At 37.7% G+C, this 71,652-nt stretch overlaps 3 protein-coding genes and 2 long non-coding RNA genes across 14 annotated transcripts in view; 3 read left to right on the plus strand and 2 right to left on the minus strand.

Moving 5' to 3' along the window:
- Nucleotides 1-6,270: 6,270 nt before the first annotated feature.
- On the plus strand, nucleotides 6,271-37,864 carry CHPT1 (choline phosphotransferase 1). 2 transcript variants are annotated; one of them, XR_014145877.1, is made up of 9 exons: nucleotides 6,271-6,733; nucleotides 19,708-19,855; nucleotides 20,153-20,294; nucleotides 26,331-26,415; nucleotides 29,020-29,151; nucleotides 31,432-31,590; nucleotides 32,047-32,172; nucleotides 34,669-34,867; nucleotides 37,695-37,864. XR_014145877.1 is itself a non-coding variant. In XM_006731300.2 (9 exons), exons 1-9 carry the CDS (start codon nucleotides 6,461-6,463, stop codon nucleotides 37,737-37,739), a joined length of 1,221 nt encoding a protein of 406 aa, XP_006731363.2. In that variant the 5' UTR covers nucleotides 6,271-6,460; the 3' UTR covers nucleotides 37,740-37,864. The 2 variants fall into 2 exon arrangements, 1 of the variants encoding a protein (XP_006731363.2); XM_006731300.2 differs by having other exon boundaries at nucleotides 34,669-34,779.
- LOC145721886 (uncharacterized) lies at nucleotides 6,913-14,829 on the plus strand. Its single transcript, XR_014145880.1, has 3 exons — nucleotides 6,913-7,343; nucleotides 11,572-11,755; nucleotides 14,732-14,829. It is a non-coding gene; the product is annotated as an uncharacterized LOC145721886 (long non-coding RNA).
- On the plus strand, nucleotides 32,183-33,636 carry LOC145721885 (uncharacterized). Its single transcript, XR_014145879.1, has 2 exons — nucleotides 32,183-32,353; nucleotides 32,421-33,636. It is a non-coding gene; the product is annotated as an uncharacterized LOC145721885 (long non-coding RNA).
- Nucleotides 37,417-49,386, minus strand: SYCP3 (synaptonemal complex protein 3). Of its 3 annotated transcripts, none has more exons than XM_081822293.1 (8): nucleotides 49,302-49,386; nucleotides 48,282-48,431; nucleotides 47,717-47,783; nucleotides 47,537-47,571; nucleotides 44,791-44,908; nucleotides 43,865-43,964; nucleotides 40,274-40,372; nucleotides 37,417-38,006 (listed from the first exon to the last, which is right to left on the minus strand). In XM_081822293.1, the coding sequence occupies exons 2-8, from the start codon at nucleotides 48,412-48,414 to the stop codon at nucleotides 37,878-37,880; spliced, it is 681 nt and encodes a 226-aa protein (XP_081678419.1). In that variant the 5' UTR covers nucleotides 48,415-48,431; nucleotides 49,302-49,386; the 3' UTR covers nucleotides 37,417-37,877. The 3 variants fall into 3 exon arrangements, with proteins under 3 accessions (XP_081678419.1, XP_081678421.1, XP_081678420.1); XM_081822295.1 differs by lacking the exon at nucleotides 49,302-49,386 and having other exon boundaries at nucleotides 37,417-37,774; nucleotides 37,902-38,006; nucleotides 48,282-48,770; XM_081822294.1 differs by lacking the exon at nucleotides 40,274-40,372.
- Nucleotides 49,387-67,076: 17,690 nt separating this feature from the next.
- Nucleotides 67,077-71,652, minus strand: part of GNPTAB (N-acetylglucosamine-1-phosphate transferase subunits alpha and beta) — a 72,568-nt gene continuing 67,992 nt past the window's right edge. For all 7 annotated transcript variants that reach the window (XM_081822283.1, XM_081822282.1, XM_081822281.1 and 4 more), the window contains 2 exons: nucleotides 70,736-70,826; nucleotides 67,077-68,724 (listed from right to left, as the gene is read on the minus strand). In XM_081822283.1, the coding sequence (XP_081678409.1) occupies nucleotides 68,647-68,724; nucleotides 70,736-70,826 (169 nt within the window). In that variant the 3' untranslated portion in view covers nucleotides 67,077-68,646. The remainder of the gene's footprint in view (nucleotides 68,725-70,735; nucleotides 70,827-71,652) is intronic.

The following is a 71,652-nucleotide window of genomic DNA, read 5'->3' on the forward strand; positions in this document are numbered from 1 at the left end:
AATTGCTTTCCAAACATTATGTCATTTAATCCTCACATAATATTATGAGGCAGGTATTGTTTATAAGAAAATGAAATCATAACAATTACATATAAATAAAATCTGACCTCTTTACCAAAAAAAGAAAAAAAAAAGAAATGTGACCTAACCTGTCACTCCTAAATGCCCTAACCTGAACAAAGGAATAACTCTTGGGATTTCAGACCCCCTAGACTGCTGAAGAAGGAATTTTTGAGGAAAGACATTCCCCTCTCATGCTCCTCAAATCATACTGTGGAAAAAATTTTAAAGCAGCAGGATGTGAACTCAGAAAAGGATAATAAATAAAAAAGGTTAAAGGATATTAAAAAAGAGTGCTAAGAACTGTCTCTGAGGGAAATCAGTTTCCTTAATCCTAAATTGCTTTCGCAATTTCAGATAAAAAGTACAATTACAACATCTTAGGGACAGTATTGTGAAATTTTGTTTTCTGATCTCATCCAGGAAATCAAGCATTTGTAAAAGAGGAGAGCAAAGGTTTTTGGCAATCTATTAGTAAACACTGCATGTCTACTCATACATTTTGTAAGGTATCATAGTTCTATAAAATTTGTGGACTTTACGTCTCAAAGTACAGGAAGGAAGTAAATGAAAAAAGGAATTAGATCAAAGGAAGTAAATGAAAAAAGGATGAGTCTTCACACTGCAGAACCATTCTAATCTTTAAGAAATACTCCAGCCTATGAGTCTAAACCTCTAAACACACAGATAGCTTGACTCCCTAAATGATAACATTCTGCTACACCAAAAATCTAGCCAGTGGATTTCTTGATGGCAACCCATGGCTTTTTCCAAAACCAATAAAAGTCAGTGGCTTTTTGGAGTGGTTATATCACAACAGATGCACCTAATTTGGCTGTGTGAGACTACTGTGTAACATTCGTGGGAAGTTGGCTAAGATGTTGAGGATGCTGAGGAAGGAGTTTTGAAATGTGAGTGAAAGTTACATACACAAAGAGAACCAGTGGTAAAACCAAGATATCCTTTGTCTTTGGGGAAAGAAATTCAACTCAGCTAAACAAGCAAATAAAAGTTTATGGACCTATTGTACTAAGATGTTACCATTGAGGGTGGTTGGGTGAAGAGTACAAAAGATCTCTCTGCATAATTTTTGCAACTTTCTGAGTTATAATTATTTCAAAATTAGAATTTTTTAAAAGTATGGATGTCTACTGAATGTCAGGCATTGAGGAACACTCAGTGCAGGCTGTGGTCTTGGTACTCTGTAAGCAGGGTGAGAGGCAGATTGGTACATAAGTAAGTGACTAAAAACAGATTGGAATATAAGTACAAAGTCTCTGGTTTTGTGGAAGCAGGAGAGGTCAAACTGGAAGAATGTGAGAGGTTCATCTCAGAGAAGGTGGAATTTAAGCTGAGCCTGGATGGATGGGCAATGCTTTAAGGGTAATGATGGATGGAGGCTACTCTCCAAGCCCAGGGAGCAAATCAGGGCATGAGGAAGCCCTGGGTGTGTTTGGGAACAGCTAATGGAAGCTGAAGCATGGGATGTAGAAAGGGCAGTGAGGGAAGAGGAGACATTTGGGAGATAAAACTGGAAAAATTAGATTCAGCCTTCAAATGCCAAGCTAGGGAGGTTGGGCTTTACCAAAGGCATCTAAACAGGGGAATTCATCGTCAGTTTTAGTATTTAGGTAAAACAATTTTTTACATAATATTTAGAATGGACTGGAATGGCACAAAATCTACATGATCTACAGAAACTGGACTGTTTGATATTGACAAAAATACCCATCTAAGTCCAATATTTATTTGTTTATTTATTTATTTATTTATTGGTTTCAAGAGTAGAATTTAGTGATTCATCACTTATAGATAACACCCAGTGCTTAACACAAGTGCCTTCCTTAACGCCCATCACCCATTTAGCCCATCCCCCACCCACTTCCCCTCCAGTGACCCTCGGTTTGTCCTCTATAGTTAATAGTCTCTTATGGTTTGCTTCCCTCTCTTTTTTTGTTTTCCCTTCCCTTATGTTCATTCATCTGTTTTGTTTCTTAGATTCCACATATGCATGAAATCATATGGTATTTGTCTTTCTCTGACTGTAAGTCCAATATTTAATATATATATAATTTATTAGGTGGCATTTTGCAGTGGTAAGGAGTATAGGGTCTGGACTGACTGTGGTCTTGAGTCCCTGCTTCACCACTTTTCTAGTTGTGCAATTGTAGCAAGTTGAACCTCACTGGGCTCCAGTGAAAAAATCTGCAAAATGGAGACAATAATTGTACCTACTTCACAGGATTTTTATGAATATTAAATGAAATAACTCCTGATGCTTAGAATAGTGCCTCGTTGGAGCTCATAAATGTAAGCTACCATGTTAGTTCAAGAAAAGGAAAATCTGTGTACATCAATCACCATGATAATCAAAGGGAGCCATGATGCAAAAAATAAGATAATAGAAAATCTCTAATCTACTTTTCTTTGACATTAGGCAGGTTGGCCTTACTAGGTCTTGAATTCATTTGAATTTCCAAAAACTTGCCAAAAAACAAAACAAAACAAAAAAACCAGGGGGAAAGTAGCTTAGGAGCATGAGTGTTAAAAAAATAAATGTGCTTTTAATTTTTCTATTACTTTTACTTTTTTTTAAAGATTTTATTTATTTATTTGACAGAGAGAGACACAGTGAAAGAGGGAACACAAGCAGGTGGAGTGGGAGAGGGAGAAGCAGGCTTCCCTATGAGCAGGGAGCCTGATGCAGGGATGCGGGGCTTGATCCCAGGATCCTGGGATCCTGACCAGAGCCGAAGACAGACACTTAATGACTGAGCCACCCAGGTGCCTGAGTGGTGGGTTGGGTAGGACGGCTCGAGCTATAGCAGGTGCCTGGGTGGCTCAGTCGGTTAAATCTGCCTTCAGGTCAGGTCATGATCCCAGGGTCCTGGGAGTGAGCGCCCCCAACAGGCTCCCTGCTCAGCAGAGAGCCTGCTTCTCCCTCTCCCTCTGCTGCTCCCCATACTTGTGGGCTCTCTCTCTCTCTTTCTGTCAAATAAATAAATAAAATCTTTTTTTATAAATAAAATCTTAAAAAAATAATAAAATAAAATATTCCATATTTGCCAAAGAAAATGATTATACATATATAGCATAAATAATAATAAAATGAAAACCATGTTCTTACCACCTAAGTTTAAAAATTGTGGGGGAGATAACAAGAGGGTCCTCCATTATCCATTTTCCCACTTTTCAGTAGTAATAGAAATTATTTAGCTGGGCAAATGGTTGGCCAGCTAAAAACTACATTTCCAGCCTTTCTTGCCTCTATGTACAGTCATGTGACCAGGTTCTGGCCAGTAGGATAAGAGCAGAAGTGACGTGTACACTTTAGGCCACGCCCCAGCAAGGAAATGAGCGCAGCATCGCCTTCTCTTTTTAACCATTCCAATTGATTGGAACTTATGGTTAGCCATTTTTTACCACAAGGGCAAAGGGCAACATCCTAAGGGTGGCAGACTAATAAAATGGAAGGAATTTGTGTCCCTGACATTTTGGCATTGCCATAGCAGCCCAGAACTGCCTGACACTACGTGAGAGAAAAATACACATATCATATTTAGGCCATGTGGTTTTGTATCCTAATATAATTATCAATACTTTGGAAGCCATCTGTGTGTGCCTCTACAATTCCATTTCTGGAATTGTATATATCATTTATTTCCTTTTCTTCATAGCTTTGTCACATATGTACATATTCCTAAATGCAAAGTCATGCATGTTTTCAACCTTTGTATGGATGAAATCATACTGTGTGCATTTTTTCTATAACCTGCTTTTTTTCCTCTCTCAGTATTATACTTGTGCAGTCCATCTGTGTTAAGTGTAGCTATGGTTTATCAATTTTCCACTGGTATATTAAACTTGCTGTGTAATATTAAATTATATGAAAAGACCTCAGTGTATCCATTCAGCATTATTGGACACTTAGGATATTTATATTTGTTGATTTTTGTACAAAGATGCTCTGAATATTCTTATACCTGTCTCCTAGGACACATGTGCAGCAATTTCTCTAGGATATACTCCTGGATCAGAATTGTGGTGTTAGAGTATGTGTGTATCTTCAACTTTACCAGATAATGCCAGATTGTTTTTCAAAATGGTTGTCCCCATCTATTCCTCCTTGCTAACACTTGCACTCAGGTAGGCCACATGATTAAGTTCTGGCCAGTGGGATGTATGTAGAAGTGTCATTTGGGAATTCTAGAAAAGCACCTTACTTTGCTGGCTCAGCTGAATGGTATCCAACTTTTTTTTCTCACCATCTTTCTCTTTCCTGCTACTTGAAATGCAAACAGGACGGCTCGAGCTATAGCAGCCATTCAGAACCAAGAGATGACCTTCCTGGTGATCACGAAGCCACCATAATTCTAGACTTAGGCAAGAAAAAAATAAACTTTTGTTTTGTTTAAATCACCAGATTTGGGGGATTTTTGTTACAGGTATCTGAATGCAAACCCAGTTGAGTGTTTTTGTTTCTCATTGATTTTTAGGAATTCTTTATATAATCTGGGTACTAGTCAATGTGGATTTTATTTGAGGGAAATACCTTTTCCTAGTTTGTGGCTTGTCTTTTCATTCTCCTTTGATGTTTTGATGTACACGAAAAATTATTTGTAATATAGTTAAATTTATTAATGTGGAAAAGGATTTCTCCTTGGATTATTCATGGCATTGATAAATTAAAAAGCCGATGTCCCCAAGTTTACTGTACATAAAACTAGCATAGTTAAAAGTGGATCTGTCATTCTGATTCCTTTCCTGCATTTTTCAGCATCTTTTTTTTTTTCACATTAAAGATTAGGAGATGTATATTCAATGGATGGTTTGGTCTGTAGGAACTCTCATATTGCTCTAAGGCAGGGATTGCCAAACTTTTTTCTGTGAAGGGCCAGACTGTAAATATTCCAGTGTTTCCAGGCCAATGTCTGTCACAACCACTGAACTCTGCTTTTGGAGTGATAAAGTAGTGTAAACAATATGTAAGGCATAAACATGGCTTTATCCATGGCACTGAAGTTTGCATTTCATATAATTTCACATCAAAAAAATTCTTTTGAATTTTTTCAGCCATTTTTCAGCCATGTAGCTCATAGGCTATAAAACAGGTGGTGGGTTGGGTAGTAGTTTGCTGACTCCTCTCCAAGGTGTTGTAATGAATCCTGTGGGACAAACTGCAACTGCTGATAGACGTTGCTTAACACACTATCTCGAAAGCAGTTTCTGAGCTTGTTCTATGCCTTAGAAAATTGCATAAAGATCAGAACCAGGAAGTGAAAAAAAGGCAAGTGGCAGGCTTATCTCAGGCTGTGCAATATGTTTATGACAGGGTGTCCCCTGCCTAAATGGGTGCATTGTGAGGTAAGGGGCTGCTGAACTACCATTGTGTGGCAAAGTGTGCTTAGTCCACTCTGCAGTGGGAGGACATTGCCTGGATCCGTGTCCTCTATCCCCAGAGAAGGCTGCGTGTAAAAATATCCATTGTTACTGGTATTGGATGCTCTGAAAAAAAGGCGGGGCGGGGGGGGGGCATTTGGGTTTCAACCATTCAGTCCCCTTTTCAGCAAATGTTTCCAAGTCCTGATTTTTCGTTTCAACACCTTGGTCTCTGAACCCTGAACCTTGAGCCCCCAGTGAGCGTTCTCTAGAGCTAATAAATGGCAGGGGCCCTGTCCTCAGCGTTGGAAGAATTGTTTTTGTTGTGTGTTTTTCAAGGAGGACCTCTTTCTGGGCAGACAGATGGGGCCATTAGGCCAGTGACCCAAGACGTGCAAATTCATGTTCTCACAAAACCCCCTCCCCCTCCTCCCGGGCTCCGCAGGCAGCGTGGTCCTGCAGTGGTTAGCCAAAGGCCAGAGCACACCCACACTAGAACAGAGCTGTGCACAAGACCACACGTTAGAGGAACCAGCCTCTAACTGCCCAGCCTGGGAGGAGCCTTTAATCACGGGAGCGCGGCCAGACGTCCCTGGAGAAGAATCGAACCTTAGAGGCAAGTGCATCAGCCCCTTGGGGAAGTCAAGTCCCTGGCACGCCAACCAGAAAGTTACTGTCTGTGGGACCCTATGGTGACCTGGTGGCTTTGCGAGTGCCGGTCCAACCCTCCCTGACACCTCGCCATACTCTCCCCAACCCCTCCCCTAGGTCCCCTCCTCCGAGGCCCCGCCCTCACCCCCTCCCCCGGCTGTCGCACCCGCGGCCGGGCCGCTCTGGGGGCGGGGGCCCCGGGACCTGGGGCAGCCCGGCCTGACCTCGACCTCGCCCGAGCCGGCCCGACCGGCTAGTGCCACCCGGTCAGCGCAGGCCCTGGCCCGCGAGCCCCTCCCTCCACCTTCTCCCCGCCCTGGCGCCCGGCACGGGCCGCGCTCCCTCCCAGCGGCGGGGCCCGTAGGCGGCCATGGCGGCGGGCGCCGGGGGCAGGCCCGCGCCGCGCTGGCTGAAGGCGCTGACCGAGCCGCTGAGCGCGGCGCAGCTGCGGCGGCTGGAGGAGCACCGCTACAGCGCGGCGGGCGTCTCGCTGTTCGAGCCGCCGCTGCAGATCTACTGGACCTGGCTGCTCCAGTGGATCCCGCTGTGGATGGCCCCCAACTCCATCACCCTCCTGGGCCTGGCCATCAACTTGCTCACCACGCTCGTGCTCATCTCCTACTGCCCCACGGCCACCGAGGAGGTAGGGCCCGCCGCCCGCCCGCGGCCCGCGCCTCGGCCGCGGAGGAGGGGGGATCCCCAACTGCTGTCCCGGGATCCCCGCGTCCCTCCCACCCCAACCCCGCCCCAGTGCGCCGCTGTCCCGCCGCTGGAGGCGCCGGGGGAGCGGGGAGACCCCTGCGCGGCGACCGTCCCGGGGCGGGGGGGCGGACACAGCCATTGCCCTGCGCCGCGTCCGCCCCGAGACTCCCCCGGCCGCCTGGAGGCTGACGCGCCGCTACCCCAGCCCCGCGTCCACACCGAGCCTCCCCGGGCGGCGGAGGGGTTGTCAAGGTCACTGCCTCAGCCCCGGGTCCACTCCAGCCAACCCCCGGGCCACTGAGAGCCGGGGGCCGCCTGCCCGGCCTCCACCCGGTCCGGCGCCAAGCTGTGAGATGGACAAGCCGTCGGTTACTTTGCACACTGGGGACTGAACGCCCCCAGTTTCCGCCCAGCACGGCACCAGGCTTGAGGTCGGGTTGGCCAAGCCCGAGTTATCCTTTGGACACTTTTATAGTCGCGTGTTTCTCAAGGTTGTGCTGGTGATCCTGAAATTACTGGTAGCACTGATCAAAGAAAGTTACTTCGAAGAGGTAACTTCCTCTTTGCTTCATTGACATGCAAAAAAACACTAAGGTATTAGCAAGGAGATAATCCTTATTATCATGACGCAGGGATCACAAAAGCCGACAGATTTTATTAGCAATGCGTATGTGTCCGAAATAAGAGTAAATAACGTGGGCTTTGGACAACTGTTAATCAGAAGCACCGCACCCCGTGGGCTCGGGACAGGATAGGAGGCCAAGGGGGTTCACTCGAATTTTTAGCTTTAATGTGGAGTACATGAGATAAATATCACATTGCACATTCTGTGACACTGCTTTCTTATCTTTGCCCTCCAAATAGTGAAATCCCTTTTATAATCATATTTGAGTATAGGTTCTGTGGGGAACTAATTCAAATTAAGGCTGAATAGCAGGAATACAATGGAAATATTTTATGCCTTCCATGCTATGCATCCATTTAAAAAAATACTTAATGGAGCCGACGTTTTAAACCTATCTTGCCAATCGATGGTTATATTTATTACATATGAGTTCTTGGCAGATGTTTCCATTGTTATTCATTTCCATATTGTTTGCAAAAAGTAAGTTTCTTTAGTTTTTGGTTTTTGCAGCCTGTTTACAGAATTTCCTTGAGGCCTAGAGATGTGTGCTAGAATGGAAGGAGCACTGGGTTTAGAAGTGGAAGGCTGGGGTTCTCCCTGCTGGTCAGTTTTCCCATGAGTGAAATAGAAAATCATGCCTACCAAACCAATTTCACAAGGATACAGTGAGGATCAAATACTGTATTACCTGAAGAGAAATGTAGAAAATGGCAATTTGCCCAACAAATTTAAAATATTACTCAACACATTAAAAATACCACTGTTATTAAAAATGTCCTGACAATGTATAATAAAATTTAGTTTTTATTAGGCCTAAATTTGGCTAACAGCATTTGGGTGTTTCTGATACTTGGCAGTGGAACTGTGACCTTGTCGATATTATTAATTTAAGGACCATTTGTTGAGCACTTAAAAACCAGGACACACAACCAAGTCCAGGAGATTGTTCAGTTGTGTCAAGAGGGGCCTGATGGAAGAGGTAAAATTATGATTAATTTTTAGGCTCAGCCTCATTTAAAAAAAAAAAAAAAAAAAGGTTGGGGAGGGCAGGAATCTCAGACACTTTAAAAAAAAAAAAAAGTGAAATCAGAAAATCAGAATGGCCCCAAAAGGAGGAATAAGAGTTAAAATAATAAGATGAAACTGAGAAGAGTTTCTGAAATGTATGTCATTAGATCCTCCTGCACATGCTTCTAAGTGGCTGAAGCGGTGAGGGGACAAGCCATTACAGGATTCACAGTGCCTGTTTGATAAAATCCCAGCAATCGCAGGAAAGAAGTGTAGCAGTCCAAGCTACTTTGCTTTCAGGTCGCAGAGCTAGTAAATGAGTGGACCTGACAGGATTCAGATCTAAGTCGATCTGACCCCAAAGCCTATGTGTGTATGTGTGTGTGTATACATATATATATATTTACAACACATCACCACCTTCTGGTCCAGTGTTCCTGCCTTTGTCTATGTTGTATGCAGGAAAAATTCCTTATGTTTTATATAAGATTTATCAGGTATGTAAAATGCTTTCACATCCGTTGTTGCCTTTGTGTTTTATCCACCCAAGGAGGTTGGCAAGTTTTTCCCCTTCCTAGAATGCCCTTTCCACCATTTTAGTATTTCTTTTATCCATCCATCCTGAAGTAATAGTAGTATATACGTTTTTATTAAGAGGAAATTGAGGCCCGTAGGGTTAAGTGATGTTAACCTGGATTGGAATGTGTTTTCTGATTCTTAGACTTAAGGATTCTTAGTGCTTTTTCAAACTTGACAGATTGCTTCCAGAAAGGGTTAGGAAAAATACATAAGGTTTTGGATTTAGATGTTTAGGCTTATGTACCCATATGGGATGTAATCCTAATGCAATGCTGACTATATATCTATATTAATAATAACACTTCATCTATTTTTTTTTAACTACTATGTTAACTTCTAGGACATAAATGGGGGTGAAGGGAAGTTAATAGAAAAAATTAAATGATTTATATTAAGTTCTACAATGGGTGTTCCTTTTTTTTTTCTTTTTTCTTTTTTTCTACAATGGTATTCTGAACTGCATGTCATGCTACCATTCTTTTAAGGAACTCTCCACTCCAGCCAAATTAACTACTTGCTATAGCAAGGATTTCTTTTTGTCCCTCTCTTTTCTCCTTCCCCTTCCTTCCCCCTGTCCTCCTTCCATCTCTCAATGCCCAGTTCTAACATGACTTCCTTATAAAATTTTTCTTCCTTCTCCAGAGTCAGTCCTCTAAAATCCAATAAAAATAACAATATCAACTAACATTTACTGGGTATTAACTATGTATCAGGCATTATTTTAAGGTGCTTTAGCCTATTGTCTCATTTAATTCTCTCAACAACTTTATGAAGGGTACTGTTATTATCCCCGTTTTATAGATTAGGAAACTGAAGAGAAATTAACCTCTTCCAGGGTTCATAGCTTTATTTTATTTTATTTTTTAAGATTTTATTTATTTATTAGAGAAAGTGAGAGACAGAGCAAGAGCAGAGGGGGAGGGACAAGCAGACTCCCTGTGGAGCATGGAGCTCTATGTGGGGCTCTATCCCAGGACCCTGAGATCATGACCTGAGCCAAAGGCAGACGCTTAACCGACTGAGCCACCCAGGAGTCCCAGGGTACATAGCTTTAAATGGAGACCAGGATTCCAAGCCAGAATGCTATGCTTCAGCCATGGGGCTTTGTAGGTCTCCGGCGGAACTTCTCCATTTCATTTTGGTTATGTGTGTCCTTACTGAGCAGGACAACCTTCCAGCTTTTAAGTTCAGACAGAGATTGCCCATTTGTACATTCTGCACTGCACAACGCCTTGCACAACACAGAGGCTTAGTAAATATTCACTAAATTATTGCTGGCATGAATGAAATGTCATCTTGGGAGGTGATGTTTTTCCACCCTTATTCAGTTTAAGCTGGTCTTGGATTAAATACTTATCGGTTGTTTGTCCTGGGAATTTTAACAAGAGTAAGCAAGAGTTAGGGCTACTAGAGAAAAGAGGAACTGAATTGCCCCCTCTTCACCTGGATGAAGCATTTCTATCTGAATACTACTCTACATGGAGTCGTTGGCCCCCATTCCTTCCTGCCTAATCCTAAAATAGAATCACAGCCGGGGTACCTGGGTGGCTCAGGTGGTTAAGCGTCTGCCTTCGGCTCAGGTCATGATCCCAGGGTCATGGGATCGAGCTCTGCGTCGGGCTCCCTGCTCGGCGGGGGGCCTGCTTCTCCCCCTCCCTCTATTTCTCCCCCTACTCATGTTCTCTCTCTCTCTCTGTATCTCTGTGTCTGGAATGAATAAAAAAAAAAAAAATCTTTAAAAAAAAAAATAGAATCACAGCCTTCTACAGTTTGAAGGACTTCAGAGCTTATTTAATGCAATTCCTAAATCTGTATATAAGAAAACTCAGTGATTTGAATCTAGTTCTTTCTAGCCTAGTGACATCCTCAATGACACACCAGTGTCATTGATTATAGCAAGTAAATACCTAGCATAGGGTCAGGTCAGAGGGCATTAATATATTTATTTTGTTAATGATGATAGAAAGTTGAACCAAAAAGGAAGTTTTTCTAAGGAAGTCAGAAAGACCTTAAGAAATGGTTTGTTCCCTATTGAAATAATTCAGATTATAGTTGCCTTTGCACTGTAATTATTTGTTGGGGAATGATAAGAAAAGGCAATAATCTTTAGATTACTACTCAGATTGTTTTCCTTGGGTTTGGTTTCTTCAAAATCTAGTATTTCCTTTTTTACTTTTTATCTCCGTCTTCTTTTTCTTTTAACCAGCTCAGTAACTTATCAAGCATCATTTATTAAGGCAGGACTCTTGTATGGGAGTGGCCTCTCTTAATAAAACAAAATATAAACTCCAACTCCTTTCCAGAGGTGAAAATTCTAGAAAGTGGGGCAGGGAAGTCACTAAAATGAGGCAAGCAGGCACTCAGGCCTCAGGACTTAAAGAGGCAGATGCAGGACCCTGACCCTGAGGGTAAATGCAGCCTCAACTTCTGAAGCCTAGGTGGCTCACTGGCCTCACCACAGTCCCAGCTCTGGCTGGAAGGAGCTTCTGCAGGTAATTGCTTTGGGGCTTGTCCCTTTGATTCCTATGGTTTTCCTATACTTGATTATATAAGCTCTTCCTCCTTAGACTTTTGACCTGCGCCGAGGCTCTGACCACTTGGGTTTTGCAACTTAAAGAACAGAACAGATGTGAAAGCACCCAGTACAGTTGATGTTGATGATCCATCTGACCCAAGGATTCTCTTCATACCCCTCTCCCTTCTGGTTTCCCTGAGCACAGTGAGAGACTGGCCTTTTCAACAAGAACTCTAGTAAGTACTAAAGAAGGTTTACAAAAAAGAGGAAAAAAGGACTATTCCCCAAAATATAAAAAGAAAGTTACCTTTCCAAAGTAATTTCTAAAGTCAGGAGAGAGCCCTGTTGGTCCTGAATTGCTGGTCAAACTGCATTTGTATAAGCTGCCTACTTGTAACCTGCTTCATTTCCTGAAAATGGGTATGCTCTTCTCAAATGCTGGCTCCTAACCATAGCTGAAGCCTGAAGGTCTGAGTTGAAACCAGTAAGCCCCTAGGCCCCTTCCTGATTGGTGACTGAGAATTATCTTACCCTTCCTGACCACCAGCTGCTCTTGGAAACTTCTAGGCCTGCTGGGAACCCTCCCTCTGTAAACAAGGAAGTGCCCCATCAGCCACAGGCGCACAGTAAACAACCTCTTCATCGTATCACAGGGCTGTCAGATTCCTTGTCAACTAGAAACGCCGTGAATTTTCTTTTTAAAAAAATCCACTTTTTAACACCACATAGCATTACATTTTTTCACATTTCATGACCCCTCTTCTACTTTTCTTTCTTCCTACCTCTTATAAATGCACTTTCTGTTTTTATGGAGAGAGAAGTCAATTGCTGTTTGGATAAATGAGATCTCCCTGTTAGCAGCTGACCCACTTGTTACTGGTTATATAATACCTTTTGCATATGTGTCAGCTCACACCCAAGGCCATTTAAAGCAAAGAGATAATTTTTTTAAGTATAAAAATTTATATAAATAGGCATTATATAGTTCCTATATTTCCTAGATTTTAATTTGGGGAGATTTTTACTTTTGTGTATTACCTATATATACACTATTTTTTATTTACTATTTTTCTTTACATCAACTTTAAATCTCTTCCTTTTTAAAGATGTGGACTCAGGGACACCTGGGTGGCTCAGTTGGTTAAGCGTCTGCCTTCGGCTCAGGTCATGATCCCAGGGTTCTGGGATTGAGACCCACATCAGGTTCCCTGCTCAGCAGGGAGTCTGTTTCTCTCTCTCCCTCTGTTGCTCCCCCTGCTTGTGCTCTCTCTGACAAATAAATAAAATTAAAAAAAAAAAAAAAGACATGGACTCTTTCTCAGCCTTAATATCTATAAAGTCATAGCTGTGATAGCTATGCTAGCTTTTTTTAATGCTAGTTCTTTTTTAAATACGTTAAAATATTTCCAAAATATATTAAAATAAAGACATAATTATTAAAATGAAAGTTGACCCATGAATCATCTAAAATTGTCTTTGTGGTATCAGTAATAACAACAACTAAAACTTACTGAGCTCCTTCCACATGCCGGGCACTTTTCTCAACACTTTCCCTGTAATACTTTGATTTTCAGATGAGACAGGAAGAGTGATTATTTTCATGTTTGATAAAGGGAGACAGAGGCATTGGAAGGTTAAGTAACTCATCCATACTCAGCTAGTGATGAAAGCAAGGATCTGGGTGCAGATGGAGTCCAGACTGCACACTTTATTTTTTTAAAGATTTTTTTTATTAATTCATGAGAGAGAGAAGCAGAGGGAGAAGCAGGGAGCCCAATGCAGGACTTGATCCCAGGACCCTGAGATCACAACCTGAGCTGAAGGCAGACCCTTAACCAACTGAGCCACCCAGGTGTCCCAGACTGCACGCTCTTTTTTTTTTTTTTTTTAAAGATTTTATTTATTTATTTGACAGAGACAGAGATAGCGAGAGCAGGAACACTAGCAGCGGGAGTGGGAGAGGGAGAAGCAGGCTTCCCCTTGAGCAGGGAGCCCGATGTGGGGCTCGATCCCAGGACCCTGGGATCATGACCTGAGCCGAAGGCAGACGCTTAACGACTGAGCCACCCAGGCGCCCTAGACTGCACACTTCTAACCACTCTGCAGGAACAACCCAGGGCATGAATTCTTCTCTTTGGAAACCATTTTACCTGATAAGGAACAATTAGATCACCTAGTAATTTAGCTTCTGTGGTATGTACAGCAGATTTTAAAAACAAGATAGTATGCCTCATACCCTTGAGAGAATTATATTCTAATATGAAATATGGGACCTTGGAGACTATCTAGTCTAGCATTTTCATTTACAGAAGACCCAAGTATGTGTTCCAGAAAACTGAGTATTTTAAGGTCCACGCTTGTAAATGAAGTTTGTCCAGTGAGCAGAGATGTGCTCACTGATCACTTTCTAAGTCTTTTCTTCCTTTTCCTGATGCATGTGTGCTCATTCAGACCCACATATAAAAAAGAGGATAAATAATTGGTTTATATGTGAGTGTTCTCTCTGACCCAGAGTTATTTTTAATGAGAACAATTGCCATATGGTCTGGTTCAGAACTCTGGTTTCTCTAATTGTAAAATGAATAATAGCATCCTATAATTCAAGTAACCGAAAAAGTAAAATTTACCCAAAACTTACTTTTATACGGCTCTTTTTTAGTGGTGTAACTGAAAAGCAATTTAAATTTATTAGTGTTTTTTTTTTTTAAACGACTAGGGGTTATGATTGATTCTTAGTAATAGTTTTGTTTTCTAGAATAAACTTCCATAATAATTTTTCATGAAATAATGAAAGATTCATTATTAGTGAAGTTATTATGTGTGATATTACCACATAATTGAATACATGTCATCATTTAAAAGATTGATGTAGCTCTTGATGGTTGACCTGGAAAGCTTCCTATGACATATTCTTAAATTCTGATCCTAAAAGATACAGTAGATACTATGAACATTATATAATTTAAAACTTTAAATGTTAGGAATCTAATATTACCTGGAGAAGTTCTACTTTTTTGACTAGGTTCCTTCTATAGTAGTATTCTGATAAATTGCTTGTGACTTTATAATGCGTAATCTAAGCCTGACTGTTCATGCTTATGTTTAAATTTTTGAAAATAAGTCCACATGAAAAGATGAAATGAGTTGGGGTGGCTTTTGTAGAGCCTCCTTCAACCTGGAGTCTGTTCTGTAATTACATCTGTTTTGAGCAGACTCCTGGAAGGAAGGGTCCTGTGGTTCCTGGCCAGTGGATCTCCAACCTGGAGATGGTTTTGCAGAGATAACAGGTTAGAAAAGAAGATGACAATTTTTTTTTTTTTTTTTAGATTTTATTTATTTATTCGACAGAGAGAGAGACAGCAAGAGAGGAAACACAAGCAGGGGGAGTGGGAGAGGGAGAAGCAGGCTTCCCGCCGGGCAGGGAGCCCGATGCGGGGCTCGATCCCAGGACCCCAGGATCACGACCTGAGCCGAAGGCAGATGCTTAACGAACTGAGCCACCTAGGTGCCCCAAGAAGATGACAATTTGCAGGCTTAATTTAATAGCTTTCAGGTGGGGGTGGAGGTGATGACATCAGGGAAAAGAAAAGATAGGTTTGGCCCCGTGGCTCACAGCCATATTCTTAGGCTCACTACATTTGAAATTGGATTGTGTGAGCAGGAGAGTGCTTCTCAGCAGGTTTGAAGGAAAAGGTACTCTGTGAAGTAAGAACCCAGGTCTCTGCAGCCTGTGGCATGATGGATCCCTTATCCTAAGGCAGGGCAGGAGACCCGGGTCTGATTCCCAGGCCCAGTCTGGCCACTCGTCTCGATGGGATGTCATCACCCCTTCTTTAAGTTTTACTTTTGACTTTAATAAAAAGAACATAACTGTCCTGTCTCTGTGGATTGCCGTATCAAATAAAATAATGCTGAAAAATGCCCTTTGTTGTACTGTTTAAGATAATGTTACTACATTTCCAATCTGATTGCTGTGATTCTCTGTTGACCTTCTGATCCTGAAACAGGGATCTGGTCACTGACTCATGAGTAAACCTTGCATTTTCCAGGCCTCAACCTTCATTTGGGCTAAGAACTCCTCTCTCTTTTCCTTGTTCAAATTCCCCTGCACTCTTTACCTAATTAAGCTCTAAATCTTAACTCTTCCAGTATCCTAATAAAGTAGTTTTAAACTAGTGAACCAGTCTTCCTTTCCTTTTTCCAAATGAGGGGCAGAGTCCACCCTCAACTGTGGTGTCCAGGAGTGACCAAATTTATCTTAGTATGGATTTCCATTAACACCTTTTGATTTGCCTGCAGCCAGTCTCCCAAATCAGAGGTCAGAAATAAGGTTTTAACATGGACTTTGGCTCCAGTGTCTCAGTATAAGAAGGTTCTGTGCATAGAAGGGAGAAATGGAATACCTGTCAGGTAGATGATGTACTTTTAGAAGTCTGTCATGTAGGGGGAAGGTGCTTGGTGGAAATTAGATAAGTGACTTTAGTCATTCCAGAAATTTTAATAACTTCAATTTCCAATTTTACATAGATTTGAAATATAACTTTGCTCGCTTTTGGTTATCAGAATTAAAACAATATAATTTTTCATAGTAGGAAAAAATGGGTAAGAATTTACTAGTTTGAAAAGAGTCACTGGGATTGTTCTCTTCCAAACACTTTGGGATTTTTTCAAGAAAGATTCTAGGTGGTTTGTTTTGCTTTCTCCACTTTTATACTGTCATAATGATTTATCAATTCTGTTTTTTAGCTCCCTCTTAATTGTTTCATAGTTTGCAGATAAGCCTTTAAAAGCATGGTAATCAGAATTGAATGTGACATTTAAGTTTTTAATTTTTTATTAAATTTTTTATTTTAATTCCAACATAGTTAACACACGGGGTTATATTAGTTTCAGGTTCAACAATTCTATACCTCACTCAGTACTCATCACAACAAGCGCACTCCTTCATCCCTGTCACCTATTTCACCCATCCCCCCAACCCCCTCCCCTCTGGTAACCCTCTGTTCTCCATAATTAAGAGTCCATTTTTGGGTTTATCTCTTTTTTTTCCCCCTTGTTCATTTATTTTGTTTCTTAAATTCCACATGAGTGAAATCATATGGTATTTGTTTTTCTCAGATTATTTCACTTAGCATTATGCTCTGTAGCTCCATCCATGTTGTTGCAAATGGCGATTTCATTCTTTTTAGGGCTGAATAATATTCCCTTGTATATATGCCACAGCTTCTTTATTCATTCATCTACCAGTGGACACTTGGGCTGCTTCCATAATTTGGCTATTGTAAATAATGCTGCTATAAACATAGGGGTGCATATATACTTTAAAATTAGTGTTTTCATATTCTTTGGGTAAATACCCAGTAGTATGATTACTGGGTCGTAGGGTAGTTCTATTTTTAATTTTCTGAGGAACCTCCAGACTGTTTTCCACAGTGGCTGCACCAGTTTGCATTCCTACCCACAGTGCACAACTATTCCTTCTTCCCCACATCCTCACCAACACTTACGGTTTCTTTGACTGTGGTATTTTAATATGCATATTCATAACTCAGGTTGCTTCTATTCTTAAATTATTTCTTATACTGCTTGTCTTTTAACTGGAAGAGACTCAATAAGTCCTTTTAAGCAATTAGTAGCGTGGTCATTAATACTGGGCATCTAATATTAACAAATGATGAAACTTTTATTAAAGTTAATTCAGAGTAAACTTCTATTTACTTAGAAAGATTGAGGAATGAGTTAGCAGGTTGATTGGATATTTGTAGAATTCCCCCATAAACCATACATAGATTGGTATTTTAAAAATTATATTTGCCACTGAAAGTATACAGAACGACTTAGTGAGAATAGCTAACCTTTACTGAGCACTTACTGTGTGTCGGGCTCTGTGTAAAAAACTATCTAAGAATTTTTTCATCTGATAACAACTATAAGTATTCATATCTTACAGGTGAGTAACCACAGTTTAGAGAGGTTAAGTGATTTGCCCAGAGTCACTTGGCTATTAAATGACAGAGCCAAGGACTGAAACACAGATCTAACTTCAAAACCCTACTTCTTAATAATTTTGCTGTACTTCCTCTCTAAGACATAGAAATCTGGGTTGAGGGGCGCCTGGGTGGCTCAGTTGGTTGAGCGTCAGGTCATGATCCTGGAGTCTCGGGATCGAGTCCCGCATTGGGCTCCCTGCTCAGCAGGGAGTCTGCTTCTCCCTCTGACACTGCCCCCCCTCATGCTCTCTCTCTGTCTCATTCTTTCTCTCTCAAATAAATAAATAAAATCTTTAAAAAAAGAAAAGAAATCTGGGTTGACCATTCCTATCATCACATAGGTCCCTGAGGAAGAAGAGTATATTTACAAAGTGCTTAAAGAAAGAATGATCATTTTAAAATCTTTTTCTCTCTCGTTCAAATTGCATCATTTCTATTCACCTTTCTTCAAGTTTACAGACTCTTTCCTCTGTCAGTATTATCCACACTTCTGTATATAATGTTTCAGTTTTCCTCTGGTTTCTGATTATGATGTGCCTTGGTGGGTTTTTAAAAAATACTTATTCTGTTTGGTGTTTGTTGAGCTTCTTGGATATGCGAGTGTATAAATTTCATCAAATTTGGAAATCTTTCAGCCATTATTTCTTACATTTTTCATGTCCAACCCTCTCTTCTCTCCCCTGAGACTCCAATAAAAATGTTAGACTGCTTCTGTTGTCCCACCAGTCACTGATACCCAGATCAATTATCGGTAGTCTTTTTTCTTTCTGTGCATCATTTTAGATAGTTTCCATCAGTAGTCTGCAAGTTCATTGATCTTTTCTACATTGTCCAATTTCATCTAGTATATTTTACATTTCAAATACTGTTTTTTAATATCTACAGGTTTCACCCGAGTCTTTTATGTTTTCCTTCACCTTATTGAACATATGAAGTGTATTTATAATAACTTTTAATGGCCTCATCTAATTCCATCTAATTCCATTTTTTCTGTCATTCCTGGGTCTGATTGTATTGATTGATTTTACTTCTAGTTGTTGATCATATTCTCCTGCCTCTTTGCATGACTGGTAATTTTTGATTAGATGCCAAACACTGTGAATTTTATATCTTTGGGTACTAGATTTTTTTTTTAATCCCTTTAAGATATCGTACTTTGTGTTGGTTATAGTTGAGTTAAATAGGATCAGTTGGGTTCTTTTTAGGCTGGACTTTATGTCTGTTAGGACTCTTCCAAGAGGCCTTTAGTCTCAGGCTAATTTCTCTCCACTGCTAGGGCAATACACTTGTGAGAACTCTACCCAATGTCCTAGGTATTACAAAGTCTTTCTGCTGTGCCTAGTGGGAACATGAAAAATTCCCAGCTTTGTGTGGCCTTCAAGAATTATGTGGCCTTTTGCTGTTCAGTGTTTCTTTCCTTGGCCTTGGTTAATAGTTTTATCTCATTCAGGCACAGGTCACTTCTCAGCCAAAGACTCAAAGGTACCCTTCTGTAGGTCTTGTGTCCCTCTTTTCTCTGGTACTGTGCTCCACAAATCCCAGCTGCTTTGACCTTCCTGAATTCTGCTACGTTTCTCCTCAACAGAGCAAGATCATTGGGCTCTGTTCAGGCTCCACATTCCTATACTGTGGTCTGAAAACTGCCCGTAGGTACTAAGCTGGAGTAGTTACAGGGCTCACCTCATTTGTTTCCCCCTGTCAGGGATCACAGTGCTTCACTGCCTGCACTGTCTGAAAACTTGTTTCATTTATTTTACTGCTTTTCTGGTTATATGAGGGGGAGAAATAGATCCAGTCCCCATACTCCATCATGAATGGAAGAAGTCTGTGATTTGTCTTTAAGATCTTTTTTCATAGCAAAATCTTACTGAATAATTTCAAATCTAGTGCCATATTGTAAATAACATATTGAGAGAGCTGTGGATTAGGACTAAAATCAGGGTCCTAATCTTTGCTCATTTAATTTTGTGCTTCTCACAATATGGACTTCTTTGTCCCTCTACCCATAGGACTTAGAACAGTTCATTTGATTCTTCAATTTAGTTCTCATCTGCAAAAGGAGGGTTATGAATGTTTAACACTCGGAGGTGATATAAGGTGAGAACACAAGAAAATGTGTCAATTGGCTTAGGTTGAACTGTTTTCAAACGGAAGCTAGCTTGTTGTCATTTAATAGTATTATTTACATTTATTTTTAGGCACCATACTGGACATACCTTTTATGTGCACTGGGACTCTTTATCTACCAGTCACTGGATGCTATTGATGGGAAACAAGCCAGAAGAACAAATTCTTGTTCTCCTTTAGGGGAACTTTTTGACCATGGTTGTGACTCTCTTTCAACAGGTAAGTTAGTGAAGGTTTTTTTCTCTCTCTCTTTTTTTATTTTTTATTTTTTGCTGATGGCTCAAAAACTAAAATGAACTGAGCTGTTTGAATGGTCAACTTTTTGGGTAGGTGTACATTTGGGAGCAAATTTGCACAGTGTATTTTGAAAGTATATTCAAAAATTAATTTTGTTTAGTGTACCTTATTGTAATGCCAAGATTACATACTTTAAAACTGTATTTCTAAACAATACATGGCAATTATTTCATTAATTATTTTTAATTCTTAATGGTTCTTAAACCTTATTTTTTTCAGTATTTATGGCAGTTGGAGCTTCAATTGCTGTGCGCTTAGGAACTCATCCTGACTGGTTGTTTTTCTGCTCTTTTATTGGGATGTTCATGTTTTATTGTGCTCATTGGCAGACTTATGTTTCAGGCGTGTTGAGGTTTGGAAAGTAAGTATGTTTTTTAAGTTGTACATTTTAAAATATAGTTCAGTTTATTTTCACAATCTTTTATATTTTATTTATCCATAAGAAAGACAAAGCTTCAATCAGGAAATTTAAATTATCTTTTAAATTATTGGAGCATCCATAAATGCTACACCTTAATTTAAGTCTTATAGGTATTCTGCATGTTATAAATAGCTACGTATTTGATAATAATTTTATTTTTTCTCCCTTTCTCCACTTCAATAGCTTACTAACCCAAGCTTACATTATACAGGAGAAAGAAAAATAAGGGACCTGAATAATATAGAAAAAGAATATGCAGTACTTAAGTAAACAACATTTGACTTATATAATAAAATAATGACATATGGAATCTAAAGGTCCTTTTTGGTCAAATCTTCATGTGCCCAAAAAGGGGCACCCATTACATCAGTCACCAACAACAGGTAATTTTGAGACTCTTCAGTTGTGGTAGGCAATTGGTGAGTGTAAAAGCACCTTGAAAATGTTAGAGCTAAACATTAGATGATATATATGCGTTTGATGCCTCTTAGACACCAGGAAACAGTGCATGAAGCAGGAGCTCAATACTCTTTCTGTTTTCCATTAGCTCCCTCTCTGCCTGATCCTTCAGGAACTATCTGCCATTGGTTCATTCTCAGCTCTGCCTTCCCACGTCTACTGATTCTTTTTGGCCCCTCTTTTATTGCTGCATAGGAGAGACAGCTCTGGAAAAAAAACCCAAAAATCCAAAACCTCTGATGATGATAAAAATGAGAGAAGCTCAAATCTGTGGATCATGTAACAGAGGGAAGGCCTTAGGCAACTCATCACATTGAAAATTATGGGTAATTGCAGCTACGTGCACTTGCATGTTTCAGGCACTATACTGAGTACTTTACATGCATTATCTCATTTATTCCTCACATTAATCTCCACTGTACAAATGAGGCAGAGATTCTGTAACTTTCTTACACTGCTAATAAGTATAGAGTGAGGGATAAAACTCAAATCTGTTTGATTCCAAACCCAATATTCTTAGTGACTGCTGTTTAGACCCATGAGATCAGCAATGTGTTAGATTCTGCATTTTTAAATGCATTTTTTAAAAATCCCTGTTTTAGGGCGCCTGGGTGGCTCAGATGGTTAAGCGTCTGCCTTCGGCTCAGGTCATGATCCCAGGGTCCTGGGATCAAGTCCCGCATCGGGCTCCTTGCTCAGCAGGGAGCCTGCTTCTCCCTCTGCCTCTCTCTCTCTCTCTGTCTCTGATGAATAAATAAATAAAATCTTAAAAAAAAAAAATCCCTGTTTTAGGAGCTATATAGTACACTGTATTAAAGGGATGAGATAATACTCCTGTGACATTGTTAATACAGTCCATCACCAAGTGTAAAATGACTTGCTGTAGGTTTCCATAAGCACTGAAGAAATCCTAAGTAAGAAGGTAACTGTAGGCTGAATTTGTTTAAGAAAGCTTTTATGGAAAACGTGAGTCTTTAGCTGATTCCTTATCTACTGATCAAGAGCCCAAGGATCAAAAAGCCTGGCTAAAAATTCAAGGCAACTATGTGAAATTAAGAATCTGTATGTATTTATAAATTAAGATATGCTAAAATAGAAAAGTAGCTTTGCAAAATCTAATGCATTTTAATTGGCTGAACTTGCTATGGTAAACTAGAGTAGTATAATAATGCAGTGTTCTGGTTAATTATTAATGTTTTTACTATTTAATGACTAACATTTACCTTTTTGGCTTCTAACTTCATTAAAAATCTTTCTGAAATGAATTAGTTCACCCTGGCCTAGTTGTAAATTTTACACTCATTTGCTGTTGATTGAGAACCTAATGTGTGCCTAGAACTGGACATACAAAGATGAGTTACTTGTGGATGGACTATGCCAGACAAATTGGAGTAAAAGTACCTTAGGCAGAAGCATGAGGAAAGAAAGTTCTTAGAACATTAGGCAAATGACTATTGTGATTGAGTCCCCAGCATGTAGGGGCAGGAAGAGATCCTGAGTGCTGGGGGTGGGCAGCCATTTAAAATACTAACACTGTGGGGTGCTTGGGTGGCTCAGTCAGTTAGGCTTCCACGTCCAACTCTTGATTTTGGCTCAGGTCATGGTCTCGGGTTTGTGAGATTGAGCCCTGCATTGGCTCCATGCTGGGCGTGGAGCCTGCTTAAGATTCTCGCTCTCCCTCTGCCCCTCCCCCCCAAATTAATTAATTAATTAAATACTAACACTGGATGGCAGAGATCCTAAGTAGTATATTTTTTTCACTTTGTCAACAATATCATGGAGGTTGAGTAGGCTAGATTGATGGTTCAGCTTAACATTACAAGAAGGATCTACATGTAGGACGTCAGCCACGCCTTTGGCAGTGCTTACAAACTGTGTCAGTATCAATTATCTGTTGGCTTGGATGGATTTCCTGAAAATTTGTTACTTTTTGAGAGGCTAAATTTTTAAAAAAATTTTAATTCCAGTATGGTTAACATACAGTGTTATATTAGTTCAGGTATACAATATAGTGATTCAGCAGTTCTGTACATTAGTCAGTGCTCATCATGATAAGTATACTTTTAATCCTCATCACCTATTTCACCCATCCCCCCACCCACCTTCCCTCTGGTAATCATGTTTATGCTCTTTAATTAAGAGTCTGTTTTTTTGTTTGTCTCTTTTTTACTTTGTTCGTTTATGTCTTAAATTCGACAAAAGAGTGAAATTGTATGGTATCTGTCTTTCTCTGACTCATCTTTCACTTAGCAAAACCCTCTAGCTCTGTCCATGTTGTTGCAAATGGCAAGATTTTGTTCATTTTTATGGCTGAGTAATATTCCCGTGTTTGTGTGTGTGATATCTTCTTTGTTCATCTATTGAGAGGCTTAATTTTTATAGTATTTATATTATTGGAATACAGAAGAGAAATAGAAAAACTATTCTATTTTACTTGTGGATGTTTTCATTGTAACATGTTTTATCTTTTGAAAATATGTGGATTTCAGTGCCAGTATGAATTTGTTACCTTGAATTAGATCATTTAAACTCTAAAACATTAATAAGTATTTTTAACTATAATTTCCTTTTTTTTTTTTTTAATTTTTATTTATTTGACAGAGAGAGAGACAGCGAGAGAGGGAACACAAGCAGGGGAGAGGGAGAGGGAGAAACAGGCTTCCCGCGGAGCAGGGAACCTGATGCGGGGCTTGATCCCAGGACCCTGGGATCATGACCTGAGCCGAAGGCAGACGCTTAACGACTGAGCCACCCAGGCGCCCCTTAACTATAATTTTCAACTGTTAAAGATTTTTCTTAATAAATCAGTGACACATTAATTAGTATTTTCCTTAGCATAATATAGGATTACAGCTAAAATCTGTCTCTATATTAATGTTTGCCGCATGAAATAAGGCATATCTTATTTATAGCATGTTTGCTCTCCTGTAGCAAGTACCTTGTGCAATTCTATAGAGCAATGTTTAAAGCTTAATTTTAAAACCTAAACCAAGTCCAATGTTTACTTGTATTATGTACTATTTTGTTACTTACCTGTGGACATTTAGACTTGGTGATAATTTTATTTCAAAAGCATGAGAATTTCCATATGGTATTAGGTTCATTTCTCAAAAAACTTTATGGTAAAGGACTAGTTTCTGCCCCTACCCTCAATCCATGGTGGACTAATAACATGTGGTTTAAAAATAAAAAACAAAAACCAACTTACAAAATACAGCCCTCAATATTTCATTTAATTCAACAAATACAAAATTACTCTGTCGAATTAGCATAGAAGTTTTGAAATGCTTACTCTCAATTTCTGAACCTATCTCATTGCAAACTGGTTACAAACCCTGGACCACACTTTGAATAACACTGTTGTAGATTGTCCTCCATGATAACAACTGGGGATTAAGGATATACTTGCACAATATCCCCAATATCCTTTAAAGGCTTTTTTTGGATCCAAAACTTGGACCCATTATTGAGTTCTCTAAGTTTGTAAATTGTTATACAGAATATTCTCTTATTTGTCTAATATATTTTTCAAGCTTCAACTGTTTCTTCACAGTTCAGATGTTTGAGTATTTGATAAGTGATTCTATTCTTTTTTATCTATCCTTTCAGCTTTTTTCTTCCAGACTCAAGAATTGTCATTTATTTAGTTTATCCTTAAAAGGCAGAGAGGGAGAATGAAGCTTTGAGTTTAATTTAAAATCTGTGGTATGAATGATGCATATGTGAAACCAAGGTTCCTAGCTCAATCCTCATTTGGGTCATTTAGTTCATTGAGAGAAAGCTTGTTCTGTTCCCTACCAGCTTTCCTAGTTGCTTCTGGTCACTAGTCATAACCTAGGAAAATTACAGATAATTTAATGTAATTCTACTCTTGTTACTGGAAAAAGAGCACAAAACTCTGATAATGACTCTAAGTGTAGTAGAAAGAGTGCTGGCTCTGAGTCATTTTCCTATGGCAATATTCAGCTGTTCCAGTATAGGCATGGAAAAATCATTTCAATTTCCCTCTCCAAAAATTAATTTATTGGAATAATTTATAGCTGATAAGACTCAGATGCTCAGTAAATATTAGTACTTTTCTTCCTTTTTTCTCTACAAAGTACTACATGTTATATTATTATGTTTACTTTTTTCAACTGACTTGCAGCCTGGAGGCCTTGGTTTGCCTGCCACTGATGTTATAAATACTGGTTATCATTTTTTATATTTTCCTTTTATTTGTGGGTTAATGTTCGGTTCACCTTCTCCTACTAACTGCCCCCAAAGTAACTTAGTCTGGAAGTATTTTCTTACCTGTCTGGTTTTATTTTGTCATGTAATTGCTACATATCTTATATTTGCAGAGCAGTAAGTATTCCTCTAGCATCTAAAGAGTCCAGGGCATCCAAGCAGAGATTTCAAGTAGATAGATATAAAAATCTGGAGCTCAGCAGAAAAAAAAAAAAATGTGGATTTGGAGATAGGGATTTTGAGGTCCTTAGCCTATAAATGGTAGTCTAAGTATAGATATAATTGTTAAGAAAATCTAAAAGGAGAAAAGATAGAATTCTGGAAATAGTAGCATTTAAGACGTGGAAGAAGCAGCAGTCTAGGAACGAGCCTGAGAAGAGCTTCCAGCAAGGTAGGAGAATCAGGAGAGAGCATGGAATAAATAAGAACATAGCAAAACATTTTAAGAAAGAGGGAATGATCAGCATTTTAAGTATTGCAGAGAAGTTACCAAGGTACTAACTGAAATGTATCCCTTAGATTTGATAAATTGAAAGTTATGGTTTACCTTAAACAATTTTAGTAGAATGGGGCCGAAGACCAGAATACAGTGGATTAAGCAGCAAATATGAAGAGGAAGAAATTACAAATATGGACTACTTTTCAGTTAGCCTCTTTATGGAGCAAAGAAGAGGAATCGATAGCTTCAGGGAATGTGGACTAGAGACTGATGTTGGTTGGTTTAGTTGGTTTTTTTAAAAAAGAAACTTAAGTATGTTCATATATTAGAGGAAAAATGTCTGTGGAAACCAAAAAACTGTATTGACTGTTAGTAACCTAATAAGGAAAGCTGTTTGAATTTTCCCTACTTTTTAAGCGAAATTCACTTGGGAGTATTTAAGAATTGTCTTAAGTCATCTGGTTGTTTTTATATTATTATCTTTCCTCATTACAAGAGTAATACATGATTGTTATTTAAAAATTCAAATTTTACAGAAGTACATAAAGTAGAAAGTAAAATCCTTCTGTAATCTCAATGATAACTGCTCTCAGCAATTTTATACATGCTGTACAAGCTTTTTTCCCCTTGTGCATATCCTAATGTTTACCTATATGTGAGCACATGTTGTTCAGGGGGCTTTTCACTTAACGTGTAGATGGATAATTCAGTGATGGAACTAAAGGTATAAATAAGCTAAGCCTATAAAGACTCTTACATCTTTGATGTGTAACCTATAGTTAACTGACTTTCATATTCAGGAATTTTATTTACAAATACCTTTTCTATTCTTTGTCCTTTCTCTTTAGAGTGGATGTAACTGAAATTCAGTTAGCTTTAGTGATGATCTTTGTGTTGTCTACATTTGAAGGAGCAACAATGTGGGACTATACGGTAAATCTGAATATTTAAATTTATATTTAAGTACTTTACAAATATTTAGGAAAAAATGCATTGTTAATTTTCTTCAGAAATTCTTGGCATTACATTTAATGGTCATACCACTTTTTAATCTTTTTTCTTCATTTTATAATTTTACTATCCTATATACCTTATTTTGGCACTTTCCCTATGCATGAATATATTACCACATAGAAGAAAATGACCCCATTACCCTAATACAAAATTTTAACACACTAGTTGAACTACCTTTTCCAGGCTAAAATTTATCTCATAAAATAGATACATAAAAAAAGTAAATTCAGTAAAATATTTTATGTTTGAAACTCAATATTAGGAAAGAAAAGTTAATAGTTTGCATTTTTTATAATCTACTATGAGGTAAAGTTGCCCATATTAAGGAGTGTTTTTATTTTCTGCTTGGTTGGCCTCAGTATTCTGATAAAAGTTAACTCTCAGGAGGCCAGTGTTACAAATCCATGCTTTGCATAGAAAGAGAATTTAGGAAGAAATAAATTATTCTGACTCTACAACCCAAGTCCATAACACCGGCTGACTCACAACCTCATGCCCATAGAATTAAGAATAATAAGGATAATATCAACAGCCAACAACTAACATTTACTGAACACCTTATGTTCCCACAATTTACCATCACTGTTTTATCTGACCCTCAGAACGATACTATGAAATAGATACTATCATTATTGTTCTATAAGTAAGTCTTAGAATAATTAAGCAATTTGTCCAAGGACACATAGCTAGTAAGTACTGGAATTAAGAAGACTGATTCCAGACTCTATGTTTTTAATCACTCAGATATATACCTCCAGTAAAAATAGTAAGAGATACAAAACTAAACATACTCTTACCATAGGATCCAGCGACTGTGCTCCTTGATATTTACCCAAATAAGCGGAAAACTTATGTCCACACAAAAACCTGAACTCGGATGTTTACAGCGGCTTTATTCATAATTGCCAAAACTTGGAAGCAACCAAGATGTCCTTCAGTAGGTGAATGGATAAATTATGGTACATTCAGGCAATGGAATATTACTCAGTGTTAAAAAGGAAGCACTATCAAGACATGAAAAGACATGGAGGGACCTTAAATGCATATTATGTAGTGAAAGAAACCAATCTGAAAAGGTGGCTATATATTGTATGATTCCAACTATATGACATTCTGGAAAAGGCAAAATAATGGAGACAGTGAAAAGATCAGAAGTTTCCAGAGGTTATGGGGGAAGGAAGGATAATAGACAAAGCCCAGGAAATTTTTAGGGCAGTGAAATTATTCTGTATGATACTATAATGGTGGATACTTGTCATTATGCATTTGTCCAAACTCATAGAATGTAGATATCACCAAGAGTAAACTGTAATATAAACTATGGCTTTTGGGTGATAATGATGTATTGGTGTGGGTTCATATATTATAACAAATTTAACACTCTGGTGGGAAATGTTGATAGTGGGGGAGACATTGGGGATGGAAGTAGGGAGTATATGGGGACTCTGTATTTTCCATACAATTTTGTCATGAATCTAAAATTGCCCTAAAGATTAAGTCTATTAAAAAATAGTAAAATTTCTCTGTGGCATTAGTTTCAGAATTGCCAGTTATAGTTCATATCACTGGCTCAGACTTGGAGCATATTTTTAAGTAGTGGTACATTTCCTGAGCCATTCATATTCCTTCTCATCCTGGAAGAATAATAGAATCAAAGATATGCTACTGTAGGCCTCTAAAATATACTAGAGGGATGTGATGTATGTTAGCTGCTCAGCTGGTTCCTTTAAAAAGGTGAATGTTGACCTAGAGGCAGTTAGGTTATTAAGTCAGATGTGGTTGTCTTAAATTTAATTGAATTAATTATAATGGGGAAGAATTTAATTTAATCTTAAAATCATTTCATTCAGTGTTTTGGCAATACCATAGGAAGAAAGCGCACCTGCGTATTCTTACCAAAAATAATACTTATTTAGATGTAGATTTTCTATATTTGTTAATCTGTAGTTTCCACAAATGTTGGTACAATATTTCAAAGTCTGTTTTCAAAACACATTAGCCTATAGCTTTTGGCAATTTATTGTTACTGTTTTTTAAATCCTTTGCTGCCTTTGGAGGTTTTCTTGAACAGCAAATTGACCAACAGGTAAATATACTGCTGGAGATTTAATCCTGGATATTAACTGCACAAAATTCTTGCATGCACACACATTGTGATATTTGTCACATTCATGATGCAGATCATGGTGTCTAACTTTTCCTGTGATGCTGCCTTTTAGAGGTACTAAATTCAAGTGAACTATCCTTTTTCATGTTTAAGTCAGATGAGGGCTTGTGAGATTAAATATTTCATCACAGTTATGTAAGTAGACTTCCCTGAATTTGGTGGATTCATTTTTCACTTAATGAATAAAACCATTAAAAGAAAATTTACCGCTATAGGCTACATCCAGGAGTTAAGGTTTGATTATAAGAAAAAGAATAGCTTATCATACAGGGCCATATCATAATGTTTCTTTACTATTTAATAGGAAAAGAAATTCTATTTTCTTAATGATTTGTTTCTTTCCTCTACCCCTAAAGATACCCATTCTAGAAATAAAATTGAAGATATTTCCAGTTCTTGGAGTAGTAGGTGGAGCAATATTTTCCTGTTCAAATTATTTCCATGTCATCCTCCATGGTGGTGTTGGCAAGAATGGATCCACAATAGCAGTAAGATATTAATTTCATCATCACTTAGTATTAATTTTATTACAAGTTTTATTATTATCAGATACAGAGATACTAAAAATATGCCAATGTTCCAAGAATGGGGAAGGGAACCAAATGTCTTTCTTTTTAGGCACATAATACAAAAAGTATTTTAAAAAGTTTTAACGACTGAACCACCCAGGCACCCCTCGTTCTCTTAAATGACATAAATTGGCTCTCAAGACAGTTTCAAAGGAATCCACGTAATTCATAAATTATCAGTCTTTCTGAATACATTTTATATACATAATTCTAAAGCAAAGTGTAAAACTTATTTAGATACAGAAGCCCTGATATAGGTGGAAAAAGTAGTCATTTTCTGAGGTGTTTTGTCAGTTGACCTCAGTACAGTACTATGCATGAGGTACTTAGGAACACTTGTTGCTTGACCATGGATGATAAACTAGAGTGCTACCTGGAACATGAATTTTAATAAAGAAATGAAGATTTAGTGAGGATCAGTGTCCACTTTAAAGAATATTTTATTAAGAAATAATTGATAATTGGGTGCCTGGGTGGCTCAGATGGTTAAGCGTCTGCCTTCGGCTCAGGTCATGATCCCAGGGTCCTGGGATCGAGTCCCACATCGGGCTCCCGGCTCAGCGGGGAGCCTGCTTCTCCCTCTGACCCTCTCTCCTCTCATGCTGTTTCTCTCTCGCTCGCTCTCTAAAAAATAAATAAAATCTTTAAAAAAAAAAAAAAGAAATAATTGATAATTGTTTGGAGGAAGACAAAAAAATCAAACACTATGGCTAAGAAGTGATTGATTTTTAACTCTTTTTTTAATTTTTTTTAAAGATTTTATTTATTTATTTGAGAGAGAGAATGAGAGAGAGAGAGCACATGAGAGGGGGGAGGGTCAGAGGGAGAAGCAGACCCCCTGCCGAGCAGGGAGCCCGATGCGGGACTCGATCCCGGGACTCCAGGATCATGACCTGAGCCGAAGGCAGTCGCTTAACCAACTGAGCCACCCAGGCGCCCTGATTTTTAACTCTTAAACTGGTGATTTTCCAATGTTTTTAGCAGATTTTTTTTTTAAGATTTTATTTACTTGAGAGAGAGAGAGCGAGAAAGAACACAAGCAGGGGAGAGAGGCAGAGAGAGAGAGAGAAGCAGACTCCCTGCTGAGCAGGGAGCCTGATGTGGGGCTCCATTCCAGAACCCCGGGACCATGACCTGAGCCAAAGGCAGACGATAAACCGACTGAGCCACCCAGGAGCCCCAGAAGCAGATTTTCTTGAATAAAATCTACAAAACCATAATATAGATAAGAGCACATTAGTCTAAATTTTTATAACTTATTAACATACATATTTTATTATATACATATGTACATTTTATTATGTATATTATATACATATGTATACTATATATGTAGTATACATACTTTATTGTGCAATTTGAATAATAGTATTTATAATTACTGTAATTTTTTAGTAAATTCTAACTTATGTAAACAATAAACAAGAATAATGCTGTTTTAATGAATATATTTAAATTGGTAGTTACAGATTTAGTAAACCTTAATACCAAATTTATTTCAATATTTTGTTTAGGATGAGCAGTAGTGAGAAAATCCTGATTCACATAGATAAAAATGTAATGGGTTGGATTTACAGTGTTACACAAGAGAGCTTTTGCAGTCTAAACACAAAAAAAAGGCAAAGGTGGGGGGTGTTGGTATATAGAGAGACTGGGGCAGAATTAAACTTTTCCTATCAGGGGTTATTTTATAAGATTGGCAGGTTGGGGTGCCTGGCTGGGTCAGTCGATAGAGCATGTGACTCTTGATCTCGGGGTATAAGTTCAAGCCCCACGTTAGGTGTAGAGATTAGTTAAAAATAAAATTTTAAAAAATAAGTAAAAAATAAAATAAAATTGGCAGGTTAAGCTTTACTTCAATATTTGCACAAAATAGGTTAACTTGGCAATCAAATGTTGATGGCCTTCAGCACAGTAAAATTTGGTGTAGAATAAATCATATTTTTTAGTGGTAGTTTAAAATGTGTGTATATATAAAATTGAAATCACACATCTGTGGCACTGTATTACCTCTGTGTAACCCTAGGGTTTTGTGGAAGTTTGAAGACAGTTAAGGTCTACATACTCCATTAGTCCATATACTCCATTATATTCTTCTTTAGGTGTCTAGTTCTTAACAAAATAGATGTTCAGAAAATGTTTGCACTGTGATAAATGCAATGTTAAAATATGATGCTGATTTTCTGATTTATCCCTTAGGGCACTAGTGTCTTGTCACCTGGACTCCACATAGGAATAATTATTATATTGGCAATAATGATCTGTAAAAAGTCAGCAACTAATGTGTTTGAAAAGCATCCTTGTCTTTATACCCTTATGTTTGGATGTGTCTTTGCTAAAGTTTCACAAAAATTGGTGGTAAGAAATTCTTTTATTTATATTTCATGGTATAAATAATGTACTTGGTCCTCAAATACAAGTCTGGAAACTATTTCATACAATGGGTAGGTTTTTAATGGTGTTATCATTATAATAGTTAGCTATTTCTGCTCCAAGTAAAACTGTGAATGGGTTAATGTTATATTCAGGGAGATAGTTTCCTTTCTGTATGCTAAGTTCTTTTAATTATCTGTTTAGTTACAATTATCAACTATAACTTTCTGATATCAAGGAATTGAAATATCAGGAACTTTAATGAGCTACCCAGTCATGAATTTGAGAAGTTTTAGAATTAGTATTTCCATATTAAATCCAGATAAATGGTCTCTTTATCTTTGTCTTAATAGTGAATTAAAGTTATAATTCTTTCCTGAAAAATAAAAGCTAAAATATTTAAAATTTAATAGTGAAATTATTTTGTTTACTTTTTTATAGATAGCTCACATGACCAAAAGTGAACTGTATCTTCAAGACACTGTCTTTTTTGGCCCAGGTCTTTTATTTTTAGACCAGTACTTTGATAATTTTATAGACGAATATGTTGTTCTTTGGATAGCAATGGTAAGTTCTTTTCCTGCTAAGATTTTTATTTATTTTTAATAGATGTCAGATAACCCTATGCTTAAGAGTCATTTCAGTGAGAAGGCAGATAGTCTTACTATCTAGTCTATACTGTAAATGTTTCTGAATATTTAAAATTAACTCCTTTTAAGCCCTGAATTGGGGGGTGGGGGGTGTGTGTGTGTAAATTAACTCCTTTTAAGCCCTGAATTGGGGGTGTATGTGTGTGTGTGTGTGTGTGTATATAGAAATGGCCCAGATTATCTGGGCATCAGGCTTCCAACAACTTAAATCCTTAAAAACCCAATTGTGTACCTTAAAAATATATCTTTCTCCCTCACCGAAAACAATACAAAGATGTCAAAAATCACTTCACTCTGCCCAGAGAACTGCAAATACTTATTAGGTGTCTGACTTTTACTTAATCAAGCTTGTTAGAATTATTCCGAGCTTATAGCAGGGAACAGGTATATTAGATGGAATTAGTGTTAGAACATGTGGGCATTTATTGCATCAAGAACTGTCAGCTAATATTGAAGAAATGAAACAGAAAAGACAATACTACCAAGTACAGGATTCTGGGACCATTTTGTGTTAGAAGTAAGCAACCTGATATATCTGTTTGGCTCTTGAGGACAGTGTATAACTTACAGCAATAATGATGACTCATCAAGCAAAGGTTAAATTCTCATTGACTATGACCTGCTTAAGAAAGTGGTACAGATAATACATATATTAGTTTCTATTCAAAATTATTATAAAACACAAAATTATGTGCTTAAGAGAGCCCTAGCCATCTGAGGAAAAGAAAATCACTGTTGGTAACACCTTAATTACAAACATGGATAAAGGGAGCATTATTCAGTTTTTTATTTTATTGAGACATTATTATGGTCTTCAATTAATGGTGGTTCTGAACAACTTTGCTCTGTTTTCCCTTACCTTTGGACCTCAGTGGCTTTCACCTAATTGTTAGTGATACATAAACACCTATTAAAGTGTGCTAAAAGAAATCCTTCAGTGAATCTCTTGATAATTTGAATAATCTACCCTATTTGTAGGCACTAAATATAGACTTAGGCACTAAAATATACCTGTTCTGTGCACAGACCAGGAGTACATCTGATGATTCTTTATACTAGGTTCTATAGAATTTTTTTCTCTGGAGTAAATAGCTTAATATCCATCCATGGCCTATTCAGAAGTCTTCCATTCTTCCAATGGTGGTGAGATGTAAATCTTAATCCTTGGAAGTTTTTCAGGCAATAGTCTAAAAAGTGTTTGGGGGCACCTGGATGGCTCAGTCAGTTAAGCGGCTGCCTTTGGCTCAGGTCATGATCCCAGGGTCCTGGGATCAAGCCCCGCATCGGGCTCCCTGCTCCCTCTGCCTGTCTCTCTGCCTACTTGTTCTCTCTCTCTCTCTCAAATAAATAAATAAATAAATCTTAAAAAAAAAAATAAAAAGTGTTTGAAAATCAGAATAATTTCCTATCCAGTGTACATATTTTTAGGGCTCCAAAACAACCTAAATTTAAGAAATAGGGGGTGATTATTCAAAATGTCTGAAAATTCAATGTAGGGTTTCTTTTACTAAGCTTGCATATGTATTACCAAATGGAATTGTTTAACATAATTTAAAACCAGGTGTTAAAAATTCAAGCACCTATTTTGTAGTGAGTGAGTTGGCCTGGTTTATGCCAGTGGTAGAGATTATGGTGAGGAAAGTGAATTGCATTTTTCTCTAAAACAGTATGTGGACCACAATTTAAAACAATATAAAACACTTATGTGGACCAAACAAAACATAATGTGCCATTTAGCATCCTTACAGAAAAGCTTCTTACTTCAGAGAGAAAAGGGTCAGATAGAGCTTTTCGAGTAAATGATATGGGGGAGATTTTCCCCTAATGGGTGAGAATTCCCTCTCCACTGACAGCTGTGAGCCTCCCTCTCTGAAAGGAAGCATTTGCTCCTGGTCTTTGGTAAACTTTTTAGAGTGTGCTTTCCTCCTTAATTTTGTATTCAACACAATTTTGTATATGCCTCCCCTCAACTAAGGTGTCTTTTCCAGGCCTTTACTTTCTTACAACTATCTCAAAGGAAAAAGAAATGTATATGATGGAATGATTTTATTAATAGTGACTGGTAGCTCTTCTAATAGAAAATTTATGGCTTTGTTGCATAGCAGAAAATTTAAAGAATGTGGAGTCAGAAGACCAATTATGTTACCTTCCAGCTTTTGTATTTTTGTCTAGGACTTTTACCACTCTGAGCCTCAGATCATATCTGTGAAATACCTTGCATGTTCCAGAGGATTTTAGTGAGGTCCAAATATGAAATATATGAAAGTACTCTAAAATGTAATATTTTCGTTGAAGAATTTTAGGTTAAGGTTTGAGATCTGAGGGGGTGGGAAGGGTGGGAACAGAAAAATATCTGCTGCTTCAGAAAAGATAGACCGTAATACATTTCATATTATTTTTTTTGCTTCCAAAGGTCATTTCTTCATTTGATATGATGATGTACTTTAGTGCTTTGTGCCTGCAAATTTCAAGACACCTTCATCTAAATATCTTCAAGACTTCATATCATGAAGCACCTGAACAGGTTCACAAGCATATTGACTAATAGCCCAAGGAAAAGAGGAGAAGCAGTTAGGGGACCTATGAGTGAAGGAAATTCCCCTTTGCAGGAGGCTAGTATACAATATATAAGGTTATATTTGAATATAAAACATTAAGTCCTATAGATTCCATTATGTTTATTTCAGTTGTGAAGCCCTCATTGCGTATCAAAATTTTGATCACAGGTATTATCAGAGTATTACAGTCTATAAATTAGTTAAAAACAAAATCAAAGGAAGAAATTTCAATTTTCTGAGGACAAGAAAGTAAACCTCTATAGTTGTAAAGATCAGTCTCTTTGTCTCAAAAATCTTTATCAGATACTCGGGGTTTTCATTGTTAAAGGACTACATAAAAATTCAGGGCTTTAAAGGATTTTAGCCATCTTAAGGGTGAGGGCTTACTTCAGTTGCAAAAAATTGACAAGTGAGTTCATAATACTGCGTAAGTGCATGGATTGTAATACTGTAATTACTGTGTCAAATGATGTTATAAGAAATGGTGTTTTTTAATTAGCCATTTTTCAAGTTGTGTTAATTATTATCATATAAAAGGAAATACTTGTTTGCAACTAGAATTTTAAAGGGCTATTGGAATTTTCTATAATTTATGTTTAGTAAAAGGAATTTGTCTTACCAGTTCAGAAAAACAAATGAATCTTTATACATCATTCCTTGATATTCTAAGTTAAAGTTTCATTGTCACAAAAAAAGACATTAAAGATCCCCTTTTATGAAACATAAAAAAGTAGCTAAAGCAAAGTTGTTGTAAGAAAATTAGTAATTTATGGGGTACCTGGGTGGCTCAGTCAGTTAAGTGTCTGCTTCCGCTCAGGTCATGATCCCAGAGTCCTGGGATCAGCCCAGGTTTTCAGGCTCCCTGCTCAGCGGGGAGCCTGCCTCTCCCTCTCCGCCTATTCTTTCTCCCCCTACCCCCACCACCTTGTGCTCTCTCGCTCACTCACTCTCTCAAATATCTTTAAAAAGAAAATTAGTAATTTAATGACAACATGGAAAAAATATCTTCCCTTTAGACTATCAGCTAAAGCTACCTCAAAAAAACGATTCATGAGGAAAGGGGGATAATATAAATGTCAGTCATCCCATCACCAAATACATTATGTACTGATTCTTATCTTTCCACTCACTGAAAAGTATTTAGGTTGCTCATTATGAATATTGGAACCATTATAAGGATCTTTGTGACTCAGACTCCCCATCTTACCTTATTTTTAATTTTGTCTAACAGTTCTATAGACCATAAGCCATATGATGAAATAATCAAAAAAAAAAAGTAATGAACACATACTATATCTTAAGCAATAAAAAGGCGTATTGAAAAAATAGTGGAAGTTGATATTCCTTGAAAGGAAAAAATATGTGAATTAAGTACACAGAAACCACTCTGGAGTACTTATTTTGCTTCTAACTTTAACTCAAACTCAGATAGGAATTTTTCAAGTGTTTGGTACTTAAGATTTATATTCCAACATAAACTTTGGCTTTAAAGAAGTCCTTTACAAAATTTAGGAACTGGCTCCTTAATGTCAGATAATTGTTAATTTCTTCCTATATAAGTTGTCATATTTAAAAAAAAGAGAATCAGTATGGACTTGCTTTTTAAAACTTGGAAAATCTGGGCGCCTGGGTGGCTCAGTCATTAAGTGTCTGCCTTCGGCTCAGGTCATGATCCCATGGTCCCTGCTCAGTGGGAAGCCTGCTTCTCCCTCTCCCACTCCCCCTGCTTGTGTTCTGTCTCTTGCTGTCTCTCTGTCAAATAAATAAATAAAATCTTAAAAATAAATAAATAAAAAATAAAACTTGGAAAACCTTAAAACTAAGGTAAAGGTGGGTTATAGGGGCAAAAATTAGAATTTAAAACATGAAAAAACAGGAGAAAACCAATCCTGTCCTCCTAATGGGGATATTTTTGTTTTGAATGATTCAACAAAAGCAATTTCAGCAAAAAATAATAAGTTTAGCTGACATATTTCAAACAAATGCTGAAACGATTTAATATTTATTAAATCTAGTGTTTCATATGTTATTCTATGTTTAAAAAATGCAGATTTTTAGTGACAAGGTATAAAGTTAACTGTTCAAGTTTGGAAATGAATGTAATCAAACTTCCATATATTTACTGAATATTAAAACTGAAAAACAAAATATTTTCTAGGTAATTTAAAGACAGATGTCAAGTATTTAAACCATAAGTAATTAGGTATGTTAATGATATGCTTTTAATCATTACTAAGGGCATGTGTCATTTAATTGTGGACCAAGCCCAATTAAACGGCATTCTGAGGTCTTTGTGGAAATGACATAGTCACAAATCCATGTCTTAAAACTGATACTTATATATCTTGTTTGGTTTTCTTAATGGTTTTTAGTAGTTTAATTTATTTCAGAACACAAACTTGGGTTTTTAATAAATTATATAAGTCAATAGAATAAATTTTCTTTTGAAATCATACTTTCGTTAGAATTGGCTGTGTAACTTAAGTATATACAGTAGAATGTACATATAACATATATTTTGTATATTTTTTCTCAAAGAAGAACAATGTAACCTTCTATAGTCCCTTTGGGACTAATACAAATATACTAAAGAAGCCAAAACCTGAAATTAAATCACCTTTATTGCTAAAAGTTAATTGACAAGTATTAAAGAGAAAAATTCACTATTAACTATTAAAGAGCTGGAAGCTTGGTATATATAATTTAGGAATTGCTACTACTCACATAACTGTTCAGCTTTATGTGAAGGTTAAAAGAAGGAGGGTTCTTGCACTTAAGCTAACAATTAACACGATGTATTATTTTAAACTAGAAATTTTAAACCACTCTAAAAGAATTACATGCCTCATAGCTAATGTTATAATTGTATCATATTACTTAGGTTCAAGTTCTTCCTTCAAAGAGTCATCAGAATAACATGGATTGAAGAGACTTTCGAACACTTGCCATCTCTTGCTGCTGCTGTTACATGAAAGGAAATATTAAACATTTGTTTAATTTTTAGATAAGTGTTATACATATTTCAGCAAATAAAATATTTCAATGCTTGCATTACTCATTTTTTTCAATTTAAAATATAATGACTTACAGTTTCCATCATAATTTTTTTTTGCAACATAGCCATTTCTTTTCTAAGTTCATTTTGTGCACCAGTAAGTAGATTATCATGATTCTTCTCCAAGTCCTCCATACTCTAAAACACAAAAGGCTAGTTCAGTTACAAACTACCACTTTTTATCTCAGATTCTAAACTTGTAGAATTAATTTTCAGAAGTAGGAACTTTTTAATATTCAAATAATGTACATTTTTTATTCCAAATTAAAATATTGTAAGTAATAGTGGAAACCAAAATACCCATTCAAGGAATAAAAGCATCAGACATGGATCAAATATTATAGGAGGTATAAGAGTAGTGTATTTTGCTCAAAATAATGGGTTAATGAGCTGCTAAGGTCAAAAGAGAACAAAAAAAAATACTGTAATTTTTAAAATTTCTAATAAGCTTTCTAAATATCAGGTAGTTATTATTATGACTAATCGTCAATGTGATGTGAATTCATAAGAAGGAATAAAATGATCTGTAATATAACTTTTTTCAATTTATGAAAAATTAGGTTATAAATATTATTCATCTAACAAATAGTGATCCTACTATATAAAAAGTATTGTATTAAGTGTTGTGGAGAAATTAAAAAATATTAATACATGATCACTCCCTTATTCCAGTAAGAAATATGTAAACAGAAATAATGCAAAATTTTATAGTAGGAATGGAAATGCAACTTGTTGTGACTACATAGTAGAGAATAGGGATTGATTCCAATTTAGTTGGCAAAAGAGTAAGATTTCAATAGAGAAAGAAAAAGTAAAAGTATTTTAGAGCAAGAGCATAAGTAAAAGCATGGAAGTACACAATCAGTGAGTTTAGAGATTTAGAGAAGGCAATTATCTGGAGGGGTGGGAGTTACAGGACAAATGTTAACAATTGAAGCATAGAGAGAGAAAGAATCACATTATGGGAGGGTACCTGAATACCTAAGAACTGAAAATGAGTAAGTATCGATTTTTTCAGGAGTTAAGATAATATGACCGACCTATGAAGGGTAGTTTAGAGAATAGAAAAAAATCAGTTGAGGTTTAATAGTACAAGCAAAGAATGATGCGGCTGTAAACTAGGATAATAGCTCTGGGAATTAAAAAAAGGAACCACTGCAGAAGTAAAAATTACAGGACCTACTAATAACTGGATATGAAGAATAAGGGAGATGTAGAAGTCAAATATAATACTAAAGTTCCTAGCCTAAGTGGTAACATTTAGTGATAAGATTTAGAAGAAATCTTTTTTAGTACTTTATCAATCTTCACACCAATTAAATGGTTTTTAGGGAGCATTAGAGCAAGCTGATTGGAAACACTTAAAGTAACTCTGGTATACATACATATTAAGGTTCTTTAAAAATAATTGGTTTAGGGCGCCTGGGTGGCTCAGTTGGTTAAGTGACTGCCTTCGGCTCAGGTCATGATCCTGGAGTCACAGGATCGAGTCCCGCGTCAGGCTCCCTGCTCGGCAGGGAGTCTGCTTCTCCCTCTGACCCTCCCCCCTCTCATGTACTCGCTCTCTCTCATTCTCTCTCTCTCAAATAAATAAATAAAATCTTTAAAAAAAAAATAAATAAAAATAAAAATAATTGGTTTAAAACTACTAGTTTACTCAGAGCATCCCGATTCCTTTAAAAGGGTGACATTTTAACATTTGAACAAGATTATCTAAAAGAACCCACATCAAAAAAAAAAAAAAGTATGTGCAGGATTCCAATGAACTCCTATAAACAGTTACTAAAAAATAAATATATATCTGTATGAGTAAGACGTCAATGCCAAAAACCACAATTCACTAATATGCATATGTGTCAGATAATTCTCAATCCACAACTTTTTAATCCTCTGGCTTTTTCATTCTATTATAAGTCTGGGCCATCTCTTATTATAAGATGGCATATAAAGCCATTTTTAGTCACTGTAATAATCCTAAAAGGAAATATGCCATAAAATACATATATATTACATTAGAAAATAAAAAATATTCCTCATTTTCAATTGAGTATTTTCTATTTAGCAAACACTGGAGATACAAAGACAAGTAAAAGACTACCTAGAAATGACTCACAGACTTTCTATTTTCAGTTAAGACAGAACTATTAAAGTATGAATTTTATGCACATTATATACATTTAAATAAAATTCCCAATTTACCATTTCCTGTTTTGGAAGAATCCCCACAAAAACATTAGAATCATAAAGTAAAAATATATTTAACACTTAAAATGGAAAGTAGTTAAGAATTTAAAATATATAATAAGCAAAATGTTTTTTCCCTTAAACTTAGAAGGAAAAAATTTTCTTCTACTTCCAAATATAATGTTATATAAGAATGTATTACATAACCAAATACAACAGACCTTTATGAACTGCTCGTATAACTGTCTAATTGTTTTCAGTCTCTGGCTCTGAACAATTCTAGATTGTTGAAAAACTTTTTGTTGCTGTCGAAACATGTTCTACAAATGTAAAAGAAGAAAATTTAACAATTTGGGTAAAATTTAAAATTTAGTAAAAAATAATTCTACATTGAACTTAAAAAGGAATGGTTTTTAAATCAACAGTTTTAACTATTATGACCAAGTTCATCACTAATATACAACAATAATAATCCTACCAGTCATTTAGTACGAACACTTAACAATACTCAAAATAGTTTTGTTTTTGTTTTTTAATGTAGGCTCCATGCCCAATGTGGAGCCCAACACAGGGCTTAAACTCACAACCCTGAAATCAAGAGTCAGATACTTAGGGACCCCTGGGTGGCTCAGTTGGTTAAGCATCTGCCTTCAGCTCAGGTCATGATCCCAGGGTCCTGAGATCAAGTCCCACATCGACTCCAGCAGCGGGCTCCTTGCTCAGCAGGGAGCCTGCTTCTCCCTCTGCCTGCATCTTTCCCTGCTCGTGCTTGCTCACTCACTCTCTGACAAATAAATAAAAACTTAAAAAAAAAAAAAAAAGAGTTGGACGCTTACCTGAGCCACCAAGGCACCCCAACAATACTCGAAATATGTTTTAATTCTTGGTGCTTTCCGTATCAACATGTATGATCCTTCCAATGATGCTGATCTTTCAGTTTCTTGGCCTACTTTCCACCAATGGTTTTGTCCCCCACCCTACTTTAGCCATTCACAAACATGCTCATATCCTAGATTTTGTCATTGCCAATAACTACAACTTCTACATAGTATTAACAATAGAAAATGTCATATTAACTCTGTGTTAGACACCACTCTGAATTTTTTTAATTTATTTTTAAGATTTTATTTATTTGACAGAGACAAAGCGAGAGAAGGAACACAAGCAGGGGGAGTGGGAGAGGGAGAAGCAGGCTTCCCACGGAGCAGGGAGCCCGAAGTGGGGCTCGATCCCAGGACTCTGGGATCATGACCTGAGCCGAAGGCAGACGCTTAACGACTGAGCCACCCAGGCGCCCCTGAATTCTTTTTAAATAAACATATTATGTATGAACGCATTTAATCCCCAGAACGCATTTAATCCTCAACTCTATGAGACAGGTATTATTACTCCCCTTTCATAGATAAGGAAACTGAGACATAAAGATAATTTTTCCAGTTTCACATCTAGCATTTGGGCATACCAGGATGTGATTGCAAAGAGTATGTTTCCAGAATCCAGGTCTAACCACTCATTATTCATGCTGTTTCTCCAAACAGCCCACTATTCAACCACTACCTGCCTACCATTCTGACTCGCTCTTAGTATTACAACTCAGTAATCTCTATCAATACCTAAAATCTACTCATCCTATACCTAGTTTTCACTGTCCCCTATCCCTATTCCCATGTCCTCACTTTCTTCCCAGCTTAAATTCTATGGTCAATCATAATTACTCCTTTCATATATATATCCTGCCCTATTCTTACTCTGTCACACTTGTTTGGCTAAACCCCAATCCTGGAAAATTCAACTCCAGCTACTCTGCCTACGTCCCTGCAGCTGATCGTGACTGGAGAAAAGCCCACAATTACGCTGCTATGTCTCACTCTAAATTGTAATCACTGTGATCACAAGCCTAACTTCGATCCTTAATGCTGCTTGGAAATTATATTTCTCTAGTCCATTCACTGATCCACTCAAGAAAGTATTTTATACCTTCTCATTTGACCTCAAAAGGCAACATGTTTTTTCTATCATCCAAGGACCTTAATTATTTCACTAAAGAAACACAAGTAATCCAAAGAGAACGTTGAATCTTCATCACCATTTCTACCTACGTACCTACATCTGTGCTCACATACTCTACCTTCTTCCCTGTTTTTAAGGATGAACTATCCTTGTTCTCTGCTACCACCAATTTCTTCATATGTTCCAACCATTCTAAGAATTCAACAACTGTCCTCCTCTTTCCATTACTTTTTATTTTTCCCTCAAAATTATTCTTGTTAGCACACAAACATGTTGTTCTTTCTACATTCTTAAACAAAAACCACACACTATTCCTCTTCTACTCAGGCCACCACCCTATTTCTTTCTTTCCTATTCTCTCTTATACTCATTCTAATCAAGTTTTTGCACTCCCTTTTCTACCAAAATCATTCTGATCAAGAACGCCAACAACCTTGACATTGCCAAATCCACCCTATTTCACCCATTGCAGCATATAACAAAGTTAATCCTCTCTCCCTCTTAAAAGGCTTTCTTGACTTCACTTGGAGTCATTTTTTTCCTATTAGGTCACTCATTCTCAGTCTCTTTTACTGGTTCTCTCTTATCTTCTTGAACTCTAAACACTGAAGTACTTATTCCAGAACTCAGTTCTTAGACCTCCCTTTTACATTTACATCCAATCTCACGGCTTAAATGCTGTCTTTATGTTGAGAATTTCCAACTTTGTATGTTCAACTCATCTCTTTTCAGAACTCTATAGACTCCTATACCAATGGCCTACTCAACACATTCTCTTGGATGTTTCATATTAACATTTCCAAAACTGAGCTGCCCAACCAAGCCCTAAAATTATTTAATATGAATAGTACCTGAGATCTTAAATAAGAAATGTGTGATAATTTTATAAATGGAAGAATGAAATAAAAGGATAGTTAAAATGTAGTTACATAATATATGGGTGGTGCTCACTCCCATCTCCCATAGAAATGGGCATGTAACACAAGTCTGGCCATTAAGAGTAAACCATGCTTTGCCATGACTGGTTCAGGAATGGGCAAATGATCCAAACTAGATCAGTGGGATATTCCTCCACAGGACTTTTCTTTCTGCCAGTTTTCGAGCAAAACTATCTTTCTGCTAGTTATTGAGAAAAACCCAGTCGACTGGGGTTACTAAACTTGTAGTAAGTTTAAATTGCAAGAAGCTATCTTGCTTACCACACTGAAAGAGCCTATTAAGAATTGGAGACAGAGGGACACCTGGGTGGCCCAGTTGGTTAAGCATCTGCCTTCAGCTCGGGTCATGATCCCAGGGTTCTGGGATCAAGTCTTGCCTGCTTCTTCCTCTGCCTGCTGCTCTCTTTGCCTGCTGTTCCCCCCGCTTGTGCACTCTCTCTCTCTCTGACAAATAAATAAATCTTCAAAAAATTAAATAAAATCTTTAAAAAAAAAAAAAAAACTGGAGACAGTGCCCAAATGACACTATATAAGCAATTCTTTCTTATACCCATCCAGCTATGCCTGAAGCTAAACTACCCCTGGACTTCTTTTATATAAACTAATAACCCTTCTTTTATATAAACTAATAACCCACTTGGAACTGCAAGAATCACAACCAACATAGGAAGCAAAGGCCAACAGCTTTTGTAAGTACGGTATGTGCTTGTAATTCTCTGGTTTACCATTCAGCAGGACCAAAACACATAGCCAGCATGGGAAATGGAACCTAGCTGAGTGTCACAGATCTACTACACAGCTAGGCTCTCCATTCCTACTTGACACTTGGTTATAACTGATTATAAAATTAAGTGTGATACTAACAGCTAGTTTTTCTTCTTGTTCCTCAGCTTTCTGCATATCTATATCCCATTGCTGAAACAAAGTCAGAAACTGCTGAGAATATTCTTGGTTAAGCTTCTGCCTGTAAAACGCAAAAATGAGTATTTTCATATTGTATACCAAAACATTCAAAACAAAATTTATTTGACATACTTTATAAATACTAAAGAAGGAAATAATGACATCTTAAATTTTCAAATATGAAACCAAAATGTAAAATTATGATTTATGCTGATTTGGGAAGTATTTCTTTTCCTAACCAGCTAACAGAAAAGCCCTCTCACATGCTTTAGTTCCTAAAAACTATGGACGTTTTATTATATATGTAATTTTTCCAGAAAAGTCCATTTCATCTCCAGTTTTTTATTTTTTCCAACCAAATATAGGTTCCGATATGATAAATAGATTCAATGAAGTTATTATGTTTATCATGTAAGATTTCCAAACAAATATTCCACTTAATTTTTCCCCACTTTGGTACAACAATGATTTTGTAAAAAAGAACAATTAAGTCAATTCAGCTAAAACACACAGATGTAATATTTACAATAAGACTGATCTTTCTACATTGTTAAGCAGGTAACTATCACAAGGCTAATAATTTATATGACATTTAATTTTTATTCAGTTGGTGCATTTCTAGAATGAATATGAATAACCTTTAGAGTAAAAAACTCAGTTGTTATTTAAATGCAGAAAAAGACAATCTGCATTGATTTCTAAGAAATATATCTCAAGTCTATGAAGAAGGTTATAGAACAAAAAGACTTAAAGAAAAATCAAGCCAAATATATATTTTATTAGAGACCCCGATAAATAGAAGAGGATAGTATTTTTCATAATTTACAGCAATGAATACTAAGAAATGATACAAATGTCATGGCTGTGAAAAAACCCAACGACCTTACCTTTGCTCTTGTTGGGTTTTCCAAACATGTTCAATTTTCTGGTTACTAGTTTTGAGAGAAGCCTTTGTATACAATTCTAGTCTTTTTCTCTTGGCAAGAAGAGCCTTGTTAATGTCAGCTTTATCGAAAATAAATATTCATTAAAACTTGTTGAAAATTATTTTGTTCCCACACATTCAAATTAAATAGGGATACAGTTGGTTCGACTGTTTTGGAAAGACATTTAAAAATAAATCTTAGGGATGCCTGGGTGGTTCAGTAGGTTAAACCTCTGCCTTCTGTTCAGGTCATGATCCTGGGATCAAGTCCCGCATTGGGCTCCTTGCTCATCAGGAAGTCTGCTTCTCCTTCTGCCTGCTGCTCCCCCTGCTTGTACTCTCTCTCTCTCTTTTTCTATCTCTCTCTTTCTCTGACAAATAAATAAATAAAATTTTGAAAAAATTTAAATTAAATCTTAAAGTAGGTATAATATTAAAAAGCAAGATTATTTGTTTTTTTTCCTAAGAAAACTTTCAGCTATTAGTATCCCTATTTTGATTTTCCTAACTGAAATTTTTAATTTAGAGATGATTAAAAAAAGCTAACCATGAAAAAAGAAAAGGGAGTCTCAAAGACAGACCTTTAACTTCCTCATGAGAAAACACTAATAAAGGCTAAATTTTTCTAAATTTGTAAAATACACTCCAAATGAAAGAACTCATGTAGATGAGTTATTGCTAGAACCCATCATATGAAACACACAAAATTATTTTTAAAAAGAATCCAAAAAGGGTGGCTCAATTTATTAAGTGTCCACTGTGGGCTCAGGTCATGATCCCAGGGTCCTGGGATGGAGTCCTGCATCAGAGCTCCCTGCTCAGCGGAGAGTCTGCCTCTCCCTCTGCCTGCCACCCTCTCCTCCCCTCGTGCTCTCTCTCTCACAAAAGTAAATAAAAAATCTAAAAAGAATCCAAAAAGGATAAAAACAGTTAAATACGAAAATTATTTTTAAAAAATACACTCCGTGATACTTTTAAATATAATTTTTACCAAAAGAGATAGAAACGAAGCGTAGGAACATCTTAAGTAAATATCTTGATAAATTCATTCGAGAACCTTTTTAAATATTTTTATGGAACTTTTTTTTCCTGGACTTACTAAAAGAAAATTTTTTTCTTACTGAAGTATAGTTGACACACAATGTTATACATTAGTATCAGGTGTGTAACAATGATTTCAGGAGCTTTTTTTTATAGGACATTTTTACCCATAAGTACTGTATTTCATAAAATTTTTAATACCTCAAAAAATGCTTTGCTAAACACATGCCTATGAATCTACCATCAATAATTATTTTTCAGTAATCATGATGGATTTGTATTACTATACAAATACTCTATATTTCTAATATCCACCTATGATAAATTTAGAAGATTATAAAACAAACACTTTTCTGCCACCAAATAGAGCAAAGCTTTCAAAAAAGACTTGACTGAATAAATAATCCATATAGAGGAGCCAAATTATTAACTCTTTTTTAAGAATACTATCCCCTGGGGCACCTGGGTGCTCAGTTTAGTGTCCCTGTTTCGCTCAGGTCAAAATCTCCAGGTCCTGGAGATCACATTGTGTTGGGCCCCCTGCTTGGCAGGGAGTCTGCTTCTCTCCCTCTCCCCCTCCCCTGGCTCATGTGTGCTCTCTCTCTCTCAAATAAATAAATAAAATCTTTAAAAAAAAGAATACTATCCCCTAACACAGTTAATGTAACTAATATCAAATATACCATTTAAGGTTTAACTTTTTTTTTTTTTTTTTAAGATTTTATTTATTTATTTGACAGAGAGGACACAGTGAGAGAGGGAACACAAGCAGCGGGAGTGGGAGAGAGAGAAGCAGGCTTCCCGCGGAGCAGGGAGCCTGATGCGGGGCTCGATCCCAGGACCCTGGGATCATGACCTGAGCCGAAGGCAGACGCTTAACGACTGAGCCACTCAGGCACCTCGGTTTATTAACTTTTTATCTGATTATGTACTTCTTACTAGCTAGCAGGGTTACCTTTCTAAACTACATAGTTTAATAATGTAAAAAATAACAATAAAGAGGTATTTTAAAGGGTTCGATTTATACTGCCCCCAAGAAAAGAACGCAGGTGGGGCACCTCGTTAAGTGTCTGCCTTCCGCTCAGGTCATGATCCGGGGGGCCTGGGATCGAGCCCCGCATCAGGCTCCCTGCTCCGCGGGAAGCCTGCTTCTCCCTCCCCCACTCCCCCTGCCTGTGTTCCCTCACTCGCTGTCTCTCTCTGTCAAATAAATAAATAAAATTTAAAAAAAAAAAGAAAAAAGAACACAGGAATGTCATAGAAAATAACTAAATTGAGAAAATGAAAAACTGACATATATAAAGATATGTGTGTTTTTAACACTTAGTCCATGAGTTTGTGAAAGTTCATACAAATAGGGATAGAGACATTCCCCTTCCATTTTTGTTCTAAAACTGCACAGTTCTCTAAATTCACACATATATAAAATAAAAACACCATTCTTACCTCACCACTGTTAATACCATTCTTACTCTTCACATTGACAACTGGAGATTAAGGAAATCTATGTAGCTGAATCACACATACTTAGGCAAAATCTTATATATGAGGACAAAGCATTAGGTAACAGTCTTAGAGTCCACTGATTAACATTTCCTATTACACAGATTATGTGTTATATGGTTTAAAATAATTATCTTAAAAAACAAATATCTCCTAAAACATACCTCCAAATCTTTCCAGCATATTTTGTACTTCACCCCTATGAAATTACATTAAAAAATTTTTAATTAAAGATTGAAATATCACACATACAATGTATTTTACAACAATAATCATTGGACAACGAAAGTAGACTTTTCTTAAAGGACTTTATGTAACAGAAAAAATTATTTTGAGCACATCACCCCATATCTTCAAATATTGCTGCAGAAGTCCTTTTCTTCCCATGCTTATCAATTACTGGAGTCTTCCCTGCATTGACAATAAAAAGAAAATATTTTTGAAACTAAATATTCCATTTTAGTAATTTTTAATGGTATAATATCTTAATTTTGAGGACTTTTAGGCTTTTGTGCCAACATAACTTTTTAAAGCAGATATAAATACAGTACTTGCTCTGCAGTTTAGATGGAATTAAATCAGGATCCAGGACCATTTTATAGAAACAATTTTGCAAGCCTTCCTGTGTTAATGTCATAGTAAGCCAGGTTTTTATTTATTTTTACATATTATATATATTTATGCTATAGTTAGGTTTATTTACTTATTTATTTATGAGACAGACATCTGGAGAATAATGACTATAAAGGTAAGAGATGCTGTGTAAACTTTTCGAACTCCAAATGAGAAACATGAAGTACATGAAAATGCTTTACAAATAAAGTTTTATTATAGTCTAAAATGTAGTGCATCCCAGACGAATGAACTACAGGACATAGTGACTGCCCAACAATATTAGATATACTGTACCTTCAGTAACATCCTCCTCTGAACCACTCAGATCTTTTTTATCTTCTTTCTCAAAGTCATAGGCTCTTATAACCTGATCCTCCATTGATGGCTTCCCAGATTTCCCTGTATGTTTTCTTCCAGAGGGCACCATATTTAGATGTTTTCTGACTTTTAAAACATAAATCTGTCAGACCTTCTGAATCCAAAGACACCATGTAAGTAAATTGGTAAATTTCAAAATTAGCGATATCAAAGTTTGTCTTAGTTGAATAATATTTTAGGAGTCTCCTCACTTATTTTGTTGGCCCAAAATTAACAAAGAAGATAATGACAGCATCGACCCTGATTCCAGGTGTGCGGCGATGGAGAGTTGGCATCTGAGGGCTATGAGATCTGAATTTTAATCCGGTCTCTGTCAGATTCTGGCTAAATTCGGGCTAGATTCTAGTCTGTGCATTTCCGTCACAAAGTGAAATTGTAGTTGTTGACAGGTTCGATCCTGTGAGCATGCCCCAAAATAAGTTCAGAGCAAAATAAATATAAAATAAAAACGTTCTGCAATCTGTGCTTTGAGAAATAACGATTACGCCTAAGATTTTCACAACACAGACATCGAGGACAAAGGAAGAGAAGCCCTGTTCATTCTGTTTATGACAGGTTTGGGGCGGGCACGAGGGAGAGACGCGCAGAGGGACGAAGGCCCACACTGCTCCCCGGAGGATATAAACTTGCCCAGGGCGTCGTGACCAGTCAGACTCCGTTCAGCCCTCGGCTTTCCACCCGCCCCTCGCCTGCTCAAGGCCCTGCCCTCAGTGAAGTTCACTGACTTCATTTTCCTGTCAGAGGCCCCAGGTAGAGCCAAGAGGAAAGATTTACCTCACAGATCGAGAGTAGCCTCTGGCTCAGACTCTCGCGCTAGACAAAGTCCTCCCCTTCTCACGCCTAAAAAAAAAACCCAATGGCCAAAGACCACCCACAGGTATAGGTCTCCAGACAGGTGTTCCTGCCACTCCAGTCCCCACCCCCCCACCTCCTCACCTGAGTGAGGCTCACGCTTGGCTAGCGCGACGCTCCTCTGAAGCAACTCAGAATTCACGCGGGAGAAAAGCCAGGGTCATCTCGCCTGAGGGCGTCGCTGATTGGCTGGTAGCTGCGCGCGTGCGTATAGAAGGCCACAGGCTCCGCCCCCACGGGCAACTGACCACGAGACTGCTGACCTAGAGCGCCTTGCGGCGGGCCGCTGCGTACGCCGGCAAGCGCTCTTGAGGTATGTTCCTGTCTTGTTTTTTTTTTTTTAACTTGTTTTTTAAATTTTTATATTTGAACGTTGCAGAATATATAAGTTACGAAACATGATGAACATATGACCTAATTTGTGAAGTAGAATTGTACCAGAACCCTTGGCATTTTCTCAGGAAATCCTTTCCATCCTATCCCCGCCCCCAATTCCCCTTTCAGAGATATTGTTTCAATTATCCTGAAAAAGTGTAAATCGTCGTCCCTCCCATTTTCTACGTTTTGTTACCACACGTAAGTGTCCTTAACTTTGCTTGGTTTTGTGTCTGGGTGATACCAAAAAAAAATAATAATAATAATACCATATTCTTTGTAATATTCTGCCACTCACTTTTTACTTCACATGTCACTAAGTATCTATTATTAGGTGTAGCCATATTTCTTTAGTTTTCACTGCTGTATGACATTTTATTGTGCCTCACTTCCACAGTTTATTCATTGGTTTTCTTGACCGTGCACATGTGGGTTGCTTTCAGAGCATGGCCTGTATAAACAGTGCCACTACGAAATTTTGATCTTATGCATATATGCTAAAGTTTTTGCAGAGAATCTAGGTGTGGAGTTGCTAGGTCATAAAATGGATAATATTCAGTAATGCTGAACTGGTTTCCAATTTATGTCCCCACCAACAGAGTAGAGTGAGTTCCCATTGTTTAGTATACTCACCACTTGGTATAGTCAGATTTCTTTCTTTTTTAAAGATATTATTTATTTATTTGACAGATAGAGACACAGCGAGAGGGAACACAGGCAGGGTGAGTGGGAGAGGGAGAAGCAGGCTTCCCGCGGAGCAGGGAGCCCAATGTGGGGCTTGATCCCAGGACCCTGGGACGATGACCTGAGCTGAAGGCAGATGCTTAACAACTGAGCCATCCAGGCTCCCCAGTATGGTCAGATTTCTTAATTTTGCCATTCTAGCAGGTATAAAATGATACTCTTTGGGGTCTGCTTTATATTTCTCCAATCACTCATAAAATTAAACTGTTGTTATACTTATTTGCTATTTGCATTTCCTTTTCCTCAAAATACCTATTTGAGTTTTTTTGTTGATTTATAAGTCTTTATATATGCTGGATATTAATCTTTATTACTTTTTCTGTATCTTTTCAAAGAAACATCTTTATCCTAAAGTCATAAAAATATAAAGGTTTTAAGTTTTATTTTTTATTTTTTAAGTCTTTGTTCATTTAGAATCGATTTTTGTGCCTGGTGTCAAAGTAGGATCCAATTACTTTTTTTTGCCCCATGTGGAACCCAATTTATTGAATAGTGCATGCTTTCCCTATAACAGCTGTGTTCCTTCATATAAGTTTCTACATGTTTTTTTGAGTTTGCGGCTTTAACCTGTTCCACTGGCGAGTTGTGCCTATCCCTGTGCCAAAACCACAGTTTTCATCATTCCAGCTTTATTATATCTTTGGTATCTTTTTTTTTTTTTTTTTGGTGGGCAGCAAGGCAAGGTTTTTTGAGCTATAGCAAAGTGATAGTACAAAGCTCCCAAGAAGGGAGGCGACCCGAAGGGGTTGCCCTATCTTTGGTATCTAATAGGGCAAGTCTCATACCTTATTGTCTTTGGGAGTATTCTGTGTATTCTTGAACTTTTGTTTTTCATGTAAATTTTAGAATCTGTTTTCCAAGTTCCATGAAAAACAAACAAACAAACCTGTTGGATTTTGATTGGAATTGCACTGAATCTAGAGCTCAGTTTGAGGAAATGAGTCTTCCTATTCTTGAATATAGCATATTTTCCATTTATTTAGAACTTGTTTAATATTAATCAATAAAGTTAGTCCTTTTTTTCTCTGTACAGGGTTTGCACTGTTATTAGATTTATTTATAGATTATATTGTTATTGCTGGTATATAAAAATCCAATTGATTTCTGATATTGATCTTATTCTTATATCCAGCTGGATATAATTTGTAGAGGCTGAGAGTGTATAATCATATCATCTGTGAATAATGACAGTTCTGTTTCTAATTCTTAGGCTTTTTTTTCTTTCTTTTCTGACTGTACTTGCTAGAATGTTTAGTATAAAGATGAATAGAAGCATCAGTACTGAACATTCTTCCCTATTTTAAAGGTCATGTTTCTAAGGTTTCTACTAACAATGATGATGCTGTATGTAGGTAGTTGCTCTTTTAGCAAATGTAGCTTCTATTTGTAGTTCGGTAAGTTTTTTGTTTGCTTGTTTGTTTTGTCATTCTGTTTTAAATCATGAATGAGTGCTGCATTTTATTTAATTATCTTTATATCTATTGAAATGATCTTTTCTCTTTATTTTGTTAATGTGGTAAATGAGATTCATATGTTTTTCTAATGTTAAACCAAACCTACATTCCTGTGATATACCCAAGTTGATCATGATATATTAGCTTTTTAAGCATGTTGCTATGTTTGGTTTATACAGCATTTTGTGTCCATTTTCATGACTGAGATTGGCTTGTAATTTTCTGCTTTTACCTGGTTTGGAATGAAGTCTACGTACATGACTTGCTCTGTGTTATCAAGTCTTTGTTCAAATGCTAGTATTCATATCAGTGAGGCCTTTTCTGCCCCTACTTTTAGATATTGTAAATGCAAACTCTGCGCCTTACTTCTCTTTCCCTATTCCCCTTCCCCGTATACCTTTCTCCTAGCACTTACCATTTTTTATTATAAATGTAATTTATTTGCTTTATTGTCTTCCCCAACCCCCTTAGAATGTAAACTCTGAAGGGCAGACAGAATTGTATATAGTGTGAGGAACAGATGTAATTTCATCTTTTCCCAAATATCTATCCAATTATCCCAACATCATTTACTAAAACGTCAACCTTTGCCCCTGCTTGATTTCAAAATACTATCTTTATTATACACTAGATTTCCATAAGGAGTTCGGTTAACATCTGGATTTTGTTACATTCCACTGACCTATCATTCATGTACCAGTACCACACTGAATTATAGACACTTGTGAGTGTGTATATATATATATTAAAGATTTACTTATTATAGAAAGCGCTAGTGCACAGAGTGGGAGGGGCAAGAGAGAGAGGGGGAGAGAGAGAGAATCTCAAGCTGACTCCCCACTTAGTGGGGATCCCCATCCCCACTCAGGGCTCACCCTCACCACGGTGAGATCACAACCTGAGCCAAAACTAAGATCGGAAACTTAACCAACTGCACCATGTAGGTGCCCCATGAGCGTATTTTAATATTTGATAGGCCCCTTGCCCCTCATAGCTATTTTTTTCAGGGTTTCCTAGCTATTCTTGCATTTTTAAAAATATTTTATTTATTTATTTGATAGAGAAAGAGGGAGAAGCAGGCTCCCCGCTGAGCAGGGAGCCAGTGCAGGACTCAATCCCAGGACCCTGGGAGCATGACCTGAGCTGGAGGCAGACACTTAACTGACTGAGCCACCCAGGCGCCCTTTTGCATTTTTAAAAATGTGACTTTTAGCATCATCTTGTGTCTAAGAAGAAGAACCTTGACTTTTTTTAAGTTTTTATTTAAATTCCAGTTAGTGTACATACAGTGTAATATTAGTTTCAGGTATACAATATAGTGATTCAACCTTTCTATAAAACATCAGATGCTCATCACAGCAAGTGCACTCCTTAATCCCCATCACCTGTTTTACCCATCCCCGCCACCTGCCTCCCCTCTCGTAACCAGCAGTTTGTTCTCTCTAGTTAAGAGTCTGTTTCTTGGTTTGCCTCCCTCTCTTTTTTTTTACCCCTTTGCTCGTTTGTTTTGTTTCTTAAATCCTACATATGAGTGAAATCATATGTAGGATTTGTCTTTCTGTGACTGACTTATTTTTCTTAGCATAATACTCTCTAGCTCCATCCATGTCATTGCAAATGGCAGGATTTCATTCTAAAAAGAATAAAAATGGTGGAATAATATAATCCATTCTATATATACCACATCTTCTTTATCCATTCATCAGTTGATGGACAGTTGGGCTATTTCCATAATTTGGCTATTGTATACAATGCTACTGTAAACATCAGGGTGCACATATCCCTTTGAATTAGTGTTTTTTTATTCTTTAGGTACATACCTAGTAGTGCAATTGCTGGATTGTGGGTAGTCGGTAGTTCTGTGTTAACTTTTCGAGGAACCTCCATACTGTTTTCCAGAGTGTCTGCACAAGTTTGCATTCCCACCAACAGTGCAAGAGGTTCCCCCTTTCTCCACATCATTGCCAGCATCTGCTGTTTCTTGTGTTGTTTATTTTAGCCATTCTGACAGGTGTGAGGTGATATCTCATTGTAGAGGTTTTGTTTTTTAATATTTTATTTATTTGCGAGAGAGCATGAGCTGGAGGGGGACGACACACATCTTCTAACCCATGAGCGTGGAATGTTTTTCTATTTCTTTGTGTTGTCTTCAATTTCTTTCATCAGTGTTTTATAGTTTTCGGAGTGTACAGGTCTTTCATCTCTTTGATTAGGTTTATTCCTAGGTATTTTACTGTTTTGATGCAATTGTAAATGGGACTGGTTCCTTAATTTCTCTTTATGCTGCTTCATTATTGGTGTATAGAAGTGCAACAGATTCCTTTTTTTAATTTTTTTTAAGATTTTTATTTATTTTGAGAGAGAGCGCACGCATGAGAGAGCACAAGCAGGGTTAGGGACAGAGGAAGAGGAAGAGGGAGAAGCAGACTGGCGGCTGAGCAGGGAGCCTGATAGAGGGCTCAATCCTAGGACCCTGGGATCATGCCCTGAGCCACCCAGGCGCCACTGGAAATGCAACAGATTTCTGTATATTGATTTTGTATGCTACAACTTTACTAAATTCGTGTATCAGTTCTAGCAGTTTTTTGGTGGAGTATCTCAGGTTTTTTATATAGAGGATCATGTCATTTACAGGTAGTGAAAGTTTTACTTCTTCCTTGCTGATTTGGATGCCTTTTATTTCTTTTTGTTATCTGATTGCTATGGCTAGGACTTCCAGGATTGTGTTCAGTAACAGTGGTGAGAGTAGACATCCCTGTCCTGTTCCTAACCATAGAGGAAAACCTCTCAGTTTTTCCCCATTGAGGATGATATTAGCTGTGGGTGTTTCATATATGGCCTTTATTATGTTGAGATATCTTCCCTCTAAACTTACTTTTTTGAGGGTTTTTATCATGAATGGATGTTATACTTTGTCATATGCTTTTTTGGCATCTATTGACTGATCATATGGTTCTTATCCTTTTATTAATGTGGTGTATCACATTGATTGATTTGTGAATATTGAACCACCCTTGCAACCCATGAATAAATCGCACTTGATCAATGGTGAGTGATTCTTTTAATGTATTGTTGGATTCAGTTTGCTAGTATTTTATTGAGAATTTTTGCATGTTCATCAGGGATTTGGCCTGTAGTTTTTTTTTTAGTGGAGTTTTTATCTGGTTTTGGTATAGGGTAATGCTGGCCTCATAGAATGAATTTGGAAGTTTTCCTCCCTTTTTTTTTTTTTTTTTAAGATTTTATTTATTTATTTGACAGAGGGAACACAAGCCGGGCTAGTGGGAGAGGGAGAAGCAGGCTTCCCGCAGAGCAGGGAGCCCGATACAGGGCTCGATCCCAGGGCTCGATCCCAGGGCTCTAGGACCATGACCTGAGCCGAAGGCAGACGCTTGACGGCTGAGCCACCCAGGCGTCCCCCCCCTTTTCTATTTTTTGAAATAGTTTGAGAAAAATTGGTATTTACCCTTCTTTAAATGTTTGGTAGAATTCACCTGTGAAGCCATCTGGCCCTGGGCTTTTGTTTGTTGGGAATTTTTTGATGGCTGATTCAATTTCTTTGCTTGTTATTGGTCTGTTTAAGTTTTCTATTTCTTCCTGTTTCAGAAAAACCTTGACTTTTTATTGGGATCTCATTAAATTTATAAATTTACTTAGGAAAAGATGACATCTTAATGATGTTAAAATGTTCTAACAAAGAGCAAGGGGTATTTTTCCACTAGTTCCAGTATGCTTTTGTATCTTTTTTTTTTTTTTTTTAGAGTGCAAGAGCCAGCACGAGCAGGGGGAGGGGCGGGGGGGAGGGAGAAGCAGACTCCCTGCTGAGCAGGGAACTCAGGGCTTGATCGCAGGACCTGGAGATTATGAACTGGGCCAAAGGCAGCCGCTTAACCGACTGAGCCACCAAGGTGCCCCTAAAATGCTTCTTAACGACACAAAAGTGGGGCACCTGGGTGCTGCGAGCCTGTGGGTGCAGCAATGGCACAAGCTCTGTTGGAATTTGTTGTTTTCTCTTAGAAAGTTCATTGTATTCTCTGTCTCCTGGTAATGCTAAAGGCATGGGTTATGTATGATTTTATTTTCGCTTTTGCTATTTTATGGTTCTTAGAGAAGATGTGTGGAGAGATGGAGATTCAGGGGGGTCACCATTAACCTCCATATGCCAGATTCTCCCCCAAGTCTTTCCTTGTTTTTTAAACATTACCAGAGGTGTATCTTTGCTATTAGACTTTTTTATTTACCGATCTTTTCTAGTAAATCTTAGTTTTCTTTCATTAATTTTTGCTATTTATTATTTCCTTCTATTCTCTTTTGTTGTTCTTTTTCTGACTTTTTATGTTGGATCATTAACTTGTTTATTTTCAGTCTTTTTTCTTTTCCAAGATACTCATTTCAGTTGATAAATTTCTATGTACCCTTTAACTGAATCCCACAAGTTGTGATATGCAATATTTTCATTACCATCAAGTTCTAAGTATTTTTAAATTTCCATTATGAGTTCTTCTTTGACTCCTGAGTTATTTAATATGTTTTTAGACTTTCAAATGTAGTTCTTCAATTTTATCTTTTTAATTAAAATATTCTAACTCAAGGGGCGCCTGGGTGGCTCAGTCACTAAGCGTTTGACTTTGGCTCAGGTCATGATCCCGGCGTCCTGGGATCGAGCCCCACATCGGGTTCCCTGCTCCGCGGGAATCCTGCTTCTCCCTACCTGCCCCCCCCCCAGCTTGTGTTCCCTCTCTCACTGTGTCTGTCAAAAAAAAAAAAAAAATCTTTAAAATATTCTAACTCGATACCCTATAATCTGAATCATACCTGTGATATTAAATGTGTTACCACTTGCTTTATTTAGCACAAGGGCCATTTAAAAAATTATTCTATGTGTGCTTGATAAGAATGGGTAAGCTCTAATTTGGAGGTGCTCAGCTCTAGATATGTCCATCTAATTAAGTTTACTAATTGTATCATTCATATCTTTTAAGACTTTGTTGATATCTTTGTCTCCTTGACCTAGGAATAATTGAGGGGTTATTGGTTATGTGTTAAAGTCTTCTACTCTGATAGTGGATTTGTAAATGTTCCCTTACAGTGCTATCAATTTTTGATTTTTGGGGGCGCCTGGGTGGCTCAGTTGGTTAAGCGACTGCCTTCGGCTCAGGTCATGATCCTGGAGTCCCGGGATCGAGTCCCGCATCGGGCTCCCTGCTCAGCAGGGAGTCTCCTTCTCCTTCTGACCCCTCATGCTCTCTCTCTATCTCATTCTCTCTCTCAAATAAATAAATAAAATCTTTAAAAAAAAAAACCAAAAACAATTTTTGATGTTTGTGTTTTGAAACTAGTTAGATACATAAAAGTTTAGAATATATTCATCTTTCTGTAAGTTGAAACTCTAATCATTATGTAGTGACCTTAATAATGCTTTTTGTCTTAAATTCTGTTTTTTCTTATATTAATAAAACTTCCCTGTGCTGCTTTTGTTTAGTATTTATCTAGTATATCTTTTCTCATCTGTTTACTTTTAAACGTCCTACATCCTTTTATATGTCGTGTGTATCCCGTGGTGTATATCCAGTTTTGCTTTATGCTATAATATTTGGGGGCATGAAGGCTGTTGGCTGGGGTGTTTCAGTTTTCCTCAAAGTGGATTCTCCAGGAAGCTACTTCAAGCCCATCCACATCATGGTTTCTGGGTTCCAACTGAAGCCAAAAGAGAGGAAGCCTCAAAGCACAATCGTTTTCAAACCTCTGCATTTGTCCCATGTGCCAAAGTTATTCAAATGGCCGAGCCCATCTTCAGAGAGTGAAGAAATAAATTCTACCTCTTTTTTTTTTTAAGATTGTATTTATTTGAGAGAGCGAGAGAGAGAGAGAAAGCACGAGCAGGGGGAGGGGCAGAGGAAGAAGCAGGGAGCCCAATGTGGGACTTGATCCCAGGACCCCAGGATCATGACCTGACCAAAGGCAGACGCTTAACAGACTGAGCCACCCAGGTGCCCCAAATTCTACCTCTTGATGGGCAGAGCAGCGTAAGTCTGTACATACAGAGACAGGGGAATTATTGTAGCCATCTCTGCAAATAAGTTATTACAAACCTCTTTTATATTTTGCACCTCCCTGTATCTCAGGTACAGTGTGGGCAATTATATTTGGTTAAGTCACTATGTGAAATGCAACCAAATGCAATTGTGAATGATAAAGAAGTGCGTAACTGAAATTTTTCTTACCCAGTTTGCATTAGCTAGGGTAGACTATTACTGCAACAAATAAAACCAAGCTTGTATAATGACTTAAAAAAAAAAAAGAGTTTATTTCTCCTATAACAGTACTGGGAAAGTAAACAGGTCCTCAGGGAACTTTCGGTGTGCAGTCATTTAGGGACGTAGGCTGATGGAAACTCTGCCATCTTCAACTTAGGGGTTCCAAAGTTGCCAAAAAGTGGTCTCTGTCCCTGCCAGCTAGATGGAAAAAGAATATGGAGGAGCATCAGGTAGGAGGTTTAATGGGCTAGATCTGGAAGTGACACACATTATTTCTGCTCACATTTTATCACCTAGAAACTCAGTCACGTGTTGACACCTCTAACACCAAGTACAATGTTATTCAAGGAGAAAAACATTTTTATGAAAAATGTTTTAAAACATGACATGAAAATTTAGAACAAAATTAAATTAGGCTCTGCCACTTATTAACTGTGAGACCTTGGGTAAATTACTTGACCTCTCTAAGCCTCTGTTTCTTTCTTCACTAATGTAAGGGGCATAATGGTATTTATCTCATAGACACTTGGATTTTAAAAAGTGAAATAAGGCATAAAAACTCTTAGTAGGCACTCACAGGCATATAGCAAGTACTCAGTAAATCTGTTACCAACATTACTAATATTATAATGGGTATTTGTTGAGACACTGGTTTACCATTTCCTGAATATCAAACATATGAATGCTACCAGTGCCAGACATATTAAATAATACATAAATTTAAAATTTTAATAATAAAAATTAGAGTTTAAATATTTTATTAACAAATGCAAATTTAGGGATGGAAAATATGTTTTTTCAATTTTCAAACATAAGAGTTACTCAGAAGATATAAAATGTCACAAGGCATTTTTGAGTCTTTAAGGAAGTATTTCTCAAAAAAGATCTAAGAAGTCCACCGCTATTTAATCAAAAGGAAGACTGCTTGCATAGACTGGTGTAGAAGGACCCTGTGGTAGTCACTGATCTCACAGTCTTGAGGCTAGTCTCTCACATGTTGTCCCATCCAATTCTGCCTGTAATAGGCAAATGATATTAAGTTTAGCGAGGTGACACACTTTTCACATCAAACAGAACAACTTCGTAGACATCCCTTTAACCAGGGATCTCTTTCCTTCCAAGTGCCCTTAAGAGAGCCTCATGGCAGCTGCCAGTTCTCTCCCACTACCTCTCTTGCTTGCTTCCCTAATACACCTCTTCCCTATTTTTCCTTTTCCTTTTGCCCTGGATCTTCCCCTTTAGGTCACTCTATTACTTTCTTTTGTAAACAACATAACTTTCTCATGCTTCTGTTGTATCCACCCTATAATTCCACTCACCAAAACATAAGAGCTTCCTTAGAAGGTTTGAAAGGGACAAGATTATACATAACTAGTTGATATTTTTGCAATCACAGGGGGAAAAAAAAAAGCATAACTTATTTTTTTTGGTAGATGTCCCAAGTATCCTTAATATCTCCTCCTTGGTCTCCCCTGTTCATTTACTGAATACAGTGGCATTTGGCAGTCTTCTCACCCCAACTCTTGCCCACATCTTTTGACCTCTCAGTTTCTTAAGATCCTCATCTAAAATGACCTGCCCCTGCACTCCATTTAAAGTCCCCCAGCTCTTAGGGCCGCACCTGAAGCTGCTCCACCTTCACAATTCCCCCTGTCAGATATCCTACTCTCAAACCAATACGTCCCACCTTTCCAGATCACTTAGTCTCATCTGTTCACACTATAACTACATGCCAGTCTCATCCAGGCTTTGAATCCATTACCATTTTACCTTTCCTTTCTCCATGAGCCCCCCCTCCTGTCTTTGATTCAAATTCCATCATTTCAGTCAGTCTCATGCAAATAACAACCTGTACTTTCACTGCATTTGTCTGGCAAAATGTTATTTCTGCAAACACTCAACTATCTTCCTCTGTGCTACCTACCGTCATTCTGGTGCCTCTGGAGAAATCTACCCAAAGGAACAAATTTGTAGCACTTTTTTTTTTTTTTAAAGATTTTATTTATTTATTTGACAGAGAGAGACACAGTGAGAGAGGGAACACAAGCCAGGGGAGTGGGAGAAGGAGAAGCAGGCTTCCCGCGGAGCAGGGAGCCCGATGCGGGGCTCGATCCCAGGACCCTGGGGTCATGACCTGAGCCGAAGGCAGACGCTTAACGACTGAGCCACCCAGGCGCCCCTGTAGCACTTTTATTTATGAGTTCCAGCCGCAGTTGGGCCCTCAACTTTGCCCTAAATTCTTCCATTTCCCTATGGCAACTCATTGTCCCCAGCCTTTTCTATTCTATTCAGCCTTGAATAGTAACACTTCCCCTTCACACTTAGTATTTAACAGTCATATTTCTTTTTTCCCTGAGGGAGTAGTTCACGCTGTAACCCCCAAAACTTCTGCCATCAGTGCTATAGCCTACTTGGATCTGAGTCCATTCTTTCCTCCTCTTAGACTAGGGGAGATGTCCCTCCTCCTGTGTTCTGAGTTCCACAGCCTCTTGTCTGCTAAGAATCTTATATTTTCCATTCTTTCTCTCCCTTTCTCTGCTCTAGCCCTCTCATTAACATTTACAAATATTCTGATATCTCACAACCTAAAAAATTCCTGGGCCTTAATTCCAAACAATTACTCCCCTATGTCTTCCTCTTAGCCATCAAAATTCTAGAAAGAATTATCTAAGCCTGTTGCCTCAAATTCCTTTCCTTCCATATACCCTTTAAACCTAAACCACCTTTGGTCCTTTCTACTTTATTTATTTATTTATTTTATTTTATTTTATTTTTTTAAGATTTTATTTATTTATTTGAGAGAGAGACTGAGAGAGAGAGCACATGAGAGGGGGGAGGGTCAGAGGGAGAAGCAGACTCCCCGCTGAGCAGGGAGCCTGATGCGGAACTTGATCCCGGGACTCCAGGATCATGACCTGAGCCGAAGGCAGTCGCCCAACCAACTGAGCCACCCAGGTGGTGCTCCCTCTAAAGTGACCAGTGACCTCCATGTTGCTAAATCAAATGCATGTTCTCTGGTCCTCATCTAAGTCAAAACTGTTAACCATTTTTTCCCCTCCCTCATTCTGTTTTCATTTGGCTTCTATAGCTATACATTCTCTTGCTATCCTCTTATTCTGGCAGCCTCTCAGTATCTTTGTTAACTCTTCCTTCTTCAATGGACCATCAGATGTTGGAGTTTCCCAGGACTTGGTTTTACTTAGTTCTCAGTTTGTACTCTTTCTCTAAATGTTTTCATATATACACGGCTTCAAATACAAAAGTTTCTCTAAGTGTGGTTCATGGGCCAGCCTGTGTCAGGATCACTAGCAGAAGATGAAGTGGGGAAATGTGGTTGGGGGTGGAGGGAAAGAGGTGTTAAAATGCAGATTCCTAGGCCCCATGTTAGGCCTACCAAATTAACTCTTTGGGTGAGGACTGGGAATCTGCATTTAATTTATTTTATTTAAACAGAAGCTTATTTCTCTCTCTTTTTAAGATTTTATTTATTTATTTGTCAGAGAGAAAAAGAACACAAGCAGGGGGAGCGGCAGACAGAGCAGGCAGAGGGAGAACAAGCTCCCTGCTGAGCAAGGAGCCCGATGCGGAACTCGATCCCAGTACCCTGGGATCATGACCTGAACCGAAGGCAGATGCCCAACTGACTGAGCCACCCAGGCGTCCCGGGAATCTGCATTTTATTTTATTTATTTTTTAAAGATTTTATTTATTTGACAGAGACACAGCGAGAGAGGGAACACAAGCAGGGGGAGTGGGAGAGGGAGAAGCAGGCTTCCCGCAGAGCAGGGAGCCTGATGCAATGCTCCATCCCAGAATCCCGGGATCATGACCTGAGGCAAAGGCAGACACTTAACGACTGAGCCACCCAGGTGCCCTGGGAATCTGCATTTTAAATAATTCTCCACGTCATGCTCATACTGACTAAAGTTTGGAACCCCTGACTTGATTTGCTACATTAACAAGAACAGCTCAACATCTCCATCTGGTGACATACTAACATCAATGCCTTATTTTCTCAAATGTTAGGAAACTTAAAAAACTGAAAACCACAAAGGAAATAAGAAACAGAAGATATGAATGAATTATCTGCCCCATGAATAATTAAGATTAGATTATGTCATCTTTTGGCTTTTCTAGCTCCAAATGAGAACTTATCTTTATTCATAAGTTTCAAATTTTAATCCTTATCCAACTAAATAAAAACACAAGAATTGAAATGACTATTTCATCACACGGAGTCTCTTAAAATGGAACCAAGGACATTTTATGGATTTTCAAAGTTAGCTTTCCCTTGGTTAGCTAATAAAACATTCTACTTTCCACTAAAAATTTAATATGGGTCATTATAATTTTACCTAAAATTTATTGTTGTTGTTATCTTAAAGAAATAAATATTCATTGTAAAACAATTTGTAGAAGATAAATAATTTATGAAAGAAATGAAATTCACTCATAATCTCACTACCAAGAGATAATACAGTTAAATTTGGGGTATTATTTCATTTTTTCTGTGCATGAATCAATTTCCACTGGATAATTTGAAAATATTTTTTGACTTTGTACCTGCCTTAATTTGCTACCAGCTCTGCAATTCTTTTCCTCTTTTTAAGAGCAAGAACAGGTGAGGGGAGGGGGATGTGCCAGAGGGGACAGAGGGAGAGAGGAGTCTTAAGCAGGCTCTATGCCCAGGATGGACTCCCAACGCAGGGCTTGATCTCATGACCCTGAGATCATGACCTGAGTCAAAATCAAGAGTCAGATGCTTAACCCACTCAGCTACCCAGGTGCCCCAATTTTTTTCCTATTTTTAATCCTATGTTTTACTACTTATATCTAAGGCTTAGCAAAGAAAGGCCTCAGTGTTTTATTGACTTTGATCACACTTTGATTGCTTAAAGTCTCAGATAAAATTGGTATATTAGTTTCAGATGTATAACAATTTGATATTTACATATACTACAAAGTGATCAACACAATAAGTCTAGTTACTGTCACCATATAATTGAGTCCCTTCACCCTCTTCACACACCCAAACCACTTCCCCTCTGATAACCACCAGTCTGTTCCCTGTACCTAAGAGGGCTTTTTTTCCCACATTCAGCATATAAGTAACATCATATGGTATTTGTCTTTCTCTGACTTAATCTCACTTAGCCTAATACTTGTAAGGTCCATCCATGCTCTCACAAATGCCAAGATTTCCTTCTTTTTATGGCTGAGTAGTATTCTATTGTAATAATATACCACATAATCAAAACAGTATGGAGGTTCCTCAAAAAGTTAAAAATAGAAATACCCTATGACGCAGCAGTTGCACTAAGTATTTACCCAAAGGATACAAAAATACAGATTCGAAGGAATACATGCACCCCAATGTTTAAAGCAGCATTATCAACAATAGCCAAACTATGGGAAGAGCCCAAGTGTCCATTGACTGATAAATGGATAAAGGTGTGTGTGTGTACATATATAATGGAATTTTATTTAGCCATCAAAAAGAATGAAATCTTGCCATTTGCAACGACATGGATAGAACTAGAGTGTATTATGCTAAGCGAAATAAGTCAGAGAAAGACAAATACCATATGATTTCTGTCATGTGGAATCTAAGAAACAAAACAGATGAACATAGGGGAAGGGAAGGAAAAATAAGATGAAAACAGAGAGGAAGGCAAATAATAAGAGTTGCTTACCTATAGAGAACAAACTGAGGGTTGCTGAAGGGGAGGTGGGTGGGAGGATGGGCTAAATGGGTGATGGGCATTCAGGAGGGCACTTGTGATGAGCCCTGGGTGTTACATGTAAGTGATGAATCACTAAATTCTACTCCTGAAACCAACATACTATATGTTAACTAACTTGAATTTAAATAAAAACTTGGAAGAAAAAAATAATTACAAAATATATATATGCCACATCATCTTTATCCATCCATCCATCAGTGGACAGTTAGGTTTCCATATCTCGGCTATTATAAATAATGCTGGAATGAACTCAGTGCTAATTCTTAGAAGACCACATTAATACTCCTCCATATTTGCCCATTTACTCTAAGTACCTGGATTTCTGACATAATGTCCTCTCATTTTCTTTAGTAACCAGTGGTGTAGAATCTTGTCAAAGTCATTTGAAAGCCTAAATATTACATTCCTTGTTTCCTTATTCATTGTTTCAAAGAACTAAGGTGATACAGTTAGTCTCTTAGAAAACTTCCTGGTAGATGAACTATAATGATGGACTCCTACCTTGAGGTAGGAGTAGGATTTTAATGGATAGGTAAGCAAGGAAAAGACAGGTCAACCAATAAGAATAGCATCTGCAAGGATACAGAGGGATAAAAGTGTATAACATGTTTGGGAAAATGCAATGTGGCTGGCAGTGTGTGGCCATGGGTGAGACAGGGGAGGCAGGGGAGGAAAAGCAGAAGGAAGATCAGAGAGACAACTTGGGATCAACTGTGAACCATAGTAACTGTAATTGTGAACCATTTATGGAGCACATACTATGTGACAGGTACTGTACTGATACTTTGCAAACATTTCTTTGAATCTTTTCAATAATGAAAAATTTGTAAGATTCACTGTGTTCTAATCAACAAATTTGATTTTTCTAATTTTTTTCAAGTATGGCAGCTTGCCTTCAACTTAAGTATTTAACCCAGGAACTTGGTCTTTCACATTAACCCAAACTTTATTCTGTGAAGCTAGTGTTTTTGTCAGGCCAGCACCCCTCACCTCCTCCATTTGGTAAAAGTCTCCATCTCCGTGGCTATAGAAGTGGGCACAAATCATATTAACTCATCTCCACCAGGGTTTTCTATATTGGAGCCAGAGAAGAAGCTTCCTGCCTCTCTGAGAGATGTGCACCAGGAACTGCCACAACCCCACTGTGGGGAGAAAAGCTGACATACGGAGGCAGGGATGGGCTGTGTTGAGCAACAGTCTTGGCAGGGTATCTGTCTCTTCCACCCTTTATTGTTTTTCTTTTTGTCCCTTGCAATCCAAGTGTGTCTTAGGGGCTAAGAGTTAATTCTGGAGACACACAAAAGCTGACATTGCCACTTAATAGTTATAGATCTTGGGCAAGCCGCTAAAACTAGTTAGGCCCCAGTGGTAAAATGGGAATATGGTGAGGATGAAATGGGATTATGAGCATAAGTCATTTAGCACACACAATGTGTTCACTAAGCTGTAGCTCTTATTAGGGCAAGTGGAAGAAGGAGCACCACAGTTAGACTGACAAGAAGCCCGTTTACCTCCCGTTAACAACTGAAACTTTGAACTCCTATCTCCATGAAATTGGGATTTACTTTAAAATACATCAACAAAGAGAAAGAATAGAGCAAACAAATGTGCCAAAATCTTGATAACTGTTGAACAGATGGAAGTCATTGTGCTAGACTCTACTTTTAAATTTTTTATAATCTTTTTTGAAGAAAGGTTCATTGAGATTATCATGGAGTTCTTCTTTTCAGTCCTGCTGATATAAACTGCATTGGTTTTCAAATATTGGGTCAACCTTGCATTCCTGGAGTAGACTCAGTTTGATCTAGGAAGAGTTGTTTCTTTGAAGGATATCGGAATCTGGCTTGTTAGTTTTCATATGGGATTCTTGAGATAGATGGCCTGTCGTTTTCTTCTCTTATGGTAACTGTGCCAGCCTTTGGTGTGGGGCTGTGTTCACCTCAATGGATGAGTTAGATGGTGTGTTCCTTTGTTTTCTACTCTCTGGAGGAATTTTTGTGGGATTGGTGCTGTTTCTTCCTTAAGTGATTTGACCTCAGTTATAATTACACTTCCCTTTTAAATCCTTGAGCTGTTATTCATTAGACTTTGTATACTTTTTTGTATATGTAGAAATAATTTTAAAAATACTTCAAAGAAGTAAAGTAGGCAAAAAAACCACTTAAAAAAAAATGAGAATATGTGTAACTTTCTTAGCTAAGGGCAATGTAATCATTTCATCCTAATGACTACGCTAAAAACCTCACCCCTGGTCTGGATAGCAATCCTTTACATACAAACTTTTATCACTACCATCATCACCACTGACATTACCAGGCAGGAGTAATTTCCCAGGCACTGTGCTAGATGTATTACATATGTCCTTTCCTTTAATCATCACCATAAGCCTATTAGGTAGACACCAGTTATTGCCTCCCACGTTTTAGGAGAAAGCCAAATTGTAGCAAACAATGTGCAGGATCTTGGACTCAAACCCCAGAAGTCTGACTTCAGAGAGTATGCTCTTCGCCCGCTTGTGCCTGTATGTCGTGGAGAGGCAGCACGGCCTGGTTGGGGATGCGAAGAGAGACATAATCAGGGCTCCAACCTACCTCTGCCTCTAACTGGCTGTGAGACCTTGGGCAAATCACATAATCTTCCTGGCCCTGGTGTCCTTGATAAAATGCAGGGTGTAGTCCAGGGAGTTATTTTGAAACTCTGCCTGTCAGGCCTGGGATTTGGAGGCATCACCTGGGGTCAAGCAGGACAAGGAGCTTTCCTTCTTCTGTGTTACATACTGGCCTTTGATAGGATTTCATTTGAACTAATGGTTCTGAGGCTTTAAAAATTTTGAAACCATCCGACTACTCATCAACTTCTGAGATTCTTCTGTTCCAATGATTCTACAGAGTCACTACAGAATCATTTAGAGGAATGATTCTATGAATATTCTATGATTCTGTTTTCTATCCTATTACCTATTAAGCTCTAAATTAGATATGGACTATATTCATCTAACCATAGAAATGTCCAGCACACCCAAATGTTAATTTCTCTATAACTTTTCTATAATAAATTCTTCACATTTAGAATGATACCCAGAAACCAACTTTTACCATATGATAAATCCCATTTAGAACTTATTTTCCCCCTATAACATGACATTCGCCAGTATGTTATAGTACTACTCTCTCCTTACATTACTTTCCATTTATGTTCAGTTGTGTTCAGCACAGACGCTGCTACACTGTACAAACCCTCAAGTGATTGTGGAACCTGGATAACAATAAACTCATTCCTCAAAGATTTAAAAATCAAAGCATCAGACAAACTGTTTTTATGAGACTTCACATTTTGAAATACATAACAATTATAGCACACAGTATTTACATTACAAGTTCTTTTTACAAAATACGTATTGAAAGAATACTGTTGAGATCATGATCTTAAAATACCTGTTAGAGTTCAAAAAGGACTTGTGGAATATAATCTCCAGAAATCCACCATATAATGATATAAATAAAACATAGCTGAACATCAGGGCTTACTCATACATAAAAATACGAATTCTCTATCCCAGTGGTCAGCAAACAATGGCCTGTGGGCCAAATCCAGGTGGTGGCCTGTTTTTGTACAGCTGCAAGCTAAACATGGTTTTTGACAGTTTTAAAGGTTAAAAAAAAAAACAAAACACTAAAACTAAACAATAAGGAATATGCAACAGAGACACATGTGGCCTGCAAATATTTACTATGTGGCTTTTTACAGAAAGTTTGCTGACCCCTGCATTACATGAAACCAGTTGAAAGAGCTAGCTACTAGAATATACTGAGTATTAAAAAAGACACCACTGTAATGTGCCAGTACCATCAGAACTACTCATTTCTAAAATGAGGCACTTCTGTTTGAATATGTACATTTCCAAAACATAATTACATCTGGAAGGTAGCTCTGCTACTTAACTCTAGCCCTTTTTAATTAGGCCTCTGCATGAAATCACATTCTTAGGGGCTAAAGTAAACAAGCACAAAGTACTTTAGATGTCAGTCATTGATCTCATCAGTAGTTTGACCACTTATGGTCTTAAATGTTAATAAAATCCATAATTTAGGTATTGCCAATAGGAGGTGATATTGTTGCATTATTTAAATAACATCTATAAAAACGTGTTTAGATATCCCAACTCATTATTTTCAGAAGTAAGGATAACTAGATAACTTAGTAGCTACTTATTTTAAGATTTTTTTTTTTTTTTTTTTATTTGAGAGAGAGAGAATGAGAGATAGAGAGCATGAGAGGGAGGAAGGTCAGAGGGAGCAGCAGACTCCCTGCCGAGCAGGAAGCCCGATGCGGGACTCGATCCCGGGACTCCAGGATCATGACCTGAGCCGAAGGCAGTCGCTTAACCAACTGAGCCACCCAGGCGCCCCAGTAGCTACTTATTTTAAAAATGGGAAATGGAAAAAACAAAAATGTAAAACCGCAGCAAAAGGCTTTGGAATGCAAAGACTGGGGTCTCTTAGCAATGGCTCCCAAGCTGGCCTAGGCTTCTCATGTGAAAGTTGGCAATGGTTGCTATGGGAACTTGGTAGCTCTCTCTTGTCAGATTTTTCATTAAAAGAATGATGGGTCCATGAGCAAATGCTTTAAAAGTAAAACCAGGTCAGAGCTACTCAACACACAAGTTTTCTGTGTCTTGGTTAAACAATTCCTGGTCAGTAGGCTATATTCATACCACAAAACAAGTATTGTACTGGATGCTTTTCCTTCTTTAGGCCAGGCTGGCTAAGCATCACATCATGAAGACATCTCTATGATGCTGAGTTTCAAAATGCTCAGTGAATGCTGAGGTAGATGATTTTCAAATGAAGATCTTCTATACCCTGATTCGATCGGGACTAGCTTCTTTCTGTATCCTCCTCCTGGGAAATATCTTCCGCTTAAGTGCAATTAACTAGATAATGAAAGACAGAAAAGAAATTTTAATTCTCCATGTTAACAAACTTTAAACTTGAGTCCTATGACCTTAATCATTTCCATAGTCTTCTACATTAAAAAAAAAAAAAAGCAAAAAAACAGAACAAACAAGTCTCCATCATTCCTCCCCAGAATAAAACCTACTTTTGTTATAGGGTCAATATGCCTAGATATGTGCCCACAAAATATTAAACCCACAAGGATTAAAATGATTTTGACCTATGCTTCACTTTTTTAAAGACCTATAACTACAGATTTTTACACAGTGATTACCAAGCATATTTATTTTTAGGATACCTATTTGTCAAGTCTTTCTTTTGAAGGAAACTGGCTCTATTTACCTATTAAAACACTGCCCTCAATTTGAAAAGGACTACATATGTAAGACAGAACTTTAAAAACAAAAACCCATATTAACATCCTATCACCACTTCTACCCTATCTTTAAACATAGCAATAATCATTTGAAAATACAGGTAATACCTAATCTATGAAATGGGTTGTCATGCAAAAAGTTACTTTATAATTACTAGCTTAGAACTTGGACAAACACTTCTTTCTCAAAGAAATGGTTTATCCATGAAACATCTGAAATAGGAAACCTGCCTGCCATTATAATAAAGCATCAGTGAGAAAAACAAATATGTTCTTTATGGTTTCAGTTTGGGATCATACTGTCTACTCCATCTCAGGGTGGAAGCAGGGCTTTGCCCAAGTACAGGCCACCATGGTTTGAGTGATGAGCTGGGACTCTGGGGCAGAAGAAGAGGCAGTGTTGGCTGGTTTGTTGCAAGCATGGTAGAGGTTAAGGAATTTGATTCAAGTAGGTAAAGAGCAACGGGACAGAGAGAAGAGAGGATTTATTCTTCCCTTCTTTTCTCCTTCCTTGCCTTTCTGGTTCCCTGTTCTCTACTGGTATAAATGACACAGATAAAAGACTGGCCCTCCTGTTCCTTCCCACTGCCAGCTGCTGCTCCCTTCAGCCAGTGTGCCTTTTCTCCCCGTTGCAGGCCAGCACACTGCTGACTCCTAGTTCCTCAGTGGACCTCTGTTCTAGAGCAGGGGCAGTTTTACCAGCCAGGAATAATGGCAATAAGAAGAAGACTGATATTCGCTGGGAAGTGGATGAAGATTAAATTGCAGTCCTGCCTGCCTGCCCAATCTCCTATTTTCTTATTTCCTTCCATTATGGCAGGAAGCCCAGGCACTGTTTATTCTAAAGTTCTCAATACTTCAGCCTCTTCCTCCTTCTCAGTTTAAGTAAACTCAGTGCAAGTTTCCCATAACTGACAGCTAAAAAGGCTCCACTCAACAGTCACCTCAAATGGAGGCTGAGGTGAGGTTTGCTTGCCCCACTAAGTCAGGTCAGCCCAGACACCGTTCCCTTTCTCTTTAGACCATTTCATGCCTACACCAAATAAGGATTCTCTGATTCTTTTCTTTTTGCCTCACAAATGTCCCTTCTACTTCTGGGACTTTATCTGAAGGAGGTTGTGTGTATGTGCCTGCATGGAGAGAGATTCCAGCAACTCAAAGGAAATGTAATTGGGAGAAATGTGAGCACAATGGGCACTGTCCACAGAAGAGTAGGAGGTCTGAAGATAAGCCACTGCAGTCACTTTTAGAAATGTTACAAGAAAAGAAAAATTGAAAACCCATACAAAATCAGTATCAGATGAGGATTCTAGGTGGGTTTTTGGTTGGAAATACTTAAAGAGATTTTCAGTTTTAGCTTGACATCTACAAGTTAATCTACTGAGTTCCAGGTAAAAAGAATACTGGTAGTGCATCTAGAAGATTAATGAATAAAAGACTATTATGTTTGCTGCCTGAACATTATGAAATATGTTTGACATATCGACACCTGAGTTAGAAGTCAAAAGAATAAATTAAAATTTTCTTGTGAATTTATATCACTTTCTAAAGAATCAGATACTCTTATACTAAAAAATAATGTTTGATCCCCACATAAAATATTTAAGACTTACCTGTTCAGCAAAAAATGAGAATATAGTAAACATAATCAATGTTGCCAGTACACAGTGAGTCCAAAACTTCAATTTGTCTCGATATGCTCTCCTGTTCAGAGAAAGAAGAAAGCAAATATGTAAATTCTGTGCATAGTTCTACTATATTAGAATTATTTATATACTAGTGTAGCAAAAAGTCGTGAAACACAAAAACACTGTCTGGAGGCAATTTGAAAATGTTCATACAATGTACATTTCCAACATGAGATTAGATTTTTCATTATGTCATAGTAAATATTATATTTGAATTGTAAAAGCTACCCAGGCAGAGGAGAGGACTTCAAACGAAAATTACTTTTAGCATTTAAACAAAAGTACACTTTCATTCATATCCATTTCTTCATAGTCACTTAATCAACATTTCCTGTGGATACAGACGATGAACAAGAAGTTCTTGCCCTAGGGGCGCCTGGGTGGCTCAGTCATTAAGCGTCTGCCTTCGGCTCAGGTCATGATTGATCCCAGAGTCCGGGGATCAAGCCCCACATGGGGCTCCCTGCTCAGCCGGAAGCCTGCTTCTCCCCCTGCCGCTCCCCCTGCTTGTGTTCCCTCTCTCACGGTGTCTCTCTCTGTCAAATAAATAAATAAAAATCTTAAAAAAAAAAAGTTCTTGCTCTAAAGTGTGTATAAGCCTGGGAAGTTAATGACATGCAGATGACTAGCCATCACACAAGATGGACCAAAAAAATGTACTATCAAAAGCAAAGTCTTGTGGAAAAACAGAGAAATGAGGAAAGCACCTCAGATTTGGTAACATTTCATTTAAGCCTTGAAGCGGGATGGGGGACCTTAAATGAAAGCATTTAGCTGAGTAAGGCAGTGAGCATCAGCAAAGTCAGAGGAGCAAGCTGAGTCCTGCAGAACTGAAGTCTGGC

This window comes from Leptonychotes weddellii, chromosome 5, assembly GCF_054177405.1.
Source record: "Leptonychotes weddellii isolate Sample4059 chromosome 5, ASM5417740v2, whole genome shotgun sequence".
Classification (NCBI taxonomy): Eukaryota; Metazoa; Chordata; class Mammalia; order Carnivora; family Phocidae; genus Leptonychotes; species Leptonychotes weddellii.

Excerpts from the sequence above, each read along its gene's own strand:
- CHPT1 (XM_006731300.2), top strand. The coding sequence starts at position 6,461 with ATGGCGGCGGGCGCCGGGGGCAGGCCCGCGCCGCGCTGGCTGAAGGCG. Across the intron at positions 6,734-19,707 it reads GCCCCACGGCCACCGAGGAG|GCACCATACTGGACATACCT; the intron begins GTAGGGCCCGCC and ends ATTTATTTTTAG. Across the intron at positions 29,152-31,431 it reads AGAATGGATCCACAATAGCA|GGCACTAGTGTCTTGTCACC; the intron begins GTAAGATATTAA and ends TTTATCCCTTAG.
- SYCP3 (XM_081822295.1), bottom strand. The coding sequence starts at position 48,414 with ATGGTGCCCTCTGGAAGAAAACATACAGGGAAATCTGGGAAGCCATCA. Across the intron at positions 47,784-48,281 it reads AGAGGAGGATGTTACTGAAG|GGAAGACTCCAGTAATTGAT; the intron begins GTACAGTATATC and ends TTGTCAATGCAG. Across the intron at positions 37,775-37,901 it reads AAAAAATTATGATGGAAACT|CAGCAGCAAGAGATGGCAAG; the intron begins GTAAGTCATTAT and ends TTCATGTAACAG.